Source organism: Oryza glaberrima, chromosome 2, assembly GCF_000147395.1.
Source record: "Oryza glaberrima chromosome 2, OglaRS2, whole genome shotgun sequence".
Classification (NCBI taxonomy): domain Eukaryota; kingdom Viridiplantae; phylum Streptophyta; class Magnoliopsida; order Poales; family Poaceae; genus Oryza; species Oryza glaberrima.
The window spans coordinates 32,079,403-32,148,021 of NC_068327.1; the positions used below are offsets into that span (position 1 = coordinate 32,079,403).

At 43.0% G+C, this 68,619-nt stretch overlaps 11 protein-coding genes across 12 annotated transcripts in view; 4 read left to right on the forward strand and 7 right to left on the reverse strand.

Moving 5' to 3' along the window:
* Positions 1–474: 474 nt before the first annotated feature.
* LOC127763891 (uncharacterized) lies at positions 475–4,285 on the forward strand. Its single transcript, XM_052288693.1, has 5 exons — positions 475–831; positions 904–2,650; positions 2,756–2,914; positions 3,281–3,538; positions 3,658–4,285. Exons 2-5 carry the CDS (start codon positions 2,590–2,592, stop codon positions 4,134–4,136), a joined length of 957 nt encoding a protein of 318 aa, XP_052144653.1. The 5' UTR covers positions 475–831; positions 904–2,589; the 3' UTR covers positions 4,137–4,285.
* Positions 4,286–13,444: 9,159 nt separating this feature from the next.
* On the reverse strand, positions 13,445–15,358 carry LOC127764134 (uncharacterized). The gene has a single exon (XM_052288963.1). The coding sequence runs from the start codon at positions 15,002–15,004 to the stop codon at positions 13,763–13,765; it is 1,242 nt and encodes a 413-aa protein (XP_052144923.1). The 5' UTR covers positions 15,005–15,358; the 3' UTR covers positions 13,445–13,762.
* A 1,197-nt stretch (positions 15,359–16,555) lies between these two features.
* Positions 16,556–20,243, reverse strand: LOC127764014 (26S proteasome regulatory subunit 7A). The gene is made up of 10 exons (XM_052288819.1): positions 20,028–20,243; positions 19,595–19,676; positions 19,026–19,117; positions 18,791–18,868; positions 18,637–18,698; positions 17,917–18,061; positions 17,574–17,792; positions 17,284–17,465; positions 16,997–17,172; positions 16,556–16,872 (listed from the first exon to the last, which is right to left on the reverse strand). Exons 1-10 carry the CDS (start codon positions 20,112–20,114, stop codon positions 16,715–16,717), a joined length of 1,281 nt encoding a protein of 426 aa, XP_052144779.1. The 5' UTR covers positions 20,115–20,243; the 3' UTR covers positions 16,556–16,714.
* Positions 20,244–20,654: 411 nt separating this feature from the next.
* Positions 20,655–23,514, reverse strand: LOC127761836 (uncharacterized). The gene is made up of 3 exons (XM_052286168.1): positions 21,311–23,514; positions 21,017–21,143; positions 20,655–20,899 (listed from the first exon to the last, which is right to left on the reverse strand). Exon 1 carries the CDS (start codon positions 23,459–23,461, stop codon positions 22,985–22,987), a length of 477 nt encoding a protein of 158 aa, XP_052142128.1. The 5' UTR covers positions 23,462–23,514; the 3' UTR covers positions 20,655–20,899; positions 21,017–21,143; positions 21,311–22,984.
* A 2,139-nt stretch (positions 23,515–25,653) lies between these two features.
* On the reverse strand, positions 25,654–26,974 carry LOC127764421 (beta-1,3-galactosyltransferase pvg3-like). Its single transcript, XM_052289303.1, has one exon. The coding sequence runs from the start codon at positions 26,972–26,974 to the stop codon at positions 25,790–25,792; it is 1,185 nt and encodes a 394-aa protein (XP_052145263.1). The 3' UTR covers positions 25,654–25,789.
* A 4,567-nt stretch (positions 26,975–31,541) lies between these two features.
* LOC127764503 (uncharacterized) lies at positions 31,542–32,515 on the reverse strand. The gene has a single exon (XM_052289386.1). The coding sequence runs from the start codon at positions 32,479–32,481 to the stop codon at positions 31,555–31,557; it is 927 nt and encodes a 308-aa protein (XP_052145346.1). The 5' UTR covers positions 32,482–32,515; the 3' UTR covers positions 31,542–31,554.
* A 3,337-nt stretch (positions 32,516–35,852) lies between these two features.
* Positions 35,853–36,898, reverse strand: LOC127764440 (uncharacterized). The gene has a single exon (XM_052289322.1). It carries the CDS (start codon positions 36,896–36,898, stop codon positions 35,972–35,974), a length of 927 nt encoding a protein of 308 aa, XP_052145282.1. The 3' UTR covers positions 35,853–35,971.
* A 6,794-nt stretch (positions 36,899–43,692) lies between these two features.
* LOC127764348 (uncharacterized) lies at positions 43,693–44,891 on the reverse strand. Its single transcript, XM_052289218.1, has one exon. It carries the CDS (start codon positions 44,857–44,859, stop codon positions 43,924–43,926), a length of 936 nt encoding a protein of 311 aa, XP_052145178.1. The 5' UTR covers positions 44,860–44,891; the 3' UTR covers positions 43,693–43,923.
* A 4,247-nt stretch (positions 44,892–49,138) lies between these two features.
* LOC127764637 (60S ribosomal protein L35a-1) lies at positions 49,139–51,169 on the forward strand. The gene is made up of 4 exons (XM_052289541.1): positions 49,139–49,299; positions 49,398–49,626; positions 49,712–49,755; positions 50,909–51,169. The coding sequence occupies exons 1-3, from the start codon at positions 49,232–49,234 to the stop codon at positions 49,751–49,753; spliced, it is 339 nt and encodes a 112-aa protein (XP_052145501.1). The 5' UTR covers positions 49,139–49,231; the 3' UTR covers positions 49,754–49,755; positions 50,909–51,169.
* A 512-nt stretch (positions 51,170–51,681) lies between these two features.
* On the forward strand, positions 51,682–61,452 carry LOC127764609 (anaphase-promoting complex subunit 4). 2 transcript variants are annotated; one of them, XM_052289507.1, is made up of 20 exons: positions 51,682–51,859; positions 54,057–54,168; positions 54,376–54,467; positions 54,915–54,998; positions 55,242–55,481; positions 56,127–56,207; positions 56,281–56,420; positions 56,769–56,929; positions 57,007–57,107; positions 57,203–57,277; positions 57,524–57,703; positions 58,228–58,310; positions 58,406–58,495; positions 59,025–59,129; positions 59,327–59,465; positions 59,768–59,974; positions 60,063–60,212; positions 60,493–60,577; positions 60,678–60,825; positions 60,953–61,452. In XM_052289507.1, exons 1-19 carry the CDS (start codon positions 51,770–51,772, stop codon positions 60,782–60,784), a joined length of 2,322 nt encoding a protein of 773 aa, XP_052145467.1. In that variant the 5' UTR covers positions 51,682–51,769; the 3' UTR covers positions 60,785–60,825; positions 60,953–61,452. The 2 variants fall into 2 exon arrangements, with proteins under 2 accessions (XP_052145467.1, XP_052145468.1); XM_052289508.1 differs by having other exon boundaries at positions 59,771–59,974.
* A 748-nt stretch (positions 61,453–62,200) lies between these two features.
* The window catches only part of LOC127762762 (uncharacterized), an 8,706-nt gene continuing 2,287 nt past the window's right edge, over positions 62,201–68,619 (forward strand). Inside the window, exons 1-18 of the mRNA XM_052287242.1 lie at positions 62,201–62,580; positions 62,668–62,816; positions 62,914–62,995; positions 63,122–63,537; positions 63,924–64,353; positions 64,456–64,679; positions 64,974–65,169; positions 65,250–65,389; positions 65,468–65,642; positions 65,768–65,821; positions 66,019–66,195; positions 67,148–67,260; positions 67,399–67,581; positions 67,884–67,941; positions 68,109–68,168; positions 68,267–68,308; positions 68,390–68,520; positions 68,599–68,619. The exon at positions 68,599–68,619 is cut by the window's right edge and continues 115 nt beyond it. Coding sequence (XP_052143202.1) covers positions 62,335–62,580; positions 62,668–62,816; positions 62,914–62,995; positions 63,122–63,537; positions 63,924–64,353; positions 64,456–64,679; positions 64,974–65,169; positions 65,250–65,389; positions 65,468–65,642; positions 65,768–65,821; positions 66,019–66,195; positions 67,148–67,260; positions 67,399–67,581; positions 67,884–67,941; positions 68,109–68,168; positions 68,267–68,308; positions 68,390–68,520; positions 68,599–68,619 — 2,897 coding nt within the window. The 5' untranslated portion in view covers positions 62,201–62,334. The remainder of the gene's footprint in view (positions 62,581–62,667; positions 62,817–62,913; positions 62,996–63,121; positions 63,538–63,923; positions 64,354–64,455; positions 64,680–64,973; positions 65,170–65,249; positions 65,390–65,467; positions 65,643–65,767; positions 65,822–66,018; positions 66,196–67,147; positions 67,261–67,398; positions 67,582–67,883; positions 67,942–68,108; positions 68,169–68,266; positions 68,309–68,389; positions 68,521–68,598) is intronic.

Here is a 68,619-nt window from a genome sequence, read left to right on the forward strand (position 1 = left end):
ATTACTAGTGGTTTTATTTAAATTGGATCATTTCTTTATACATGAAATTCAAGATTTGTAGGGTGTATTCTAAAAAGCCACAATATACGCCTGGATCCGCTGTAGCCTGTAGTACGATGGCAACTTAAACAGTCACAACATGTCTGTTTGATATGATTTTAAGTAACAGGATCATCTGAAACATTTTTGGCTAAAAAAGTTACTGTGATTTTACCTAGACAAGCTACTACTGTAGCGGAAGATCTGAACGCTTGATGTAAAAATAGGGCCGAGTTTAGTTTTAAACTTTTTCTTTAAACTTTCAACTTTTCCATCACATCAAAAATTTCATACACACATAAAGTTCTAACTTTTTATCACATCGTTTCAATTTTAATCAAACTTCCAATTTTAACGTGAACCAGAACCAAATAAATGTCCTATTCTTAACTGCAGCACATCTCAATCCGTCCGGACCCATCCATTCCCCGTCCCGTTGCCTGCCGCGCAGCGAGAGCCATCCCGTCCTCGTCGGCGCCGCTCCCCTCCCCTCCCACCGTCTCTCCTCGCACGTCCCCCTTCCCTCCCGATCGCACCATCTCTCCACCCTCCCCCGCTCCCGTAGTCCCGTAGCTCTCTTCCACGGCCCCCTCCCGACCGTGCCATCTCCCCTAGGTGGCGCTGTTGGTCGCGGTTCTTGAGAGTTGAGACGCACGCGAGCTGTTCGACGTTCTGCCCAGATGGACGGGAACCGTAAGCGCAAGACCGTTGACAGCGACTCGCATGGTCCTCCTGTCAAGAAGGCCTCGACGGGCACGCCCGGTGACTCCTCCTTTTCCCAGTTCGGCGGAGGTGAGTGCCCAAGAACATCCGTTGATGACTTCTCGTTGGGTGTTGGTGATTCGACTTTTTCTTGGATTTCAGTTGCCGATGGACGGAGCGTCACCTGGACAGCACCGAGCACGACCGCTGTGCCGATGGAGTCTATAGGAAGGATGGATCGTTCGGCCACCCCCAGTCGCCTAGACGGCAACCGCTCCGCAGGCGCGTCCGGGCCCAACAAAGGAAAATCCAGCGCGCCTTGTTCTTTCTTCCAAGATCGAGTGCACCCCTGTTCTTTCTTTCTTCTTCGTACTCCTGTGAAGCAGCTTTTGTTCTGAGTGTCCTACTCGCCATTTACTTGTCCCGGTTGCATATGTTACAATTCAAAAGGCTATATTATCTATGTGAAAATGGTTTGATTTTGTTCCTAGCAATGTTGTATTCAAATTGTCATGCAAAACATTTATTACTAGTTTGTAGTACTACTATTTGTGAGACTGCCCCCTCTGAATGCTGAGAGTGGATTAAAGTGGACTTTTTCCTCAATTTCTATGCTCTCCAGTTTATAAAGAATGCCTGAGGTTGCAGCTAATTACCTCAGGCATCTCTATTGTTGTTACTTTATATTTGGTTCATTAGCACAGTGATACAAGTTGAACCTTGGATGAATTTTCATATTTGCTAACTGTGTTTTTCATTTCCCATCTTAACTTGACAAGTTATCCGTGACACACACTTTGCTGCATCTTTGGCTTCCACTTAAAATGGCATTTAGTGTATTCTTGTTGTTTGTGCCCTTTTATATGTCCTCAATGGATGTAACTACCTATCTACATTTCTACTATTTTCCTTCAAAAATATTTTTGCTATTAATATTGTTGCTCTAGAAGGTTTTGTTTGTGAATTGCTCCTGATTAGCATGCATTGTCAGTAAGACTAATTGTGCTGTATTTGTTGTGGGATTCTAAAACATTCTATATCTGTTTAATCTGCTTTTGATAACATCGGCCTAGCAAATACACTATGCATTTTCTATTTTATTTTGATTAATGAATTAATTTGTATCCTGCTTTAGTCACGCCTCATATGGACAGCATGATAGCTGAAAGCCACAACTTTAGAAATCTGCTTGACTTTTGCCTTGTTTGCTTGAACATGATCATGAGCAGTCTCTCAAGTAACACTCACTCTTGATAATAGAAGCAGATGCCTACTTAACAATTTAGAAGGCCCTTTTATTTTTGTATTTGTGAGACTATGCCCCCTCTGTATACTGCATTTGTTGGTAAATACTGTGTAATTTGTTGCGTCCGTGTGCAGTGGCGGAGCCAAGGCCCAGCTACCACGGGCAATGGCCCAGGCTCTGCCTGGCACATGCAGCTGTGCATCCATAGATTAACACTTAATTAGCTTGCTAATTACATTGCTTAGTTCACTGCTAGGCCGTATGAAGCAACTCCACATCAGCACATATGCTTAACACAAACTTATAAAGCAAATGCTCATGTTAAAATGATCTATGAATTATATAGACTTGTATATTCTTGGTTTGTTTGTTAGGTTTGCCCGAGCTCTTAAAATTTTTTGAATCTGCCACTGCCATGTGGATATTTACGTTTCTGATTACCTAGGTATCTTGTTCTGTCTGTTCTGATGTATTTTGTATATCTTCTACATTACACCTAGTGGCTTTGTCAGCAATCAGCATAATTGATAGTCCCATTTTTCTGTGTATATAATCGACTAACTTCAGTAATCCTTCTGTTTCTCACTATCACTTAAGAACCAATGCCCCTGCTGGGAAACAGCAAGCGCTCTGTGGGCGCATCCAGGCCCCTGCGCATCCAAGGTGAGTACCTAATTGAGCGCGCCTCTTGCCCTCTTCTTTTTTCCAAGATTGAACTCCCCTCTTCGTGCCATTGTGAAGTTGTTCTTCTTGGTTCTGGTTGGTTAGCGGAGAGCAGCAGTGAGGAAGGCCGCGTCGGGCTGGGGACACCTGCACCATCACAACATCCGTTGCCTGGTGGCGCACTCACCCGTCGTGTGGATACCTCCAATCTCCAGGAACCACTGCCCACCGCTGTGTCTAAGCTACCTTCTCAGGACAAAAATGGTGAGTGTTCTACTCGCCATTTGCCTGACCTTGGTGCATCTGTTACAATTCAGAAGGTCCTTTTATTTTTGTGAAAATGATTTGATTTTGCAGTTAGCAATGTTGTATTCAAAGTGCCATGCAAACTTGTTGCTAGTAGTTTGTATTTGTGAGACTACGCCCCCTCCGTATGTTTCATATGTTGGTAAATACTGTTTAATTTGTGGTGTCTGTGTGACTATTTACGTTTCTGGTTACCTAGGGCTTTTGCTACATTGAATTGATCAATGCTCATCACTGTCACTTGAGAACAGATGGCCCAACTAGTTAGATTATAAATTATTTTCACTCAGTTCATTCTTACCTGAAATTAACATTTTGCTGCAGCTTCTGTTATTGTGATAGTTCCCGGATGGTCTTCTGATGATAATAACTTCTCGGAGGCAGTGAAGAAACTGTTGTTTGGCCGAATAGGGGCAGACCACTCAGTTGATCAAAAGGTGCCACCGCCAGCAGTGAGAACAGTGATTGTACATATCTTTGGTAGATATGGACCATATCTAGCTCGTCATATGGAGGGATTGGCTGCGCAAGCCCATCTTAGGTGTCAAGAAATGACATTTGAACCAAATATGTGCCACAGAGGTAACTGCCCGTAACGGAACTCTGTGAAAAGACTCTTTATTATAAAATTGAAGGCTAATACTGTCGCTACTGGTCTTTCTCATTTATTTTCTTTTGGTTCAAAATGTTTTTTTTTTCAGGTATAATCAAGGAGAGAGTGGATGAACTCTTGGAGCCAGCGAGGCCTTCCTCTCCGAAGTGCTGTTCTTGCGATCGGCCTGCTGACTGGATAACATCATGCTGCTCGTTGATGCTATGCTCGTATTGCATGCCGGACAAGTTTCATCAGAAGCACAAGCGAGGACATAGCCGGGAACTCTGCCGCGCGCAAGGTGCCATTGGCCTGCTCAATCCCCGGAGTCCGTTGGAGGAGGAAACGAGGTACCTGATGAAAAATGACATGCTCTGCAAGCGAGAAATTATTCTACAGGTTGAGGACGAGGAGAGCGGGAGAACACGGGAGTGCGACATTTTCGTGCTCAGAAGCATGTTACCTCTGGCTGACCTGTGGAACAGGAAGCGCTTAAACAGGCTATTCACGTGTGGCTATCACATGAGGTGGAATGGGGTGCTCGACGAGCTCTTCAGAACGGAGAACAAGCTATCTTTCATGAAGTAGCGAGTAGTAATAGAGGCTTACGTTTGTTCTGTATGCGATTACTAGAACCGTTGTTCAGTAACTCAGATCTGTTTTCTGGTACCCTGCCTTTTGGATTGCTCTTCTTTTATTGTCTATGCGATGTTATTCAGCTTGCGAATCTTGTTGAGACATGTAACCGTTGCTTACCATTGCTCATGTTTTCTGGTAGCTGAGCCTTTTGGATTTTAAGGTCCGGAAGTTTGTCTTACTTTGATCGTATCGTTTATGTACAAAGTTTCTCATATAAAAAACCATATATCCAAGTTTTCAAACTCTAACTTCGACACCAAACACTATCAAACCGGACGAAATTAAAATTTGAGAGAAGCATCAAAGTTCCACAACAAAAAATATATGCATGCCATGCATATATTTTTTTCCCTTCTTATTACTACACTATTGCGTTTGTTACAATTAAATCTTCATAAAAAAAATCTTACATGATTATATTACGATAAAAAATATTTATGTTTGTAAATTACTTTTAATATATACGTAAGTTACTTTTATCATATATATAAATTACTTTTAGATTTGACTAAATTACTTCTTATACTTTCATAATGCTCTAAGTTGATTATTTTTATTATTGCTTTTAGTCAATTTTATAATTTATGGACTTTAAATTTAATTTTTAGATAGACCATATTTTTTTTCCCTACAACGAATTTACTTCTAATGTTGTAACAACTTACTTCCATCTTATGCTAAGTTACTTTTATGGTTTATGTAAATTACTTTTACACCTTATTAAACTAGTTAATTTGCCCCTACTAACACTAATGTGTCATAATCTTTTCTGATGAATTACATGCTAGCAAAAATAATTTACCTGTTATCCATCCAATTGAGCTTTAATTCGATCTATGTCGCATAATAAGGCAAAGTACAATAATTATATTGCCTAAAAATATTAATTCAAGATTGTCAATAATCTAATCACTTCAATACCAATATATGAGACAATATGCATCTACACAAAAAAGGTGAGGATAAATAAAATATTCCAAGCAATTCCACCGCTTCTCAATCATGGTACCGATAATACACAGTATTAACACATATTGATATAGTATCATGTAACTGGCAAAATCTAAATAACTAACACACTGACACCACTACAGTACAATGAACACATTGAGTTATGGAAACAACAGTCATCACTTCTTCTTTTTTTCCATATCTCTCATTCAGTCAACCATGATCCCTTTTAATTTGTAGATCTTTATAGACTTCTATTTTGTTATCCTCTCCTAGAGTAAGATGTGTGCATCCTTACAAGATCAGTAAAGATCAGTGCTCTCAGGGTAATTTGCTTTCGTAAGACGCAATTTATCTACACACTCTTAGAGTGATTGTCAAAATAAAACACTTTAGTAAAAAACAATTAGTTCTGTAAAGAAAAATAATTGCCTAGTGCCGTTCAATGAAAAGTCACTCTACTGCTGTTTTCCGTTAAAAAAAATTAGTACCAATTCTAAATCTAATGAGTACTTAAAAAAATTTTAGGTACCACGGTAGAAGATCGGTTCTGCTCATGGCCTGCTGCCTGCGAAATGTAAGGTCTTCCTTTTGTGGCTCACGGCGCAGGCGCTGTACGTTGTTGGATCGCAGATGTCCTGGTCAGCGAGTGTAGAGATTATGGGTACCCCATACCCACACGGCATGGCTATCCGACTAGTCATAGGGGATAGCTTATATCTATGGAATATGTAACCGATCATGACTTGGGTATTACGTTTCCTTTTATATTATGGAGCGGCCTAAAGTCCTGATTTGATAATATTGCAAAATAGATTTAGGAAACCGATACCGTATTGGTTAAGGTTTCTATCTTGTAATCCTGCCCCCCATCCTATATAAGGTGGGCAGGAGGCCCTCTAGGAGGCATGACACAAACTGATCGTCAGATCAATATACACCCGACGGATTCAAATCCCCAAACAGGAGTAGGGTATTACCTCTCATCGAGAGGGCCTGAACCTGTCTAAATCCTTTGTCTCCGCATCCATCCACTTTCAGCTCTCGTGCGCTACCCCCTTTTCATATTGCTGAAAATTTGTTTCGACAGTTGACGCGCCAGGTAGGGGTTGCGTCGAGTTACCTGTCGACAAGTGCGATGGAATCAACTTCATGAGTCACCGGCTTCATCTTCGCTTCGGGAGTTTTTTCGCCGACCACTTCAACATGCTCCTGCTCTTCGACTCGGATCCAATCTAGCCGGGAAGATCAGTCTCGACATGTTCGATGGATTCAATTTCCACCGCCGTCAATACCTCCATGGAAGACCTCAGTTCAAGATCAAATACCATATACACATGCCCTGCTGCCGTCGGAATCCGATCATTGCCAGGACGAGTCCCACGCCAATTATCCGTTCGGCCTGATTTCAACTCAGCTGCGATTAGCCAGACGCAGAACGACGGAAGGCAGTCATCTATCCAATCGGAATAGTAATCGTGTGCGATTTCGCCATGTATACAATATACATGCATGTAGCGGAGTCCACTGACAACAGATTGATCTGGAATCATAATTAGCAGACTTTGCAGCACGTGTCTCCAATTACTGAAGCACCAGCATATATACTATCGTTATTCCCAGGCAGATTTGTTTGTTTTGGGAGCTTGGACTTTGCCGCCATGCATAGGCAACGTTGTCTAATATGGAGTAATTAAGATTCATGCAACTACTACTTGATTTAATCACCGGATGGCGTCGATCAATCCACCTCTGTCCGAGCTGTACACGAGTGCCTGATCTAAATGCACAGAGACACGTCGCCAGGAGGACGAGTCGGCAGAGTCAAACCAACGAGCTAGGCAGACGTCGCATGCTACCACATGGATAGACCGGCGGGAGTGCGAAGCTGTTTCTCTGTTCCCTGACCTCATCGTTGCCGGCTTGCCTCCGCCATCATCACCACCGGCCTGCCTCCGTCGCCGTCGACCGGTGTCCTCGCCTATACGGTTGGTTGGTCACACCACCGTTCATGGGCGTCCACGTCTTCACCGACCGGCCGCCTCGTCCGCTGCCGACTGGTGTTTCCGCCTGCACGGCTGGCCTATTATGCCGCTGTTGTTGGGCGTCTACGTCTTCACCGACCGGCCGCCTCGTCCGCCGCCGACCGGTGTTTCCGCTTGCACGGCTGGCCTATTATGCCGCCGCTATTGGGCGTCTACGACTTCACCGCCGGCCTGCCTCTGCCGCCACTGACTGGTGTTTTCGCCTATACGGTTGGCGGACTCCGCCGCCGTTAATGGGCTTCATCATCTACACCACTGGCTTGGTTCCACTGGCGCCGACTGGTGTTTTTGTCACCATTGATGGACTGCTTCATTCCCACATCGGCTACTTTTGCTGTCACCGAGGGAATACGATAAAACTAAGTCATCATTTATTTTATTCTTTATATGATATTTTGCCTTTTCCTTTGCCTCACTACATCAACTGGTTCGCCGTTGACTAGTGAGTCGGGGGCTACAGATGTTATATCATATTTTTTAAACAATTTTCATAATATTTATCTTGATTGCTTGCGACATATTCTGAGTACAAAAGTGCCTATCGAGTTATGGAGTTCCATCTTCCTATGCTTTCCGTTTGGTTTGCCAATGGATAGTTGCCTTTGGGCCGATTCCTAGCACCCGGGGGCTTGTTGGATGGACCGAATAACGCAAGGTGCTAAGTATTATTCGGAATAAATCAAAAGCATAGAGATAAGATAATTTATTTTCTGCTCTTAATAATTGCAAAAGTACCCAAGTAGTAAACTCCGACCCGTGAAACTTTGTTCCATTAATGACGAACTCATGTCACTCATATGCATGTTTGGGAAGTGCTTAGGCTGACTCCCGGTGCTTGGTGGCTATGACTAGTCGGGCAGAGTGTTTAAACGTAATGAGTCATCTGCTCGGGGAAATCAAAATTGACAAGAGAAGAAATACATATTTATAAATATTTTAAAATACTTGAATTTTTCTCGAGTATTATATTTATATCAGATGCTACTCATCCTATATGTTTGTTCTGCAGGATCCAGATCCAGATATGCATAAAAGGGATTCATGGCTATAAGCTTATCTCTTACGCTCTAGGAATGGATCAGTCAGAACATCACCATCGGCTTGCTGTCATCGCCGCCGACTGGTGTCATCGCCTATACGGTTGGGTGGTCACACCGTTTTTGTTGGGCATCTACACCTTCACCAACCGGCCGCCTTGTCCACCTCCGACTGGTGTTCTCGCTTATAAGGTCAGGTGGTCACACCGCCGTTGTTGGGCATCTACGTCTTCACCGACCGGCTTACCTTCGCCGCCGCCAACTGGTGTCTCCGCTTGCACGGCTGACCTACTATGCCGCTGTTATTGGGCGTCTACACCTTCACCAACCGGCCGCCTTGTCCGCCGCCGACTGGTGTCTCCGCTGCACAACTGGCCTATTATGCCGCCGTTGTTGGACGTCTACATCTTCACCGACCGGCCGCTTCGTATGACGCCAATTGGCGCTATCGTCTTCACGGCTGGCCACGTCACCGCCATCGCTAATAGGCGTCATCATCTTCAACACAAGCTGTCTACATCTGCTGCCGACTGGTTTCTTCACTTCCATGGCTGCATGATTTTGCTAGTGTTGATTGGCCTTATCGTCTTCACCGTCGATCATCTCGTCTGCAACTGACTAGTGCACTCGCCTCTATGTCTGGTTTATACCGCTACCACTATTGATGGACGTCATCATCTTCCGTCGCCGACTTGTTAAGTCGCCGCCGACTGATGTTTTTATCTTCACAACTACGCGTCTTCGCTACCGGTTTGCTTCCGTTGCCGCCGACTCGTGTTCACTTCATCACGGCTATGCAACTTTGTTACCATGGTGGAGCTACTTCATCTTCATTGTCTTCGGCACCGATTTCTACTCGGACATCTTTAACATGTATCTTCACTCAAGTGATGGCCACTCGACGACAAGCTACAGTTCTCGACTCTATGTTCAGTTGTTTCCCAACTAACCAAAGAGTCGGGAGCTACACAAATACAAGACTCTCAAAATTCGACAAGCTGAAGCAATCAATTAATCAGCCAACGAGTCAATTCCAGGAGTCATTATCTTCGTCTTTGCTTTAGAGCAGAGTTATCAACCAATCAGCTCAGTTTCGACGAGTTGGACAACATCATCTACTTTCCTCCAAGTGAAGCATCTGCAACAGCTATAACACCAATTTGATGGATTATTGTCACTGACATCATCACCAGCACCTCTGCTTCATCGGCCCTGACATCAACTCTGTTGCTAATGGATGACTATGTCTTCGCCGACTTATTATTTCACTTTCACGGTTGCTATCGACTGGATCACCGACATCGTTATCTTCATCAACATCCTGTCAAGCCTCTTCAACATAGCCCACTCTACTGCTATTGATGGGCAATTTCGTCATTATATTTGATCATCTATGATTGCTGCTTATCATCATTACTGTCGGTTGCGTTTGTCGTCGCCGACTATTTTCTTCATCTTCATGATTGGTGGATTTCGTCATCGCCTTTGATGCGTGTCTACATCTTCACCGTTGGCTTGCTTTCGTCACCACCGACTGGTATCCTCGCCTTCATGGATGGCTTATTATGTCACCACTAATGGGCATCTTCATCTTCTTCACCAGCTGCCTTGTCTGTCACCGACTGATTATTTCACTGCCATGGCTACACAACTTTATCGCTGGGTGCCTTCATCTTCATTGCTGGCTGACCTGACTGCTGCCGACTGGTTTCTTTGCCTTCACGGTTGTGCAACTTCATCACTTTTGATTGGTATCACTATCTTCACTATCACCAATATTTTTTGCCACCTCTGGTGAGCAATATTCTCTCTATATTGGTCGTCTTGTCTCTATGCCAACTGCGTCAGCTACCATCAATGGACAATTGTAACTACGATAGAAGGACAAGCTATATGCTCAGGGGCTTACTAGCTCAAACACAAGTATCATACCTTCAATTTGGACTTGTTTCGGATACATTCAACATGGATTTATAGTCATGAGTTTATTTTCTATGCTCAAAGACTGGACCAATTACTATTCCCCGTAAGGACTATCAACTGAATACTTGCGCCAGTCGGGATTTAATTATTATATCTATTTTGGAGTATCCCATAAGGGATAATCACTCAGATCAGAAGCTATTCATATGAGCTACACTTGGTCTACATTACCTAGAAGACTTATTACTTGGGAGCATGTTACATGCGTCATCCTTTAAAGGGTGTCGAAGGCATATTTTTTGGCCTAGGCCTAATATGTCTGCAGCCTATATTTTGAGGTGTGGCCTGTCACGTTCTTTTAGGGACTTAGGCACTTTTTTCTTAGGCCAAAGTGCGCGTGATCTAGTGCCCAATACCTTAAAGTCCTTTTATACCGCAGTTACTCAACTTTTTAGGAGTTGGTACAATGCATCTTAAAAGGTGTCAAACAGTAAAACTTTATATAGCTGCCCCGCTGACTTTTTTATATAGTCATGGCGCTGTTTGGGTTTATCAAGCAATTGATTGGATACAACATAATTGCTTTTTGCCACGTAAGTGTGCATTTTTATTGACCAATATTATGGCTTAGGCTGATTATATATTTTGGTCATTTTCCAGACGATTGATAAATCCTTATGAGTTTATTTACTCGGATTTTATACCACATATGCCATATATTTCCAGGTGTGGTGAAACCATGTGTCTTTTAGGGACTCAAGCACATCTGTTAAAGCAGTGTGCGCATGGTGTATGCCCAATACTTTGAAAATTTATTTATTCACAACATACAAGCTTCTTTATAGCTGTTTTGCTATGTGTATTCAATGATGTAGTCAGCTTTAGGTTGCACGCATCATATTTTACAAAGCAGTCGGTATATCACTCGGATCATGTTATTCAAGGATTCACACCGCATATGCTATATATTAATATTAAGTCACTTGGTTGACTACAATTATCAAAACCACTCAGTTGGTGCCTCTATTAGGTACATCTATTCGATGCACCTGACTTTATTTTTCAGCCCTCCACAGTCTTCATATTTGGTAAAAGTACTCGGGGGATCATGGCAAAGATGATTGAAGCACTCGGTTTTGGAGTAATCTAGTTCGAGAGAAGATTATCTTTCCGACTGTGAAGGTCTCATGGGAGATTATGGGTACCCCATACCCACACGGCATGGCTATCCGACTAGTCATAGGGGATAGCTTATATCTATGGAATATGTAACCGATCATGACTTGGGTATTACGTTTCCTTTTATATTATGGAGCGGCCTAAAGTCCTGATTTGATAATATTGCAAAATAGATTTAGGAAACCGATACCGTATTGGTTAAGATTTCTATCTTGTAATCCTGCCCCCCATCCTATATAAGGTGGGCAGGAGGCCCTCTAGGGGGCATGACACAACCTGATCGTCAGATCAATATACACCCGACGGATTCAAATCCCCAAACAGGAGTAGGGTATTACCTCTCATCGAGAGGGCCTGAACCTGTCTAAATCCTTTGTCTCCGCATCCATCCACTTTCAGGTCTCGTGCGCTACCCCCTTTTCATATTGCCGAAAATTTGTTTCGACAGCGAGGAATCTAAGTCATCAACTGCCTTACCTCCTGTCCTTTCTATGCGCAAGAATTGGAGACGGTAAACCATATCCTCGGTAAGTTTGGTTTCAATTGCTGTTCATGGCGGGGAGGATGGAAATTGCACCCCAACCATGGCTGCTTGATCCAAGATGGTGGGCTTAATTGAGGATGCGGTTGACGAAACGTCATCGTACGTCGGAATCTCGACTCGCAGATCTTGCGTTTCTTCGACTATGTCTTCTGTTTCCTCCGTCATCATCCTCATCCGATTGGAAGGGCGCCAGTGGTTGCTCGATAGTGTGGTTCATTTGGGGGAGTAGTAGCTTTCGGCTGTTGTTTTTGCATTCATTTGGGGGAGTAGTAGCTTTTTAACTAGGATTTGTAATCTCTTCCTTTCGACTTACTCCCTTTGTCATAAAAAAAAATTAAATTCTAAATATGAATCTAGACATCCCTAGGATTTGAGTTTTTTTCACAGAGAGAGTAGCCAGTAATTCCTAGTTCATTTTTCTTCTATCCTGTTCACCCTGGTTGCGATGGCTGCCCGGATGTCATGTCGTGTAAAACTTTCATTTGCTCCTTGTAATATGATGTGTAATTTTTTTTGTGTAATTTTTTGTGTTTTGTGCATTGTGGAAAAACTTAATCCATCAATGACCGCCATGCAACTCCGAGCAAGCTAAGAATGTCATGATTGGAGGGAGAATGGATTCTAGTTCCTTGAGAGGATGTTCGAACCCACAACCAGGCGGATGGAGGGGATAACTATTCTTAGTTACAGCAGAGGAAAAAAACCTTGTGTAGAATTTTTCTCTTAAATTCAATGCAAATGACTTTCAAAAATCTAGAAAAAACGGGAATTGTTTTGATCCCTCACTGAGACATTCCCTTGTTTGTTTAAAAATCAATCAAAATAGTTAGAACTCGGCCTTAGTCACCGACATGCAACTATCCTTTTGCAGTTGATTTCTCTACATACACACAGAGAGGGGAATTCATTCCGCGGTGCGGAGCTCAAGGTCAAGTCGCGAAGACCGTTCAAGTAGCTGAACTAGTAAGAGCAAGTTCTATTGTAGAATTTTATGGTGCAAGGCCAAGTTATAGATGTGTGATAAAAAAAATAGTACTCACTCTTTTTCATATTATAAGTTGTGTTTGATATTTTTTCCCTAGTCAAACATTTTTAGGTTTGACTAAATTTATAAAAATATATATTAATATTTTTAACACAAAACAAACATATTATCAAAATATATTTAATGTTAGATTTAATGAAACTAATTTGATATTTTAAATGTTGCTAAATTTTTCTATAAACTTGGTCAAACTTAACAAAATTTTATTAAAAAAAGTCAAACGACTTATAGTATAAAACGGAGGGATTAGAATTTTAATACTTGTATAGATCGAATTTGAGTTTACATAAGTGTTATATATTGATCTATTGTGATGAATTCTTTCAAAAACATTTTAAGTGACATGAAAAAATGAGGGCCGTCCCATAAGGGATGATTATTAGATTTCCCTAATCCAGGGGACAATCAGCAACCTGATTATACTGGCGAGAGCAAGGTGAAACAAAACAACACATCCCAGACACTCTCCTATCCAATCAGCAGAGTTCAAGTGTTCAACTCACTAACCAAAACAAAGTGTCAGGGTACTCCACAATCCTCACCACCATTATTATTGATGCTATGGCAACAGAACAGAAACAACCTTCAGATGAAAAGATGATAACCAGCAGCCTGCCGACTCATGCAGACGAGTTCACACCCTGAATTCGCTGGAATCAATTATCTCAGGAACGCAGTCAAGTCAACAAAAAATCAGCGTGATTTTTGCAAGGAAGCATGAAAATCGTTTAACTCAGGAACGCAGTCATGCCAACAAAAAATCAATCATCTCAGGAACGCAGTCAAGTCAACAAAAAATCAATGATCGATGCAAGAAAGCATGAAAATCGTTTACCCGCACAATTGTAGTATCACGGGAGTAACCAAGTCGGAGAGGAGTGGGCAGACGATGCGCGCTGCTCCGAGAAACAGCGATGAACGTGCCCGTCGCACCACCTCCCGTTGTCGCTGCAGGGATAACGGCGATGTCCCTCATCGCGGAAGGGCATGCCCTCATCGGCGTAAACGTAGTCATCCAGGAAGTAGACACCCTCCTTGAGTCCCAGCCCAAGCTCAGGATAGGCAGATGATTCATACGATCTGGAGCAGCCACGCCCGACGAAGAATAGACGCCCATCCAGCGACTCCAGTTCGGTCCAGGTGTCCTCAATTTTCTCCACGCCGGTGTGGTCCTGGACCATCTCCTGAACCATCTCGAACACCTTGAATAGGCTTGTGGGAGAACGTGGCCGAGCTGCAAATCTCACAATCATCAGAAGCTTGGCCCGGGACTCCACGAGATAGCGCGCATGGACATGTTCGCGCAAGCGCTCCCGGTGCCGGATGCGCTGAACAGACTCTGTAGTGCCTTGGAGGCCACCATCTGCGTAGAACATGGGGATACAGGTGACGAGGAATCCCCTCGTCGTCACGAACCGGAAGGCGCCATCCTGATAGATGACATCCTGTATCTCATCTCTGAGTCTGACTGTTGAGTCGGGCGCCATTGTTCCTTCGACGGCAACACGATCTCCCATACGCCAGAAGGCGAGACGGCACGAGCCGGCGATGAGATCCCAGCGCATGACGATGCCCGCGCCAATGCAGCTCGTGCCGCCTGGGGAAGAGGAGAGTGCTGCTGCCAGTATAACCATGTTCTGTGCGCGCTGGTAGTCGTCCTCGTCCTGATACGAGCGGAGCAGGTCGGGGAAAGGAATCAAGCTGCTCTTGGAATCCTCGCGTGACCGGAGGTTGATCATGGCGTGAAGTCGATTGTGCTCGAAGGCGACGAACAGCCACCCTCCCTCATGCGAGCCGAAGCAGCGCGCCCCGTGCGCGGGGCTGAGGCGGTGGTGAAGACTGCAGCGGTCGATCCCGCAGTAGAAGCAGTAGACGTGGATGAAATCATCGCCGGCGGATGGGAGGAGTAACCAAGGGAGAGGGCGCGGCGGCGAGGGAGGCGGCGTGGGCTCGGCGAGTGCGCCGCGCCATGTCCTGCAGACGTCGGCCGCAGCATCGCGGTCCGCGACACATCGCAAATGGCGGAAGATCTCCCGCAGCAAATCAGCCGGCAAATCCGCCATAGTAGGCGCAGGCGAGGGCTCCATCTCCATGGGAGCCGGGAGGGGTAGGGGTGGAGGAGAGGGTTTGGAGGATTCGGCGGTTGGTGGATGGAAGGGAAGGGAAGGGAAGGGGAGGGGAGCTGTGGCCAAGCGACGCTGTACTAGTAGGAGTACTTATGTTCGTTGCCCCTGCCTGGCGTTCTTCTGCTTCTAGAAGCAAAGTGAGGCTGGGCCTGGGCCTGGGCCTGGAAGGGCAGAGGCGTTCTTCTGCTTTTAGAAAGCAAAACTGCTATTCGGCGACCAGTCGCGCGCGCCTCTCTCCGCGCGACTGGACACGTGTCGCATGCGGAGAGGAGCGCCGGACAGCGCGCCGCGCGGGAGGAGCTCCGTGTTTTCCATTTTTTTTTCTTTTCGGTTTCTCTTTTTTTTCTGTTTTTCTTTCGTATTTTTTCGGTTTCGTTTTTCTTTTTTTCTTTCCGTATTTTTTTCATTTTTAATACGTATGTATGCAAACTTTATATACGTAAAAATATAAACTTTGTATACGCATATATAAAGTTTGTATACACGTATGCAAACTTTGTATACGCGTATATAAGGGTTGTATATGTGTATGCAAACTTTGTATACGTGTACTTTTGGGGGTTTTTATATGTACGTATATAATTTTGTATACATGTATACAAAGTTTATATACACATATATAAAGTTTGTGTACATATGTTTTTTTAGGTTTTTATACATATGTATACAAATTTTGTATACACGTATATAAAATTTGTATGCATATATATAAAGTTTATATACACGTTTTTTTAGGTTTTTTAATGTATATATATATTTTTTATAGTAGTAGTACTAATAGTAGTAATAATAGTAGACTAGTAGGAGTAATATATTAAATAGTAGTAGTAAAAGGTACTAGCCTCAGTCGCGCGTGGCCCCAGGCGCGCGATTAGTCGTGCATTAGGCGCCCCCTTTAGAAAGGGGATAGTAGTATCTATAGATTTGTCCTGCTAAAAGCAGAGCACAGATTTTTTTTAAAAAAAATATTATTTGTGTACGACATTTTCGGAAATAATGCTCCGAATCATGGTATTACACTACGAGCCCTATTCTAAAATATAAGTATTTTTAAGATGGTCACATATATTAAAAAGTAGATAGAGATAATTTGAGAAATGTTATAATTGGTTGAGATGAAAAGGTAGGTAAAAAAAAAGGAAAAATGGTTGAGAGGAGATAGGTAGAGAAATAGTTTTATTTTAAAATAAGATGTATTAGAAATAACTAAATTCTGAAACTCAGCATTTGGTTCCCAACATTTGGTACCGAACTCAGCCTAAGCACTGAATCAGCTCCAGTAAAAAAGAAAAGCGAGGAACAAAATGGGCTTTCCTGCTCTCAAGAAACAATTTCTAGTGAGTCCAAGCATATTGTAAGTCATGCAGGATTCGCTAGGACTAGGATGCATGCATATGCTACTCCATCAATCGGAACCAGGCAAGGGTGTTCGTGGAGTCACCTTCAATTCTTCATCTCCACCGTTCCACCCGACCACAACCGTCGTGGAAATCTTTGCACATTGTTGTCGTTGACACATTAACCGTCAAAAGGAACCCTACTTATAAAATTTAATAGAACTTGTACAAGATGACATGGTCGCCACAAAGATGCACAATTCCGAGAAGAAACAACAACAATCTTTGCAGACAGCCAGAGACAATCTCATGGGCCATAGTAAATGGGAGCAACAACGGTTTAGTTATACACCATGTATTTTGGAGTCGCGCTGAACTTCTGATACCCTTTGATGACCTTGTTTACAGCATCAAGGAAGTCCTTCTCAGTCACTGTTTTCCGTCGGGCGCGAATCGCATACATGCCAGCTTCTGTGCAGACACTCCTTATATCAGCTCCTGTAACAGCAAACAGGAGTTTGTGAGAACAAAGCTTAGCATTATCCGCTTTTGAGGTGGAGACTATAACAAACAAATCTAGAAGAAACCACCCAGAACGAAGTTTCAAAGTTCTTCCAGTTACCAGTTGAGTTGGGGCAGAGGCGAGCCAGCAGCTCGAAACGGATATCGCGCTCACAGTTCATGGTGCGTGTATGTATCTTGAATATTTGGGTACGGCCCTCCAGGTCAGGTAAGCCAAATTCTACCTTCCTGTCCAAACGACCAGGACGTAGAAGTGCAGGATCTAAGGTATCAGGCCTGACAAAACAAGAAAATGTGGTCAGCTTCTCAGCTCTACTCATGTGGCGATAGTCCTGAACACATGCAGATGTTTAAAGATAAATAGCTACACAGTATGATATGCAATACCTGTTTGTGGCCATCAGAACCTTGATGTTTCCCCTCGCATCAAACCCATCGAGTTGGTTCACAATTTCCAACATGGTACGCTGAACCTCATTATCACCCCCAACCCCATCATCGAAGCGAGCACCTCCAATAGCATCAACCTCATCAAAGAAGACAATGCATGCTTTCTTCGAGCGGGCCATCTAAACCAAGTGAACATTTTTTTTTTCAGAAACATGCTTGTCAAACAGAAGCACTTTAAGTGCAGAAAATTGATAAGTTCTTGTGAGTTTTCACAATGTTGCACATACCTGAAATAATTCCCGGACCATCCGTGCCCCTTCACCAACATATTTTTGAACTAACTCACTGCCAATTACACGGATAAAACAAGCATCTGTACGATTGGCCACTGCTCTAGCAAGAAGTGTTTTGCCAGTTCCAGGAGGGCCATAGCAAAGGACCCCCTTTGGAGGATCAATACCAAGCTTGACAAACTTCTCTGGGTGAAGCATGGGAAGCTCAACAACCTATGAACAAACAATAATTAGCAAACAGTAAATAGCAAAATAAGTCCAAAACTAACTAGCCTGATGCACAAGGATGAGCAAGTTTGCACGACAAGGGATATGAACTGAAAAAAGATTAGTATACCTCCCGCATTTTTTCAATCTGTTCCTTGCAACCACCCACATCATTATATGTCACATCAGGTTTTTCCTCAACTGTCATCATGGTAACACTTGGGTCAATTTTGGGTGGCAAAGGAATTTGAATCTGGTACTTGTTCCGATCAACACTGCATTAAACGTGAGATGAATTTATACAGTGAGTACAGTGGTTCAACAGACCTAGAACAATGACATACAAACTATATATGATATAGAAGGCATATGACTTGTCCAGAAAAAAGCATGCATGCATCAGATGCTTTTTTCTTCTTAGCTTAATCAGCTTTGCTATCTCTAAAGCTTACATGTTACAGTTCATCTTCTGTCGCAGGAATGGACAAATGGTGCTACTAGTACTATTGGTAAACGCAAAGGAACAGAAAATTAGTGAAGTATATCTACCAAACTTTGTATATGTTATACCCTGGATTCAAATAAGCAATATTCTCTTCTATGTCAAACATGTAAGGTTTGTTGAACTATAATCTACTCTTGTTTCCATGACACCATATATGCTGTCAATGAATTAACACCATTGCATTGAGGAAGTGTGCATACTATTGGGTTAATATATTAGAGCTTGTTTTGGTCTAACGCAAAAATGCATCAAAAAAAGGTGGAAACAGCAGATCGAATTGCATGAGATAGAATTCAGGGAGAATAGTATGATACATCAAAGACCAAAAAAACAGCAGTGACCTACCCCACTCTCATCCCTTCCTCAATGTCAGTTGGAGAAACTTTATCCCCTAGGCCAACCACAAACTGAATGATACAAAATACAGAATGAGAAAGGGATCAACACATTTTTTTCATGAAAGATATTGTTTCAATAAAATTGGATAAGCATGGAATACCTTTGCAATTTGTTTTACATTAATCACATATTTAGCATCATCAGTATTAGGACTTATAATCTTGGTACACCTAGCCACCTTCAAAAGGAGGAAAATATCTTGTCAGTAAAATCACAGAAGACATAAAACTAAAGCAGGAAATCTAAGTCCTTAGGCATCATGCATGAAGTATGCTAGGCACAAAACTATTAAAACAAGGAAGAAGGTAGGCGGGGAAATAGGTTAAGCGATATACTTGCAGCGGTTGCTCTTCTTGCATCATTTGCTTATCCGATACTAGATCCCATTGGCTGGGTGGTGCCAGCCCAGTGTCAGACTCCTTAATCCCTGGGATTTAATGAAAGAGTATATCAGTCAGATAGACCAATTAACATGTGCTAAACTCCTAGCATCTAAACAAGCTGACAAACTGAAAAATGATGTGAAAGGTAAGAGGGTGTTTGAACATGAGACAAGGTTGCTATACAGTGCACATTACGACGTCAAATTTCTAGTACAAGAACAAATTTGGAGGTATATCGCACATTATATAAGCCCACATAGAGCACCAGAATTGTACTCTTGTCATCAATGAACAAAGAGTGATCAATATGATATAAAACATTCCTACAGTGGGGAATGGCCAAACCCACTAAACAATCAAAATGTGCTATAGCAAATAGGAAAGCATCAGTGTGTTCGATAAAATTTATCTCACTATGCTATCACATGAAAGTACACAGCTGAACTAAAATAAAATTACTTAGCAAATTGAGCTACATCTCCAGTTCCAACCAAGAATTAGACGAAAAATTCTTAACTCACCACAAAGGTCATTGATCTTCTTAGCCATTTCTTTTATTTCTTTCTCCACCTTCTTAATGCTTGTGGAGTATGGCCCAAGCCCCTGCGCAACAACAACCAGACAGCCAGAATCAGCAAACTTCATTAATAGAAACCACGCAGCACCAAACAAAGTATTAATCCTCTCCACTAAAACCCAGCTTTTCACGGCGAAGAAGAAGAAGAAAACGAGAGAAACAAACATTTCGCCTTCCGCGAGAAACCCAAACCATCCGCTGAACAACATCAGCCTCAACCGCCGACAAAAGAGGCACACACACAAATCGAAACCCTAGAACTACCCCCAACCACAAGCTAACCCCAGCCCGAGGCCCGAGCCCACCATGGGACCAGATCACCAGAAAGCACCCCTAGATGGGAAGAGATCAGGGAGATCTAGCGGGGGGACACTCACGTAGGTCTTGAGGAGAGCGATGTCGTCCTCGTCGAGCGGGCGGGGGTTCTTCTCGTTCATGATGTCGTCCTCCGGCTCCGGCGCCATGGCTCCCCGCCGCTTCCGCCGCTGCTGCCGCTGCGCGTCTTCTCCGGCGGCGGCGAGAGGCACTTCAGGTGGAGTCGTGGAGAGAAGGTGGGGGTGCGAATGCGAGAGAAGAGAGAAGCTCGCGTGGATGCGGGGAGTTTATTTTCTCCTCCTTTTTTTTCTTTTTATTTGGCCTTTTTTTTCTTTCCTCCTCCGCAAGGATCCCTCTCCGCCGCCCGATGCTGATCGGACGGTGTAAATCTTTCTGGGCCTGTCTAGAGTTGGTCTGTGTCCTTGGCTCGTTGCGGCAATGGGCTTTTTTTTTCGTCTTGGAGGGCTGAGCTTAGGATTTATTTAGTTTGGTTTTCGTGTTCGATTCCGAAACGAACTGATCAAAGCTTAGGTCTTCTTTGGAACCAAGTCGGAATTTGAATTAAACATGTGGAAATACAGTAAAATTCGTGCGTTTTCGAAAAGGCCTCTGCATGATTTCGGGGAATACTGCTACTGGGTACTCCTGGGAGGAGAATAGAACTTAGGAAAAGAATAGTGTACGTAAACATGATATTGCACAAAAGCTCCCAGGTTTCAAATTCTTCAAATTTGATACAATCCAGACAATGAAAGCAACAAGGATTCCAGGACAAGACGATTATGGGATCAAACTAAGCTAATCTTTTCATTGCATTATAGTGTCAGACAGCTACAAAGAGAAGCAATCTTCGACTCTTCGTCAGGTTATTGTCCGGACCATCTGACTGGAGCCGGTGCACTGACGAAATGGACCTGCAAGTTCTGGGCATGCCCTGAAAAGAAAATGGCAGGTGTTGCTCAACATGAACAGACCACGATAACTATACAGCAGTGGACATAAGGAAGTGAGGAACCTTGTATGAGGATAATGCTGAACATGATTTGCTTACATGGGAACCATAATCAGGTTGCCGCACCACAGCATCGGAGAAGAAGGCAAACGCCAAACATCGGAGAAGAATTAGCCATGCCGTTTCCGCGAGATGAGTCAACTGATAAATGGAGTACTGAATCTGACTGTAACAGAAGAATTTTCAATGTCAGTTCACTCAAACAATTCAATACACTCAAAAATCACAATTACTCCTGGGTGTTTTTATTCTTCAGGTTGTGTATTGAGTTACTGATTGCAAATACGGAGTAACATCCAGTATCGAATTTGGATTGAAAAGAGTGAACTTTACCTAGTATTGATGAATTCAGACTGCAACATTCGAGTGAACAGCACGAGCATCCCTACAGACCACCATCTCTTCAAAGCCTTTCTGTAGTTTTGCAGTTTTTCTCTGCTCCAGGCATTCTGCATAGGCTTGATATGCATTTCCATGGTCATGTGGTCTCCCTCAGCCTCTCAAAAATCTTCCTAACTGCCTCTGCTTAAACAGAAAATATGGTAAGAAAGACAATCAAGAAATTAACCTGCAACTATTATAAAATATAATTTCCACATACATAATGCAAGATATCCAAAATTCTCAGGGAAAATTTTCAGTACTTTTAAACTTTTTAACATCAAGAAAACAAGACTATTATCTAAAAATCTAGAAAACAAGACTGGTTCCATTGCATCATAGTGACCACAACCAACATTTCTTCCAAACACATGAGCTCATTGGACATTATTAATGCCTTGGAAGTACATTGGATTGTATCAAGCCCATCTAACGCCCAACTGGACGTAATGTTCAATGATAACCATCCTGCAGTAGATTTGACATTAATTTACAGTCTTGAGGCAAAAACTCAAAACCCGAACTCTAGGGTGAATTGCCATTCGAATATCAGTACTGCAACAGAAAAATCCAGACATTTTTTAGATAATGGGCAGCGCCCGGCCTCTGCATCATAAGATGAATGCACATGGCCAATGAAAAATCCAGACATAAGCTTTCAGTGATGAAGTTTGGTACTTCAGAGTTTTCTACCGTATGTAAAATTTTAATAGGGATGGAGTATTTAAAATTTTAATAGGGTAACTCTAAGTAACAGATGTAACTGGAAAGAAAATGATGAATGGCAAATTTAGAGCACTATAAATGGCATGTAAATAAGACTAAAGTAACTTACCTCACCTTGCAGGTTTGAGATGGTGCTGGCTTAAAAGAGATTTGCTTCTATGATGGAAAATAAGAATAGATAAATGTACCCAATTGTTTACATACACACAAAGATGCCACCAACAATTCAATCGACTCGACTGATGATTGCACCCCACTTGAATCAAGGGTGTGACAAAACAAAAGCCCACAGGTACAAAATGTGAAATTGTGCTAGCAGATAATAGTTTTTCAAGCCTGTAGGAGTACTTTGGTGAGGTACTTCATTTGTTGAAACAAGTTAGCTTATACAGAAAAAACAAGTTCAGCGTAAAATGATTTGTTATACACCAGCATTAACTACTGCCACGGAAATGAATCTACTTATCAGCTATAGGCAGCAGGTATTGGAGTGCAGCCTTCCTTTTACAACATTTTGTTCTGTAGATTCACAATTTGATACCAGCATCTGAAGCAACAAGGAAATAATAATACTTGAACAAATTAAAATATATCATCAGCATCATTTCGGTGTATTTTTCAGATGCTCATTTTTCAGCCTTTCAGCAATCCTAAAGAATGTCTAAATGTACATAATAGAACGTTCTGAAAGTAAGGCGGCACAAGCACAAGCACAAGCAGTGTCAAACATGCATAATTGTGTTGCAAGGACAAAATCGATTAACTGAAATACAATACAGTAAATTACTCAACATGAAAGCGAAGAAGATAAATCCCTAGGCGCCACCAACACACTACACTAGCAAGCTTGGTACTAATCCCCAATCCCCTCCAATCATGGATGGATTAACGCGATTAGATTCAGTTGTCATCCCCATAGGCGAGGAATCGGTAGCGCTCCTCGTAAGGCCCGTCGAAGTACAGGTCGGCCTCGAACCACTTGGGGTACCGGACGAGGTCGCCGGCGACGAAGTGCATGTACTCCTCGCCGGTGGTGGCCTCGGCCGGGAGCACGCGGACCTCGCCGGAGACGATGTAGACGAGCTGGTCCACGTGCCAGTCCCAGGGCATCCGGCACCGCCCGCCCGTCCGCCACGTGGACCACGTCTCCATCGCCCGCAGCGCCTCCGCCCGCTCCCGCGCCGCCGCGCCGCGCTCCACCCGCACCTTGTATACCTCCTCCAGCGGCCGCCGACCCACCACCGACACGTGCCCGGCTGCTGCCGCTGCCGCTGCGGCGCCTCGTGCTAGCCGTCGAGGAGGCGCGCCGCATGGCCGGCTCGCCGTGGGGAGGAGGAGGTGGTGGCATCCGGCCGTGGCTGCGGTGGCAGGACTCATTTTTTGCCTTGAGCCTTTCTCTGATCTCCGGTGATGGTACTCTGGCTGTGCGCCCAGCTTCCAGCCTGCCCTCTTATCCAGTTAACCAACGGACAAATAAATGAAAATTAACAATTCTTTTTACAATTTTCCCACGGCCGTGTAAATCAAATTTAGTCTTTTTTTAAAAAAAAGTAGACTTGTTTGTATAAAGGCACTATTCCCTCCAGTCAAAACTTATATTTGCCATTTTACCATCTTATACGATTTTGGAAAAAAAATGTGATGGTTTTATGAGACCATGAAAGTATTTATAAGATATATAAATCTATATATATCATTGCGTGTCCTTTTTAGCTGCTCCCTCCATTTGAGGTTATAAGATGTTAAAGTCAAACTGCTTTAAGTTTGACTAAATTTATAAACAAATATAGTAATATTTACATTATCAAATTAGTTTTATTGAATTAATAATTAAATATATTTTAATAATAAATTTATCTTGGTCGAAAATATTACTATTTTTTTCTATAAACTTGGTTAAACTTGAAACAGTTTGACTTTAACCAAAGTTAAAACATTTTATAACCTGAAAGATGGAGTAAGTATTTTGAAAGATAGTCACGAGTTTAAAAAAATATTAACTCAATGTTGTGCAAACACATTACTATTGTAACTTTTGGATATGACATTTGACTACTCGTTTTATTAAAAAATATTATATATTAGAAAAATTAAATAATGCTTGCATAGTATCTGTTTTAATGGAACAAATGATCTCATGTTTAAAAACCAATCTATTATTATATTATTAAAGGAATAGAAAAATGAGCCTCCACGTTCGCTCTCATGGCCTAGAAATTCTCACATTAATCTGACAAAAAGAAAAGGCAGAGTCCATATAGAAATACAATTTACAAATAGCTGAAATTCGGAATTAAAAAATAAGGAATATTAGAAGAGAAGACTAGAGTCCATATAGAAATACAATTAAGAAACTACTGCAATTCGGAATTAAAAATAAGGAAAATTAGAAGTAGAGTATAGAGTTCATATAGAAATACAATTAGGAAATAACTAAAATTCGGAATTAAAAATAAGGAATATTAGAAGTAGAGTATAAAGTCCATATAGAAATATAATTAGGAAAAAATAGAAATTTGGAATTAAAAATAAGGAATATTAGAAGTAGAGTATAGAGTCCATATAGAAATACAATTAAGGAAAAAAATAGAAATTCAGAATTAAAAAATAAGGAATATTAGAAGTAGAGTATAGAGTTCATATAGGAATTTAAAACTAACTAAAATTTGGAATAAACATAATAAAATTTAAAACTAACTAAAATTTGAAATAAAAATAATAAAATTTAAAGTAGAGTTTAGAGTCCGTATAAAAATACAATTTAAAAATAACTAAAATTGAAAATTAAGAAAAACATGGGAAGAAGAGTTTAAAGTCAATATAGGAATACAATTTAGAAGTAAATGAAATTCAAAATTAAAAATTAAAGAATATTGAAAGATGAGTTTAGAGTCCACATAGAAACACAATTAGAAATAATAAAAATTCAGAAATAAAAATAAATAATATTGAAAGAAGAGCTTAGAGGATATATAGAAATACAATTTACAGAAAATTCGGAATTAAAAAAAGAAATATTAAAAGACGAGTCTAGAGTCCATATAGGAATATATATAATTTACAAATAACTAAAATTTGATATTAAAAATAATTAATAACTAACATGTATATAAAATACAATATGAATATTACACATTAGTAGTTTTGTAAAGTTATTGCAAAATTTAAAATTGTGTTGTCATTTTAATATATTTGAATAATATAATGAGAAAACATGTATGCTATTATATGAAAAAAAATATATAATGATACTAGCCGCGCAATCTGCGCGGGCCACCATGCTAGTTGCCTCGTATATTTAGAAACATTTAAAACAGAGTTTGTTACTATACTAATTTTCAACCTTATCAAAATTTGACAACGTGGCAATCCAAACATATCTAAATGTCCTTCCGTACCAACATCAGATGATCACAAAACAATTTGGTAAGACATATCAAACCAAAACTGTCCCAGCAACATTATCATGGCTACTCAACTTCATGATTTGCATACTCTACAATTTCCTTTTGAGTTATCATCTGTGTATTTGAATCAAGTGTTCATTACAAACTGATGGGGATTAAAGGAGGAAAAAGGAAAATAATTTCTGCAAAATGTCGAATAATACCCAAAAAAATATATATAGTAGAAACCATTTCATTCCCCAAAATTAACCAACAATGTATAACGCATGTCCAATTCCAATCGATGGATCCTCTGTTTCTAGTTTATCTTGTAGAACTTTGAGGGCTCGAGGCCCTTGGTGAAGTTGAAGTACTTGAGCGTCTCGGCCCAGCGCGGGTTGTCCTTGAGGCGGTGGACGGCGATGGTGTCCGGGATAAACTCGTGCGAGCATTTGTCCACCGGCGCCGGCAGCGGGTAGTCGTACATGGCCGGCTTGGCGTTGAACCTGTTCTTCCCTCTCCCCCCGAGCCGCAGCCACTGCCCCGTCATCCTGTCCTCCGGCCCCACGGTGCGGTTGCGCGGCACGTCGGAGGTCGCCACCCACTCGACGACGTCCCACGACAGCGCGTACGCCATGCCGGACATGTACTCCCTGAACGGGTCCATGCTGCCGCACGGGATGGTGGCGCCGTAGTACGCGTCCTCCCGCGGCATCGCGCCCAGGGAGGCCAGCAGCCGCGGCAGCCGGAGGAAGATGTCGTCGTCGGCCTTCATCACGTAGTCGTAGGGGTCGTCGGCGTACAGCCGCGCCGCCGCGGAGAAGAAGGCGTACGTCTTGCCGCCGTTGAGGTTCTCCTCGCACTCGTCGAGGACGATGATGTCGCCGTGGCGGAGGATCTCGAGCGGGACGAGGACGCGCTGGTCGTCCTTGTAGAGGCGGCAGAAGACGAAGCGGACGTCGACGTGCGCGGTCAGGTCGCCGGCGGCGAGCTGGAGGCCGTACACCATGCGAAGGAGGTGCCGGCGCTCGTAGTTGTCGGCGCGGGTGAGCACGCCGATGAGGAGGCGGAAGTCGGGCTTCCGCGACGCCGGTGGCTCCCCGGCGAGGCGGCGCGGCGCCGCCGTGTACGCCCCCGCCGCCGTCGTCGGCCCGCACGAGCTCATCATGAGCGCCTGCAGCTCGAACTCCTTGGGGTAGACGAAGAGGTAGATGAACCCGAGGAGCAGCAGCGGCAGCAGCACCAGCGCCTTGCTTGACACCGACAGCTTGGGGAAGCCATGCTTAGAGCTCTTCGCCGGCGGCATGGCAGGCAAGAGCTCGAGCTCGACACAGTCGTCGTCGTCTTCGTCGTCGCTGCTGCTGCGATTCAAGAAGCTCTCCTTGTGATCCAGAGATTGCTGTGAATTGAATTGTAAATGCGTGCAATTGGGTGGCGCGAGTGATATGATGCTAAGGCGGAGGCGGATCGCCGGTGCTTTGGCCGGTTTGAGATGGAGCTCCATGTGCGTGACGGGGGAGCTTGGTTTGTACGGCAATGGCGCCCTTTGCGTAAATCTTGGGGACACGAGAGGCGTACGTGGGACTGCGTGGCATGCGAGGTAGTCAACGCCTACAGATTACAGTACAACGAACGCGTCGGATTGCATGGATTCACGCTGCGGCGGATGAATAAAAATATAGCCCCTTGATATCTACATGTAACAAAAAAGATTTAGCTACGGAGGCTCCTATAGTACTTGTTCCAGTGGTGGGGGTTCGAGACCCCACCGCCCCTATGCTGGATTCGTCCTTGGATTTACGCAGTTGGCGTTTCACAGGATCACACAGCTTATTAACTCATCAGGAGGGATTAATTTGGAGATGCACTTGATAGAGTAGTGGAAAGTGGTGTGAGGTTCAATCCTCAAGTATCGTTTTCAATCCCTAATATACTCATATATTTTTTGTTGAAAAATGTTTGGAGGTACCGTATAGGCTAATTAACTGATCAGGTGTGTGTTTTTGGATTTCAATTTTGAGATTTGGGAATTCAGTAAACCGTGAGCGATGGCATTTTACAGGGTTAATTATTTGTTGCTCGTTTACCTATGATCCACATTGGCATATCACTATATCGGTACTTTTTTTTTTTCAATTTTTTGCTTCTTTAATTTGCTTGCGGCATATGCAGGAGTTAGATGGCTGTATATATGAGTCAAGATTCAAAGTCCAAACTGATACTTTGACAACTCAATGGCGCCTTGCGTGACAAAGAGACCACTGCCGCGATACTCAGGGCATCTTGAACCTGAACAAGCTTAATCAGTGCCTTTGCTAAATCTTGACGGCAGCTAGCATAGCACAACATGATTGCATTTGTAATCAATTTTGTATAATGCACATGCCGCACATAGATTTACACGAACGCAACGTCAACCAGGCTAGAGAAGATTTGGTATAATAGTTAGTAGTAATTTCGATTGCTTGAATGAAATAAAGCACCCAGGAGGCCAGGAGCGAACTACAGTATATATCTATCAGTTTGCACCTACTTGCTCAGACTGCTCCGTCCCTCTGCATCTTTCAGGTGCGTCGTGCGTGCGTGCGTCTCGCCGGCTCGCCGCTGTCCATGTGTTCCCCGTGCAGTTGAGCGCGATGACGATGTCGCCGTCGACGCCGTGGGCGATGTTCTCGAGCACCGCCGGTGCCGCGTCCTCCTCCGATCCTCCACTGGGTGAGGTTGCACACGGGGAAGATGACGGTGCAAGCAGCCAAGCAGGCACCGACGAGAGTACAAGTCGGCTCAGGTGAGCACGCCGAGCAGCAGCGAACAGAAGTGATGGTTTGTTGCCTTGTTGCCGTCGGCAGGCCACCAACGCTGGGCGGCGGGATTTTTCACGACGGGGAGGAAGAAATCAATGTGGGATGAGAAGACAGCGAAATGGACCATGGCCCATGGGCCGGGAAAGGGAGCACTTGAGAGAGAGGCCAGAGGGCCATGGCATCAAACCCTCATTTCAATCGGTTAATATGTACGGGTCTGTTTGGCACAACTCCAGTTTCAGAAGAAATGGAGTTTGAGCTTAGCCAAATAGTTTCAGCTCTATCTAAAATAGGAGTGAAGCTAGGTGGAGCATTCTCACAGAATGAACTAGAGAGGTGGAGCTGGGTTTAGACTGCTCCACAACTACACTCTAGACCCAACTCAATTTAGGAGTTGGAGCTCTACTAAACAGATCCTAGTCCCTCCGTCGTATATTGATGTAACATCGTAGTACGACGAATTTGTATGTGTTCATGTTCAGATTCGTAGTATTAGAATATGTCACATCGATGTACGAGGTTGGTTTATTTTATAATGGAGGGAGTATGCCTCAATACTATTTTTGTGGATTCTTTCCGGTTGGATTTCGTGTTGAAACTAGATCTCATACAAGACTCGGGTCTTGCTGCTCTCTCCTTATTAATTGTACTATCATCTTACCTTTTATCCTACATGACCTGCTATAGTGTGATAGACTCTAGCAAAGGTGAAGCACTAAAAATGACCTTAGAGAAAGACTAATAATACAATTAGCTGCTTACTGTATAGAATTTTTTTTACGAAGAAGAGCAAAGATATATTACTCAACCAACAGAGTCCTTACAGAGAATGTGAGATATTTGGCTACAAGAATCAGAGAGATGATCAACACGAGCTTTACTAACATATGGCTGGCTTGATTCTGGGATCTCTGTATCTTCTTCATAGTTACTCCCCTCTCATCATGCAACAAACAGATCTTTATAGTCTACCTCTCAGCCAACTCATATAAGTGGTTAGCTTTGAACTATAAATATATAGTCCACCTGTCTCTCTCACATATTTTCTTGGTTCCTGTACGTAAGCCGGCTATAAGCTTACACCCGCTTCTCCTCTCTCTTCTCTCCTCTCTCATCCACCTCAGTATTTAGCATTCTTACAACATCCTATTATACTTGATCTTATTAGGTTGTGGGATGATTTGAAGATAAAGAGAAGAAGAGCACCGTTTAGATCGGTGGTGGAGAAACAAGATGACCAGATCGGTGGTAATGGCAATTCAGTCCTGTTTTGGGAGGATAATTGGGGAGGAAGGACCAGATCGCAGCAGTATCCTAGACTGTTCTCTTTTGCGAAGAATAAACTTGATTCAGTTGCTTCCTACTTCTCTAGAGACCTGCATGACAACTTTCACCTTACTCTCTCAGTTCAGGCTTTCCAGGAATATGAGGTTTTTGAGCAGGAACTATCTGCCATTCACCTTTCGATAAACCATGATGTATGGATTTTATGTTTGGGGAACGGCACAATATACTTCCAGCAGGTTCTACAAATTGCTTTTCTGGAGCATCTCCCCCCAGCAACTTTACCTTTAATTTGGAAAAGCAAAGTTATGATGAAAATCAAGGTGTTTGGTTGGTTATTTCTGATGGACAGAGTAAATACAATAGATCTTTTGGATAGAAAACACTGCAAGCCTCCCAATGCTTCCATCATTTGTCAATCTTTTCAGAGCAATCAAAGAGAGACTATGGAACATATGTTCTTCTCTTGTCAATTTAGTGCGGGTTGCTGGAGTTCTATTGGTTTCCATTGGAACTTTAATCTCAGTTTTCATGATATGATTCTTCACCAGAGAGCAAATTTTGGGACTCTGTGTTTCATGGAAATCTTCCTCTTAGCGGCTTGGAATATTTGGAAACACAAGAATAATCTGGTCTTCAATTCTATCATGCCCTCGACCTTAAGCTGGAAATCTGCTCTTAAAGATGACCTAAGTCTACATTTACTTAGACTTAGAGATGACCAAACTCTTTTTATTCAGTCATGGATGTCTCCCTTGTAATTTCTTTGTAATTTAGTCCTTTTGTACTCTCAACTCTTTCATAATATATACCGTAGGGGCTTCCCCTACTGTTAAAGTTTCAAAAAAAAAAAAAAACAAGATGACCGTTTAGTCCTAAGAATAGAAGTATGATTGCTAGTCTACTTAATTTAAACATAACAAAGCAGATGTTATACACCTTAAAGATTAAGAGCAATGTATATTGCTAAATCAGCCCTTTTATTGCTTAAAGACAGGGTCTAAAAAAATGGTTCCATAATGCGTAGACTTTATAATGAGACACGTGACATATGAGTGGCCTGAATCAGGAGAAAGAGAATCCCCTAATATTTTTTTATTACTTATGACATGTTCATATGCATAAGGGTATCTGGACTACTATATATATGAACTACTCTTACATAGGTAAAGCAGATCATAAATAATTATATAGATCATTTTTTTCATACATTATGGTTGCCCTAAACAATGCAAAATAAAATGGTTCTGCCAAATCGGATAACTATTCTTTTGGTGATAGGAGACGTACCCGTCAATAACGAGACGTCCGTGGTGACTTCGTCAATATTAAGATATATGTCGGTATAGTTTTTCGGAGATACTCATAGAGATACGATGTACATATGTGTGTTCATAGGATTGAGTGTGCACGTGTTGTGAGCATTGCGTTGCGTTTGTACAAATGTTTATAAAAAAATATAGGAAAGGGTCTTTATATTTTAATTGACTCTCTTTCCAATATCTATGTCTTGATGACAATAAGATCCTGATAAGGATCTGTTGAACAGAAACTAAGCTTGACTCGATGTCTACCACGCGCAGACTTAGCCTTAAACAACTTTTAACATAAAGTGGTAGCCATGTATCAAATCAAATCACGCCATTTGTGTGGCAAAACTACCTATATAGCAACCAACTGTTCTTTTTAATCATTGAGTAAATTAATTTACTAGTAGTAGACATCTAAACACTTTGTCATATTAGCCTCCTAAACTGGAACTAAAATAGCAATCCTGATAGGATACTAGGATCACATTCATTAGTCATTGTGTCTTCAATTCTACTAGCGCATATATGCAGGTAATTTGTTGATTATGTATTTATGTATGCAAGTTTTAAATTTGAACACTTTATAACTTACTGTGCATTTAAGAGAGGATATGCACATACCGAAGAAGAAACTGCCAACAGCTAATACTGACAAATAATCCGATCCCTTTTTTTCCCCTTAATTTTCACAGGTCTACATGGTACAGCTTGGAAGGCTTAAGCCCCTGTGTGGCGTTGAAGAATTTGAGCGTGCGCGCCCACTTGAGGCGGTCCTTGAGCTTGTGCACGACGACGGTGTCCGCCACGAGCGCGTGGCGGAAGCAGTTCACCCCCTCCCGCATCCCGCCGTCGAGGTAGTCGTACATCCGCGTCTCCTCGCCGTACCTGTTCCTCCCCTTGCCGCCGCGGCGCAGCCACCGGCCGAACACCTCGTCCTCGGGCCCCTTCACGTCGCCCCGCAGCGCCTCCGTCGCCGCCACCCACGCCGCCACGTCCCACGACACGATGTACCCCATGCCCGACATGAACTGCGACCTCGGGTCGGCGTGGCACGGCGCCGGGAACCCGTGGTACAGGTCGCGCCGCGGCTTGTCGCGGAGCGTGTCGGCGAGCGACGCCAGGCGGTAGTACGAGTCGTCGTCGATCTTGCCGACGTAGTCGTACGGCGCGTCGGCGAACAGCGCCGGGAGGGACGAGAAGTAGGAGTGCGTCTTGCCGTCGTCCATGTTCTCCGTGCAGTTGAGCACCACGACGTCGCCGTGGGCGATGATCTCGAGCGACACCAGCACGGCGTCCTCCTCCCTGGCGAGGCTGCACACGAAGAACCGGACGTCGACGACGGCGCGCGCGGGCGCCGGCTGGAGCGCGTACGCCAGGCGGAGCAGCGCGCGCCGCTCGTACATCTCGGCCCGGGTGACCACGCCGAGGAGCACGCGCAGATCCACCGCCGGCCCCGTCGCGTTCGCCGGCGTCGCCGCCACGCTGTTGCTGCACCTGGCGGCGAGAGATGGCAGGATACTGAAGTCGCCGGGGAAGAAGAGGGAGTAGACGAACGCGAGGAGCAAGAACGGGAGGAGGAACAAGGAGAAAGAAAGCCTCTTCATGGCCATCATATTATCAAGCCAATTACCCGAATCAGGGGAGAAGAACGGCTAATTAGCTGGTGAGATGCTTAGCTAGGCTCATGGCTGAACGGTGTAGAGTGTAAATGTAAAACTGCCTTAAGTAGGCAGTGTTTGAAGGCTGCTTCATGGTTGACAGGCATGATTCCTTGGAAGAATGTTATTTATTGCTGCTGCCAATTAAATATAATTATTTATTAATTTCTAAAGATAAAGCCCAACAAGATTATCTCTAAGATATACTGTATTTTTATAAAGGACAATTGCAAATTTACCACTATTTTGAATCGTTATTGCAAGTCTGCTACTAGAAAATTGCAAAAATGCCAATAGAATTATCGTTTGAGTGGCATCTTTATAAAATTTAAAAAAAATAGTGACAAATTTGTAAATGCTCCTTTTTATAATCCCTCTCTTTCGACATACTTATCGCTAGACATTATTTATACTTCAACTATGATTACTCGTCTTTGAAAAAATTACATATTAATGGATTATACCCGACTATAATATTTGATAACGTAGGATACGATTGACATCAAGTTATACACAATGATTTTTATATAGTTTTAATCCCAAATGTGAGTAATAACTATGCCACTTAATGGAAGAGGCTGAGGCCACGAGGCCAGAGGTCATCGACACGAGCAGCCATCGGCCCGGACGATAGGCTCTTCTTGTATTTTTCTTTTCAAAACATTGTATTATGCTTTATCTTGTTGCACCTTTTTGTATTTGAGTGTTTCACCCTCTTTTAATCAAATGCTGTACTTGCACATACTCTCTTCATCTATTTTTGATAATGATATTTTATCTTGGTATACCTAACGAGGATAAGGATAATTAATTCTACTTATAATCCATTTAAACATGCTATTAGTTATTTCTCGTAAATAAGCGATTCATTAATATTTACATTTCTCGATGCTCATGTAGCCAATCATGTGTGAATGAATAGAGAGTCACACATTAAATCCGAGAAAGTCATTAAAAGGATAGGTTGTTGGATTGAAATATGCCTATCAAAAATAAATTTTTTATATTTGGAAATATGCCAATCAAAAGTAGATGGAGGGAGTAATATGTAATGCCTCCTTGAAGGTATGTGCACGGTGTCTTCCACAGTCTTGAAGGCGATTGGCAATATTGCTTTTAATATTATAATTGGTACTTCTTAAATGTCACATCTAGTTGAGAAAATTTTTAAAAACATCAAAAATAATTTTTTGACGAGTAATAAAGCACTACTACTCCGTAAAAAAAAAGAGACAAACCCTAACTACGAACATGAGTACACATATGTCCAGGTTCGTAACTCGGATTAGAATTTTTTTTTGACGGGGTACCCGGCATTTAACATTTTGGCTAGGATAAGACGTATAACCGCTAGTCGCGTCCAAACAAAATGCAGAAAAATATACTACGTTCAATGTACTGTATAGAGAGAATTATAAGAATTCTCTTGTCTGAGAAAGGCCAACCAATATAGTTAAAAATTTTAGAGGAATGGGATTAGTGAGCTCACACTTTCAGCTTTCAGCTTTCAGCAACATGAGTAGATGATTACTCCCTCCATAAAAGAAGTGTTGTTTTTGAAAGTTAAAGCAGATCGAGCAATCGGCACTAACATGCCCTTCATTAATACAAAGAGAAAACGGGAAGAATAATGAAGTACTAATGGTTGGATATCTTAAAGTACTATTTATAAATCTAACAGTGCTCTCTCTGTGATTATATTTTTCCATTTAATGAAAATTGCACTACAAGACAAAAGTCCTGGCAGTAATTAAAATAAAAAAAAGGATAAAAGTACTCTTTATAAAACGGAGAGAGTATATCTGAGCAAAAAATGTGCTTTCATTGGCATTTAATGAACTCACACCTCCATCGTGCCTCTGGTTAGGTCCTAATCCCAATCCATCCACGTATATAGGTTGGGATTATGTTTTAGTTTTTCTAGTTTATCTATCTATACATATGCTGAATTCGAGATAAATCCGAACAAATATACTCGCCATGGTGATTAAAATGGTTGACGTCATCAAATTAAAATGCACCTTCACTTCATCGATCAAGCGCATCGGCGCCCGTGCATCCTCCTCTCAGCAGTTGATGACTCCGGCTCTCCACGCTAAACTGATCGACGTGTTTCCAAGACCATGGCGACCACTCGGACTCTCCGATATCATCCTCGCTACTAGAAAAAAAAATATTTTTGCAGTCGTGGGGTATTTTTTTCACAGACGGATATGATCATTGGAGCCAAATGGCCACCTACAAACCCGGTTGAAACTTGTTGTGACCGCTTAAGCGGCATGCCTAAAAAATACCCTTCTTTATTTTTGCAGGCGGACTACTTAAGTGGTCCACCTGCAAAAATTGACATGGATATAAATAGACACCACAACACATCGATTTTTTCTAAGTATCACAGCTCTCCTCTCCCTCACCTCTCCTGTTCTCCTATCCCTCAGATCCCTCAACGACAGACGACGGGGGCGGCGGAAACCGGCGACGGCGAGGCGCGGGGTCAGCGGCGGCGAGGTGCGAGGTCGGTGGCGGCAACGGCGAGGCGGCGGGGTTGACGGCGGCAACAGCGAGGCGGCGGGGTCGGCGGCGGAGGTGGGTAGGGGCGTGGGTGGGGTGGCGGTGGTTTTTTTTTTCGTCGAGATGATTTTAACAAGCGGGTGACTGGGCCGCCTGCGAAAATCATCATTGGCATGCAGGCGGATCGTTCCTCCACCTGAAAAGTTTATTTTTGGCCGCCTGAAAAAACCATTTTTATAGTAGTGCCTCCGCGTCACTGATCTGACTGCCAATTATTCAGGCTTGATTGATTCAGCTCAGATTTTGTATGTTTCTTTGAGTCGACCACACATTTGTGCCTTTTTTTGAAAGATTTTAACAAATATAACTTCAGAACAAAACACTAAAGAAAGGTTAGAATAAGTAATAAGATAATATAACACATGCTATAAACTTGTTATATTTAATTCATGCTGACTTGGAGGAGAGAAAAGGAAAGTGAGTTGTATATCTTGTAGCAACTGCATATAGGCTATGACAAACTTTATGAGAGAAAGATATGAGCCATAGAGTCATTAATGGTCTAATATATGAGAAATTTTACGGTACTTAAAAATATCTTGAGGTAACTAAATTTTACATTAAAAAAATTGGTACCTTGAGACACTTCAGTACCTGAAGGTATCAAATTTTATATTAGAAAATGTGATATCTTCCGATATTTTATCAAGACTAATAAAACTACCCTAAATATGTATACGAGACTTTCTTCATCTCTATGTATATACAGCAAATTATTGTATTAGGCTAATAATTTAGCTGTAAATGATGTGGCAATAGTTATAGGCAGTTGCTACCATTGAACTTGCTCTTGGAGAGCTGAACAAGTTAGTAATTAAATCTGTGAAAATTCGTTGCCTAACAAAAAGAAATGAATTTGAAAGAATCACAAGTCTTAGTGGTCCACATGGAACAGCGGGGAAGCCTTGTGACCCTCGGTGGCGTTGAAGAAGTTGAGCGTTCGCGCCCATTTCAGGTTGTCCTTGAGCTTGTGGACGGCGACCGTGTCCGCCTGGAGCAGGTGGCGGAAGCACGTCGGCCCGTGCCGCATCCCGCCGTCGAGGTAGTCGTACATCCGCGGCTCCGCGCCGAACACGTTCCTCCCCCTGCCACCCCACCGCAGCCACCGGCCGAACAGCTTGTCCTCCGGCCCCTTCAGGTCGTTCTGGAGCTCCGGCGTCGCCGCCACCCACGCCGCCACGTCCCACGACACGACGTACCCCATGCCGGACATGTACTGCGTCCTCGGGTCGGCGTGGCACGGCGTCAGGAACCCGTAGTACGCGTCGCGCCGCGGCTTGTCCCGGAGCGCGTCGGCGAGCGCGCCCAGGCGGTAGTAGGTGTCGTCGTCCGTCTTGCCGACGTAGTCGTAGGGCTCGCCGGCGAACAGCCGCGGGACGGCCGAGAAGTAGGTGTACGTCTTGCCGTTGTCCATGTTCTCCGTGCAGTCGAGCACGATGATGTCGCCGTACGCGGCGATCTCCAGCCCCACCAGCGCCGCGTCCTCCTCGGCGGTGAGGTTGCACACGACGAACCGGACGTGGACCACGGCGCGGGCGGGCGCCGGCTGGAGCGCGTAGGCGAGGCGGACCAGCGCGCGCCGCTCGTACTTGTCGGCGCGGGTGAGCACGCCGAGGAGCACGCGGATGTCCGGGGCCGCCTTCGCCACCGCGTCGGCCGCCGTCGCCGGCGCGCTGTCGCCGCACGCCGCGAGCGAGGATTGGAGCCTGAATTCGTTGGGGAAGATAACGAAGTAGATGATGGCGAGGAGAAGGAAAGGTAGGAAAAACAGTAGAGAAAACGACTTCTTCATGGCCATCATAATCGCCCAATCAATCCTGCAAATTACGGCTAATTACCTTGCGATGCTAAGCTCTTCACTGCACTTAAAATGGCTTAATATAAGAAGGCAGTGTTCGAAGGTCTAGTTCAAGGTCAGCCATGCCCTGCGAACATGCACCAATAGATGCCAAGCAATCGAGTCCATTTTCTTATATCCAAGAGGGTACCAAAGTTGTAGACATACCTTGATGTACACACAAATGTGAGAAAAAGAGGCATTACAAATTTCCATGGGCAGTATGATTTTTCTGTTTTTAGCAAGGAAATTATAGAAATGCATGCATATCGAGATTAACAATGACCAACATGCATATGCAGGTAGGCTGTATCCTCTGACTCCTCCGAAGGAAATGTCTCGTTGGTCAACTGTTTTGATCGTACGCATACTTTCTGGGGGAGCTTTAGGGAAGTCCATGCAAAACATTGCGTAGATCGGAAGAGACGAGGAACTGAGGACGGACAAGCCCGCTGATTTTTCTGAATGTAGCTTCAGTTTTTAACCTTTTATTTACTTTTGGGCAACTGGTTGAATTAGATTCTACTAGATGCTATTGAATTGTGTTGCTCTCTTGCTGTTAAGTTACGGAGCAAGCTAGCTAATCCTTCAATTGTTTTGGAGGGCTTTTGGTTATACATATCGACTTTCTACAATGCCAGAATTATGCCTTTTATCTATTATCAAGGAAAGTTCCTATGGATGACCTGGAGTGTTTTACTCCCTGTCAACCAAAAAAAAATCTCGGCGGTTTGGGAAATTTTTTTTTTTTTGGACGGAAGATATTGTTGCACTCTACGGTATCGATCATGGCCTTGTCTGAAATAAACCTTTTTTCTTATAGACTATGATCATGTCGATAGTTTTTAGCTTGTCACATTGTGGTTCGTTGTACGATTGATTAGCTTCTTCCATGAGAAAAAAAAGGAATGAGGATATGGGAGAACTTTGTAGCTTAAGGTCCTTGATACGTGCGGCACATTTCTGAAATTTGCAGTGATTTCTCCACTGATCAATATCACCGGCCTAGGACAAAATTTGGTGGGCCAATAATTAGTCCGTTCTAAACTAAGTACAAGTTTGAAATTGGAGTTCATGTAAACATAAAGTAGACTGATTGTACAAGCAATCTGCAATGATGCACTCAAAGTCACAAGTCCCATCTTCTCGTAGAATTTTGTGGCCCATGTAGTGCTAAGTTTGAAGGAAATCCTAACCCGTGTTAGTCATCTAAAGGGCCCATAAGGCCATGCTACCAACTGCCCAAATTCGGACCATGAAGGCTTACCAAGTTCAGTACACGTGAGGCGAGCATTTTTTGACGGCGATACGGCGTTGACATTGACAATCCTCCGTCTTTCTTGATCCAAGACACGGATCGGACTATCATCGGATGGAGTGAGCTGAGGGACCATGTCAAATACTTTTCGTAAGGGCAAAGGCAATAATAGAGTAAACATCTCACTATTAGTATCCTCCACATCATTTATAGATGGTTTAACATACGATATTTACAATAAGATAGTACATGCTGTCTCTAAGCCGTCTCTAGCAAAGCAAGCTGCATTTAATTCTCTAATTGTATCTTTCAAGTTATGTAGGATCAATTGTAAACATCACTTGAGTAGCCACTTATATGTCAACCATAGACGGAAGACTATGTTCAATCAATAAAAAAATAATTCATATGATTTATCACAAAACAGACGGATTTATCAACAACAATGGTGTGATATTCCTAATTCATTCGAACTAAACAGTAAAATAGTGATTCAGATTGTTACTTGATCGAAAGAATGTTCACAGATTGACAAATAACTAATTAATAGACCGACAAAATAACTTAGTCTGTTGCAATGATCCATACTGCCAATAGATGGTAACAACACAAGTGTTCTTACATGACACTAGCGAATTACTAAAAAATACTTTATAACTAGATTATCTTTCTCAAGCAGAACCAAAACAAGCTGCCAGTCTGCCAAATTGAGCATCTTCCCTACCTATCATTAAAGCAACATTATTTCCATGGAAAATAGAAGGCTGATGATTATAGAACAATTGTAGCATATAATCCGGATAGCAAAACAACTGGAAGGAAGTAGTACTACTATTTTAAGTATAAACAAAATGACTATTAAAGGACTTATTTGATTATGTTGTTCTTTGGACTGTACAGTGCAAGTAGACATGTACATACCTCCCAAAACCATAGCAGAAAGCACCAAAAAGCTAGCACCAAAGTTTTCCATTGTCCCTGAAATAAATAAATAAAATGATAAGTGAATTAAGATGCTTGCAATTGTAATTGAAAATGTGAAAACAAGATGCTTAATGTCCTACCACAACTAAGTACGACGGGTATTGCTAAACTTTTGCCAAATATGTTCAACCAGATCTTTTTTTTAGTTGGGAATGTGGTGCACGAGCACGTATTGCAGCTTTCCTACGCAGCACCTGATCAAAGCATGGATTGTGCCCAGTAGTTACTTCAGGAGGAAGAGCAACCGATGCTCTAGGGTCCACATTCGGATCAATAGGAATTTTAACCCCCCCTCTCATTTTCAACTATCATATTATGGAGAATAATACAAGCTTTGATAATTCTCCCAACACTCTTCCGTTTCCACGACCGTGCTGGGCGGCGCACAATATTGAATCGGGACTGCAGGACCCCAAATGCACACTCCACGTCTTTCCTTGCCCCTTCTTGATACTGTGCATATAGCTTGTGATTCTCTGTTTGTGGAGCAGCTATTGACTTCACAAAGGTAGCCCATTCTGGATATATTCCATCAGCAAGGTAGTATCCTGTGTTATACTCATTACCATTGACAGAAAACTTTACTCTAGGAGCTTCCCCTTTCAGCACATCATGAAATAGTGGGGATTGGTTCAGCACATTGATGTCATTATTTGACCCCGCGACACCGAAGAAAGCATGCCATATGCGGAGGTCACGAGTAGCAACCGCTTCGAGGATAATTGTTGGCACTCCATAGTCACCGCGGGTAAACTGCCCTCTCCATGCTGTTGGGCATTTTTCCCACCTCCAATGCATGCAATCAATACTGCCTAGCATCCCAGGGAAGCCCCTAGACTCATTAACTTGAAGCATACGCTCCACATCCTCATATGTGGGACGTCGCAAATACTCTGAACCAAATACCTCAATCACCCCTCGTGCGAACATATCCAAGCACTGCAAGGACGTGCTCTTGCCAATCTTAAGGTACTCATCTAGGCTATCAGCAGGGCTGCCATACGCTAGCATGCACATTGCAGCTGTGCACTTCTGTAAAGGTGAGAGCCCTTGGCGACCACTGCAATCTATCTTTAGTGTAAAGTAAGGAGACCACCTTCCAAGGGCACTCACTATGCGAAGAAAAATGGGTCTTCCCATACGAAATCTTGTACGGAACATGCTCTCAGGGTAAAGAGGCTCTTCACTGAAGTAGTCAGCTATGAGACGATGATGTGCTGCTGTGTGATCCCTCTTGATTGTCTTCCTTGTCACACTCTTCCTTCTGATTTTTCCAATTCTAAGCTTGGTCTTGATCTTTTCCATGACCCTTCTTGCAAAAGAATCTATGAGGTTCTGCTCAATAATGTATTGGTCTATAATTTTGGAAGGATCTAATTCACCAGAATCATCTGGAGACATGGTGGAGACAAGGGGTGCAAGGAATGGGAAAGAAGTGTTGAAAGGAATGGCAGAGGGATGGATAGTTAGCACCATTAGACCAATATATATATATATATATATATATATATATATATATATATATATATATATATATATATATATATATATATATATATGGGCCAATAGTACACTGTTGGGAATGCATACTAGCTAGTAGCATGTTTATTTGAATTACCCTTAATTAGATTATTGGGAATGCATACACAGAGCATGTTTATTTGGATTACTATTAATTAGACTATTGGGAATGCATACACAGAGCATGTTTATTTGGATTACTATTAACTAGACTATTGGGAATTCAAGACTGCATGTTTATCTGCACATTGTTGACTTGACTGCATGTTAATTTTGCAACTGCTGACTTGACTACATGTTTTTCTGGAAATAATAGCTACATGCTGACTATATTACAAGTTAGATTACATCAATATTTGCAACTCTTTGAATTGTGCAAGAAGCATATATATGTTTGCAGGAAGTTCAATTGCAGCAAGTAAAAAAAAAATACACAAGCTTTAATTAGAGACTGGAAAGTGAAGATACCTTAGTATTACGGAAACAACTTCTCCCTCATACACTTCAATGCCATCAAATGCTCGGATCTAACATCATCAGGCATATCTTTTGTATCTTGTAACATGAGAGACCGATATGTTTCCAACATAACAGCCTCCTTGTGCTCCATGGCTGCAAGGTGCGCTAACTTTTTTGATTCAAGGTTATCACTAGCAACACGCCTCTAAGTCTCTAGTAGTTCATCACGACCTTTATTTGCCATCTCCTGAACTTCTTTAAGCTTGTCAATTTCATCATCAGTATCTGATAGATAAACCTTTGCCTTCCTTTTGCGTTTGCCTTTACCATTACGTTGCGCCTTAGCAGTTTTTGTTCCTATTGGACGTTTAATATCTTCAGGACTGTTAGGAGTGGACATTTGCTCCATCACTTCCACTTCATCATCCATCTTTGGTTTGTTTGGCTTTTCAAGTTCCTCCAAGTAAGCATGCCACTTTGGTTGGTCATGAAGAATGTTCCAACAATGCAGAAATGAAAATGGGCCTTCCTTGTAATCTGCTTGATATGTTGCTTCAGCCTTTTCCTTGAGTTGCATATCATTTTGTCCACTAACATATATGGATTTAACCTCTTTATAAACACAACAGAAACGGCCAACATTTTTCTTAATTTTATGAAAACAGTCTTTGATTTGTTTTTCTTGCCTTGTCCTGTTTTTGGGAGTGGTGCTATTATACTCAGCAGTAACATCTCCCCAATAACGATCATTTTTCTTAAAATTACCACTGATCGAATCATTCGAGTTGTTTAGCCAAGCACTCACCTATAATCAAAACAAAACAGGATTAGTCCTATACTAGAAATAAAGTAACAGTCAATGAGAAAACACAATTCATTGCCTACATCCTTATTTACTTACTAGTCTTATGTCCTCCTCTATTGACCATGTCAACCGCTTCTCAGTCCTAACAGTGGGGGCTTCTTCATCACCACTATCAATGTTGACAGGTTGTTGTGCTCCTGGACGTAATTTTGAACATGGTGCTACTTGTTCAGCAGGATAATAATTTGGAGGCACAAAAGGTCGATGATTCTGTAAAATTGATGGATCCTAAAAGTAACTTAAGAAACCACCAGGCGGATGAAAGTCCATACCACTGCAAGAAAAAGACAGAGATCCAAAATTATTGCCATATAACATCCTTAGCACTTTTTTTCTCTTCATCTGTAAATGAGTACATTAAAATTTGACAAAGCACAGCCTATGATACTAATAATTCTCATGCCATATAAAGTTACTATTTTTGTGTTTGTAGATAAGTTGATTTGTCTGTTCACTACCTCTGTAGTAAGAGTTCTTGATTATTCAAAGTGTATGTGTAGATTAGTACAAAAAATTTGGCCATGCACTGACCTATGTACCCTAGTTTTTGCTATAAAATAAATCTATATGTATCTGTAGCCCTTGCTTACTATCAAGTTATTCTCTTGCCACAAATTTTTTTTCCCTTTCTGAATATAGCAAGACTTAACTTTAGTATGAGAAACAGATGTACACGTTGATTCTTTTGACATATTAGCTGGGGATATGCTAATCTGCTAGCAGCAGATCAGATCGTAAGGGGAAAACTAGAATACGGCAAGAATCAAACTTAGCTAGTCAACACCATTAATTTTCTAATCAACATGGAGGTACACGGAACTTCCGGAGCAAATCAATCCAAAACCATTCAATATCAAAAGTACATACCGTTCTTGCAGATCTGACAAATCAATGGCACTATGATCCAATCCTTGCTTCATTTGGGCCATGGGAAAAGCAAAAGCAGCAGCGCCGTACGCGTAGAGCAAAGGGTGCGGCGGCTACGGTGGCGCCGGACCTTGCCAGGCACCACTGCCTAAGGATCCCGGCAACATCATGCCAGATGCGAAGGATCCCAGCGAGGCTTGCGACGGAGATGGCGGCGGCGGTGGCGCAACCTCCCGTTTCGAGCGACCCATTGTTTCAGCAGATTGAGTTGAGGGATTACTAACTGGATGGGGTATTTCAGTAGGAATTTGACGCTTCGACTAACTAATTTGGCGCGTGAAGTGCGATTTTTTTTCCCGCGGATGGGGATTTACCGCCAATTTGGCGCGTGAAGTGCGATTTTTTTTCCTGCGGATGGGGATTTACCGCCAAATATACAGAGAAGGGATGAGCCATGGAGCATGGGATGCAAAAGGCCAAGAAAGCGCCTTATTTGTCGACGGCATCGGCTCCTGCATCGTCTCCACGCCTACTCCATCCATCTTGTTGCTCGTGCCGAGCTGTCCATTAAACAAGCGCCCGCTTTCTTCTCTCTTTTTCTTTCTCTGTCCTCCAGCTCATATTGTGATGACATGGACGGGCTAATAGTAGGTTGATTAGTCCTTACTGTACTTGCCCTAACACTTAATCGAATCGGCTATACTGTTACTCAAGATTTCGCGCGCCCCTATAAAAAAGTCGATATAAAAGAGAAAAAAAACTTGCGAAAGTTTACTAGCAATTTCAAAGAAGGGGTGCTAGATGAATCTCTCTTCCATTTGCATGACCATTCTCTACATTTTTCATGCAAGAAGTGCAAGCATGTATGCAGCCATGCTTGCAAAAACTAAACTATAAAAAACTAGCTAATTACGCTTTTAAGCGATTTGGTGTAATAATTGATTGTAGCTTGTTGAATAAAGTCTGGAAATATATTTCATTATCTAAAAAAACTAGCTAATTAAATTAATCACCGTGAAAAAGCAGCTAAAGATCTTAGATCCTAGGTGTGAGATCTACATGGTACATCTTGGAAGGCTTGAGCCCATCGGTGGCGTTGAAGAAGCGGAGCGTGCGCGCCCACTTGAGGCGGTCCTTGAGCTTGTGCACGGCCACCGTGTCGGCGATGAGCTCGTGGCGGAAGCAGTTGACGTCGGCGCCGTACATCTCCCTGTCCAGGTAGTCGTACATCCGCGGCTCCTCGCCGAACCTGTTCTTCCCCTTGCCTGCCCCGCGCAACCACCGGCCGAACACGTCGTCCTCGTACCCGATCTCCCGGCCCCGCAGCTCCGGCGACGCCGCGATCCACTCCGCCACGTCCCACGACACGATGTACCCCATCCCGGACATGTACTGCCACGCCGGGTCGATGTGGCACGGGTTCAGGAACCCGTGGTACATGTCGCGGCGCGGCTTGCGGCGCAGCGTGTCGGCGAGCGCGCCCAGGCGGTAGTACGTGTCGTCGTCGATCTTGCCGGCGAAGTCGTAGTAGCCGGCGGGGAACAGGCGCGGGAGGGCCGAGAAGTAGTCGTACGTCTTGCCGTCGTTCATGTTCTCGGTGCAGTTGAGCACGAGGATGTCGCCGTGGGTGATGATCTCCAGCGCCACCAGCACGGCGTCCTCCTCCTTGTCCAGGCTGCACATCACGAAGCGGACGTCGATGGCGGCGCGCCGCGGCGGCGGCTGGAGCGCGTACGCCATGCGGAGCAGCGCGCGCCGCTCGTAGAAGTCGGGGCGGGTGAGGATGCCGAAGAACATGCGGAAGTCGACGTCGTCGTCCGCCGCCGCCGCCGCCGCCGCGACGCTCTTGCTGGCGGCGTCGCATGGGGCAAGCGCCGACTTGAGCTGGCTCAAGTCGTTGGGGAAGATGACCAGGTAGAAGAGCGCGAGGACGGCGACGGGGACGAGGCAGGCAGAGAAGTTCGCCGCCATTGTTGCTAGCTTAATTAGTGAGGTGCACTTTGCGCTAGCTTAACGCTAAGTACGTTGCTTCGTGCTTTTGTCAGTCCTTAAGTAGACTGCCGATGCTCCCACACTCGATCTGGCATCTGGCTGATTTAATTTGTCGCTAGTGCATCGTTAACTTGCCAAGTTGTTGCCAAAATTTAGATGAACAACTGCCACTTGTTTAATTATGTGAGTAAACTAATTAATCGAACGTTTACTTTAGAACTGTTATTATATATATGCTCGATCAGTCGATCGATCCCGGTGAAGACACTTGTAACTTTTGCTACGATTTTAAAACTTCTTGGTCCGGAAAGCTCCAAGGCCGCGTGCACTCATATATGGAAGTGATCTTGCTTAATTTTACATTCACAATTCGAGTCTACGTACTGATGATCTACGGGTCGTTAACCACTTTTAATTGCCAGCATTAACTCCCCTGCCTCGAAGATAGCGTAGATCGGAAATGATTTAGATCTAAGCTCTGTAAAATATACTGCGATCAATCAATAATTGACCAGAATCGGCCGACCTATTGGGCAATCCTGGTCTTGATTTGGTATTTTATATACTAAACTCTTAAGACTGTTAGTCTTTTATAGATGGCACTGGCAAAGTGGATGAACGTGCAGAAACATGAAGTGAAGGAACAGGGCCGGTCCTGAGTTTTCAGGCACCGGTGCAAAACTAAATGTAGAGGCCCTACTACTACAAAATAATAATCAACTAGATGTGAAGTTATCGATGACATGGCTTGATAATTAAAAGAATTAACACTATTATGATAGTTTAATTCATATAAGTTACACTACAAAATTACAAATATAAATTTAAAATTTTACCAATTAGTTGATCGCAAGCGTCTAAATGCGATGCTTAGGGCATGAGGACGATTCGATCGAGTGAACAGAAACAAACAATTAAGCGCTAATGCCCGTGACGCCGTGCGTCGGGATGGCCTATATATGTTTATGTTTTGATATCGAGAGATTGGGCAGCAGTAATTAAATTAATAGTTGGGCTACGGAGATGGTGTATTGGTGTGCTGATTGCTAACCTTGCCGAGGGGAAGGCAGGTGATGGAGGCTAGGAGATGCCGAGGAGCAGCGACGCAGTAGATTGCGTCGTCGCTGAGCAGCTGGCAGCAGCAACCAGGGAGATTGCGTCAGTGCCGAGCAGCTGGTGATTGCCATGGAGTGAATTACGTTGGCGCCGGCCGCCGCCGACACGCGATGCAGTTTCGATTTTTGGCTTTTCGCCAAATCGCTATCGCCCGGTCACCGATCGCTGAGCGCGTGCGCGTGAAGAGGACAAGAGGGGATGTGGGCGGCGGCAATCACGCGTGTTTCTGTTTTCTTTTTGCCACGGGGCGCTTCGCTTTCCGGCTTCCGCGCATGCATGCGCTCGATCTGCGGGCCAGGGACGCGGGAGGGAGGTGGGTGGGGGCCCCTGCGATCTAGGGGCCCAGATTGGTGGCAGTGTCACCGCTCCCCCCCTCTGCACAAGGGCCGGCCCTGTGAAGGAAGCCCAGGTTTTGCGTGTTGCCACTTGGGGTCTTTTTGGCGAGTTTTTGTTAGATGCACCTTTTTTTTTCTACTAGAAGCTTTTCAAACAATCTAGATTTTTTACCTAGATTTTTAGAATATGTAGTTATAGAATATAGAAAACAGGTTAGAAGCCAAAAGCAGGTTTTCACAGCTTCTGTATATTATTATCAGTTAGCTTCTCACTAGCTGCTTATTAAAATCTTAAGCTCTCCAAACATGCCATTGATTTGTTTGAAAACCTCTACGTAATTAAGAGCATAATTGAACTTATACACGATATATAACTGTATGTTATAATTCTCTTAGGCTAGTCACTTCTTTCATGTGCTATAGCTGATTATAAATCTACGACTAATTACACTCTCTTCCTTTCTCACACTCTCTGTGTGGGAACTGTGCTGACATGGATCCTCTATAGCTATCAAGCTATCCTTATCGTACAGAGGATAATCCGGCAAGTTCGACAAGAGTTAAAAGAACGAAGACAAGACTATTATTGAAAATTTATGTACACTTTTTTTTTCAGAATTTTTGGTGATATTTGTTAGTTATCGTGTATGATATGTGCAGTGCATACATTCCCCTCGGGCCACTCTCGGCCCAAAAGAACAATTCAATTTGGAATAAGTCCATTTTGCCTTCCTCATCTCTTGCGCTTGCGTGAATAACATCCCTCAACCGGAAAACCGGGTATAACGCCTCTTTCTTCTCTGAAAACCAGAGCAAATCACCTCCTTCGGCGGTTTCGGAGGCGGTTTTGTCCTACGTGGCACTTACGTGGCGGGTTGACTTCCACAAGGCATCGACGTGGCGCTTATGTGGCACTAAAATAAAAATAAATGTAAATGGGACCCACATGTTAGTGAGTAAAACAATAAAAATAAAATATTGGGCCCACGCGTCAGTTACCTTTCCCCTTCCTCTTTATCCTCACGGCAAGCGAGATGGAGAGAGCTAGCTCGGCGGGTGCTTGGTGGAGCGGTGGAGTGGCGGGGCAGCGGGAGCTCGGCGGGTGCTTGGTGGAGCGGCGGGGCAGCGGGAGCTCGACGGGTGCTTGGTGGAGCGGTGGAGCGGCGGGGCAGCGGGAGCTCGGCGGGGGCGGCAGGAGCGACGGGGCGGCGAGACTGCGGGGGCGGCGAGAGCTCGGCGGAGTGGCGGGGCGGCATGAGCTCGGTGGGAGCGACGGGGCGGCGGAAGGTCGGCGGAATAGCGGGGCGGCGGGAGCGGCAGGAGTGACGGGGCAGCGAGACCGCGGGGGCGGCGGGAGCTCGCTGCCTCCCCTCCCACACCCCTCCTCCGCCACCTCATCCCTATCCTCGCCTCCTCGGCCTCGCCGCCACCTCTTCTTCTCCCTCCCCAGCATTCTGGCGAAGATGGACGCCGACAGACATGCAAAGTTGGCATGGGAGGATGCAGCACAGGGGTTGTCGACCACGCGTCACTGGTTTGACGCGGACGGAGCTAGAACGCCGCCACCACGACCTTCCCGCGCTCCGACGTCCTCCATCCAACATTCAGCGCTCTTCTCGCTGCGCCGGCAGCAACCGGTAGTGTCGCCGTCCAATCTTGCATTGGGCAGCAGGCAACAATTGGCCGATGACGTGCGATCATCGCAGGCACGTCCTCTTCGTGTCACGGCGATCCTCGCCGCTGTAGTAACCGTAAGCAGCACCACCGCAGCCGTAAGGCGCGCCGCCGTAGTACATGTAAGGATCGGCTCCGAATGGCACGCCGACACCGAAGAAGGGGTCGACGTAGCCTGGCGCCGGGCCGAACGAGAAGCCGTAGCTGCCGTGGTGATCGCCGTCGACGGCGAGGGCTCCATATTCTGCGGAGTGGTCGCCCGCCACTGTCTCCCGCGCCTTTCTTGGTCCGAGGACACCTGATGAGATTGTGGCGCTCTTCTTGGAAGACACGTTGCTGTGGCTCGCCTGCGAAGCGGCCGGGCTCTGCGGCGCCACCTCTGCCGCGTTGCTACCGATGGAGCTCCTCGGCTTCTCAGTTCCACTTGAAGCGCTCGCTGCGCCGCCGGTGATGGCGAGAACGTTGGCGATGGTGGTGTGGAGCGTCGGGTTGGGGATCAGGTCGTTGGTGCGCGCCTGGGCCCCGCACGCGCACTTGGACTTGGCGGCGATGTGGTCCTAGATGCACCTGTCGCAGAAGCTGTTGAAGCAGCACTTGCTCGCCAGCACCGCGTCGGCCATCACGTTCCTGCAAATCTTGCAGTAGAGTTCCGACGGGATGACGTTGCTAGATCCCCCGGGCGGCGTCCTCCATTCGGTGCTCGTCTCGTAGCTGCCACGGGGAATGGAAAAGATAACAGAGGAAGAGGAGAGTCGCTGACAAGTGAGACCCACAAGCTGATTCAGCTGCCACGTAGGATAAAACCGCCTCCGAAACCGCCGAGGGAGATGATTTGCTCTGGTTTTCAGAGAAGAAGGAGGCGTTATACCCGGTTTTCCGGTTGAGGGATGTTATTCACACAAGCGCAAGAGATAAGGGAGGTAAAATGGACTTATTCCATTCAATTTCAGGTTATTTGGATGCGCTTTCCAACAAATTGGCCCACTATGAAACGGGAATGAGGCCTACGACGCACCAAAACACACGATCCTCTCGGATAAATCACAGCCGTAGAAAAATCTGCACCGGAAGATCGCCGCCGTTCATTTCTGCTACTGACGGGTACATAAGAGCTACCAGCGCCGCTGGCTAGGGTTTCTTCTTCCCCTCGTGGCCGCGCCTCCGAAACCCCCACCTCCGCGAGCTCCCAGTCTCTCTCCGGCGGCAGAAGCGGCGGCGACGACGAGATGGTGAAGGGACGCACCGGGCAGCGCGTGCGGCTCTACGTCCGCGGCACCATCCTCGGATACAAGAGGTGAGGGGCGAGCTCGCCGTCTCCGGCAACCGAGGGTTGTGTGCGTGTGTATGTGTTCCATTCTGTCGCCGCGATTTTGATTGGTGGAATTTGGGCAGGTCGAAGTCGAACCAGTACGAGAACACGTCGCTGGTGCAGATCGAGGGGGTGAACACCAAGGAGGAGGTGGCGTGGTACTGCGGGAAGAGGATGGCGTACGTGTACAAGGCCAAGACCAAGAGTGGCGGCACGAACTACCGCTGCATCTGGGGCAAGGTCACCCGCCCCCATGGCAACTCCGGCGTCGTCCGCGCCAAGTTCAAGTCCAACCTGCCCCCCGCTTCCATGGTGCGTTGCTCCCATTCTATGCGATTCTTGTTGTTCTTGTTTATGAGCTTGTGCTGATTTTTCTGCTATGTTTGCATCGTTGCAGGGGCGCAAGGTCAGAGTCTTCATGTACCCGAGCAGCATCTAAAGGTTAGTGCGGATTGTATCCTGTTCAGTTAGCTGTTTGCGGGTTATAGATTAGACTTGTTTCTCCAAGCATCAGTTGAAGAATGACCATTAAACAGTCGCTCCATTTGTGCAATTAGCCATGATTGATGAACGACTCTGCTGTTATGATGATCTGTCAATTCTTTATCGAACATATCATGTATGGATTGTTATTATATCTTGAGTTGCTTGTTAAGACCATGGTAGGATGCTTAGTGAGTGTTACTTTGCATGCTTGAACATGTTATCGCACGGGCGATGGAGAAATGCAGTAGATTTTTCCATCAAGCCTTCTGTGCTAGGGTGATAATGTAATACTATTACAATTGAACATTGTACGCACGAAATTCTGTTTTCGCAGCATGTCAAATGTGGTTGTACGCCTGATCCCTGAGTCCCTGACTGAGGAATAGCCATTTTGTTTTTGGACATCCTTTAAAACTTCTTGTATTTGGCAATTGTGTGTGAAGAATAACTGGGCTTGTGAATTGACATTTGCAATCAAACCTGCTCAATTCACTTCATTATTTTCATATTGTCATAAACCATGCTTCCACTACTTTTGAGGGTTCAGAGGGGCATGTAAATGGTCTGTGCCATGATGCTTTCCTGGTTTCTTTGAAATCCATTCCAATATGAATAGCTTGAAAGCTGAATATTTTGATCTAACAGTAAGTCCATAACATAGGAGTTACCTGGAAGAGGCTTTATTATGTCAGTGGAACTTGTTATGGCTATTGAACTGCAGATACTAAATTGGCATTATATTGGGTCCTTGTAGTGTAATCGTTATGTACACAAATGATTGACATCTGAGGAATTTTTATCACATTTACTTACAATGTAAAAAAGTTTCCCAGCCATGTTTGTCACAAGGTTGCATGCTAAATTTATCTTAATGCAATCGCGTCTTCATATCCTATTTAGTATAAAGAACCAAGTATTTGATTTACCAACAGAGTGTCTTTTTGTTAAACTATCAGTTTGGCATCCTACTGAAACATTCTAGTACTGTTTGTTGTTTCTCTAATTGTAATTTTTGTGCATATATTGTGAAGCATAAATGGCTGTGCAATTTCCAAATTGCTGCTGTCTTTTGTTTGATAAATTAATAACAGTTTCTCATCCAATGCAGACTCTTGAAGTGTGGAGGATGTTGCTTATCTCTCTTAGATTTTACTTCTGGCTGAAAATGTCTTGAAAGGAGCCGTATTCATGTTGAGTTTGCAAGTTGAACTGCTGTTCCCTGAGAACCCCTGGAAGTTCTCCGTAGTTTTGATGTCGAATGTATGCACCACTTCTATTATATTATGTCATATGGACTTATGATGGAGTCAGGGTTGGAACTTGTAAGCTTGATTTGTCATGTTTCACAGCATCTATCTTCTTCGTATCATTTGCTCGCATTTCTGAGTCACAACCACTGTTATTCCCTCAGTTTTCTTAGTTGCAGTTTGCTTTCTTCGAAGTGGAAAGCTGAATCAGATTTGACAAGCTAGAACGCTCACGTACTCCCGCAAAATATAGCAATCTCTGCGATTCAAATTTGCCCTAAGTATAGCTACCTATAGGATTGTAAAAGGTGATTTTTGCACCTACATTTCCCATCTTATTTCCAGTAATCTATATCACGCGAACTATTAAGCCCTATTAACCCTACTATAATAGAGGTTATTTTGTATAGGAGGTCCTTCAGACGTGCTATGGACTGTCGTCAGTGAGCCGTTCAGACAATCAGTGCAACGCTTCCCTTTCGTTGCAAAGCTCTCAAATGGGCCTTGCACTTCTCGCCGTTTGGTGGTGAGGCCCATAGAGTGGCCCAATCCAGCGAGATGGGCCTTTTTGAGCGATGGGCCACGTGTACCGGGGCCTAAATTGGGAAGCTCTTCTTCCCTATGCGTCACACGCCGCCGCTGCCGCCGTCTGCTCCTCATTCCCGCCTGCCCGCTCAAAAAACTTCTCCCCCAAATCCCGACCTCCCTGATTGACACCGAGCATGGCGGAGGAGCAGATGGAGGAGGCGTCGACGGCGGGGGCGGCGGCCACGCCGTTCCAGCTCCAGTTCGACAAGCCCATCCCCTTCCAGGTCTCGTCTCTGGTTCCTCCTCTGAATCGCTCGTCGTCTGACCTGCCAAATACCGAGTTCGTTTTGTTGCTTGTCCAATCGAGCCGATCTGTCTCGAGAAGCTACTGATTAATGCGCTTACGAGTTGATCCTAGCAGAGCATGCTTGCTTGCTTACTTCGTGGTAGAGCACGGGTGGGCGGGGCGGGTCCAGGGGTTGCAGCCCCCTTTACCTGCGTGCCAACCGTTTGTTGAAATTCCTAGCAGGGTTAGATCGGTTCATAGTACCATCAGTGCGTGTGATTGAGAGCGTTATAACTGGTTTTGGGTGGGCAATATGTTCAGCTAATCTCTCACATTGTTTTTTTGAGAGAAACCGAGAGATTTATATTACCAAACCAGCTGAATCGCTGGATACCAGCCGTTCCAGACCAGGCGGGCAGCCTGCCCAGGAAGACACGGTCTGGAGATTACAACCATACGTGGCTAGCTCATGCGCTACCTTATTACAACTCCTGGGCGAGTAGCTAACAGAGAAGGAATGAAAACAGCTCAAAATTACATGTTTAATCTCAAGAATCACTCCACCTAGAGATGATAGGTTAAAGGAATTATCCTGGATCGCATTCCGAAGCATCATTGAGTCTGTTTCTAGCTCAATTCTGGACATACCCTTTTCGCTTGCAGCCTTGATTGCAGCAGCACAGGCGATAACTTCAGCATGGAAGGCGTCTTGTAGATGAGCTGCCGGACCAGCTCCTGCCTGAAGGATTGAGCCAGCCCGATCCCTAATCACAAAGCCCCATCCTCCCTGCTTCGTGTTACCTCTGTACGTTCCGTCAGTATTGATTTTCACAAAGTTCAGAGGTGGCCATCTCCAAACTGCACACTCTCCTGTTCTGGGATTTTTGTCCTTTGCGTTCATCCTGACGAATTCTCCAGCTCGTGACATGATCGGGTGTGAGAGCTTAGCTGGGCTTCTTGGTGTTCCTCCTTCTCTTACTTCATTCCTCTCTTTCCACCACTGCCAAAGGCAAACTATGGCACTTGTTCGTTCATTTTCCGGGCGGCAGCAAATTGATTGTAACACATTCTTTCCTGAGGTTTGCTACTCTAGCCTGGTTCTCAACTCTTCTAGATTTAAAGCTTGCCATACCTTCTTCACTGGCTTGCACTTGAACAAAAGATGTCCCGCATCTTCATTATACTGGCCACACATCACACATCTGGTATCGACATCCATCCCTCGGTGATGCAGGTTGGCTCGCAACGCCAACGTGTTGTGGCACATTCTCCACAAGAAGTGTTTGATCTTTCCCGGAACACCCAGTTTCCAAAGCTTCTTCCAAAAATCATCATCCCCACTCTCCCCATTTGAGACCCCAGGGCATCCGTTTCTGCTAGCTCTTCTCTCCATCTCCCTTTGCACCTTGTAAGCTGATTTGACCGAGAAACATCCTCTCGCATCAAAGTGCCACGCCAAAACATCCTCCATTTCAACATGCACAGGAATGGATTTGATAGCTGCGACATCCTCTTCCCAGAAAGTTTGTGACAGCATATTATCATCCCAAGTTCCAGTATAAGGGTCAATCAGTTCCTCCACTTTTGTCACGAGATTAGCGCCTCTGGGTGTTATAGGTTTCCTTGACCAGCCCCTCGGTATCCAAGGATCCGCCCAGATGTTAATCTTCGATCCATTTCCCACCCTCCATATCATCCCATTTTTTTGCAAAACTGTGAGACCCTTTTGTATGCTTCTCCAAGTATAGGATACATTTGACATCTGCTTTGAACGGAAACAGTCCATTTTATGTTTTCTGTACTGATAGGGAGCTATAAACAGTTAAACACCAGCTTGTCGATTAGCTCTTGTTGATGAGTTTGGTTTCAGGTTTTGCATTTCGCACCTCTGTCGTCATACTTGATCGGTTGATCTGGCAATTTCTATTTTTATCTTATCAATGCATGGCTTTGTTAACATAACACCAGCTTTGCTGTCTCGGTTTCAAAAAAAGAGTAGTGACACACAAGAAATGGTGATTAGTGAATTCAAAATTAACCTGTCATATTTCATATTCCTGCTGAATTTCATTTTCCATTTATTCCATGTGTATTTCTGTTTTCAGATTTAGTGTAAGTGGAATCTGTATTCCCTTTGATATTTTGTTGTCATTTCTTAATTCATGCTGTCATAATCCGTTAGTCACTATTTGCAGATAAAAATGGCAGAGTGGAATCCAGAGAAGGATCTACTTGCTATGGTTACTGATGACTCTAAGGTTGTCCTTCATCGATTCAATTGGCAAAGGCTATGGACTATCTCCCCAGGTAGCCACTTGCTATTGCCCCACCCTTGCAGCTACTTTTGTTTGTTACATTTTTTTTTGGCTGACAGCATTTTCTGGACATATTGCTTCTGACGAAACAGAACTAGATATAAGCACATATTTTATGAACTATCTAACTGCACCCATCATGCTTATATTTTCAATACAATCATGTTGGCGCTATACTAAAATCTTGCTTATTTTTCAGGGAAGTGCATCACATCTATTTGTTGGAGCCCCGATGGTAAAATAGTAGCACTTGGTACCGAAGATGGTTTGGTTCTTTTGCATGATGTTGAGGTGTGTATATTAATGAAATGGATGTTCAAATCTTGTTGATCCCTTTTTGTTTTGTGTTGAATTTGGACATTTACTCATATATCATACAAACCTGATCCCCTGCTTATTTTCTCTTGATCTTGATCTTCACCCTCACCAGCTTTTATGAGCAGATTGGTTGAACTGTGTAGGGAACATTGTGAGAAATAGTTGCAAGGAGCTATTGGTACTTTGGTAGAGATTTATAAATGACACTCGAACTAGACACAAAGAACATTTCCAATTACTTCCTTTCCTGTTGAGCACCATTTTTTAATACATTCAACCTATAGCAATTCCTTTGTAATTGAATGGTCATTATCAAATGTTTTGTTTGTAGAACCAATTTTATGTTGTGATTCTGTCCACTTGTTACTTTTATTTTACTTTACCTCATTGTGCATGTTTAAGTGAAGGTGCTGATTGCAGAATGGGAAAATGCTAAGAAGAATAAAATCCCATGATGTTGCCATTGTATGTTTGAACTGGGCAGAAGATGAGCTTCTATCAAGGGTATACCATTGCCTTTTCCATCTTTTGGAAACACCAACTATTTCTCTATATATAATGTAATGATGTATAAATAAAAATGTGTCTCATCATACTATTATAGTTATAGAGTACATCATTCAATTTAAAGCATTATTCAGCAATACATAAAGCGACAAATGATGAATTCATTCACTTTTACAATACTCTTAGTCTAGGGTTTCACTGTAAAAGTTCACTATCACAATTCTTTGCTAATGACCGCAGACCGACAAGGATGGCCTGTTATCCTATGAAGACCGCACTGCACGCTTCTTTCCTCCCGCTCCTGTGATTCCTAGGATCGGTGGACTGAGTTCTGGAGACACTGGTCTTGCAGATGAGAATGAAGAATCCATTCAGGAATTTTCAAGCGCTTCCTGCCAGCGTTTTAATATTCTGTGCAGTGGTGATAAAGGTGGTTGCATTTGCTTCAGTATCTTTGGAATATTCCCAGTTGGAAAGATAGTAAGTAGATACAACACCTGAGTGCTCCTCTAATTTGAATTCAATAGAATGTTAACAGGTACTCTTCATTTTGATTCTGAAGGCTATCGCTTAGTTAGTGTCATAGTGAAAATTTCCAACCCTAACTGCAAACGTGATATTATGGAACAGTTCATTTTTATAAAAGGATTTGCTTAGCTGCAGAGTTCTTAGAAATATATCGTTTTGGAAGAATGACTAAAAGATACTGTGGCAACATTATTTTTGATATTGTTGGAAAATTGCATCATGCTGTTTTCTCGAACAGGGAGGCCAACTTCCCTGGATACCGGCAATTTTTCATAATTGAAGTATAGACGTGTTTTCAAACTTAAACTCACTGGGCAAAAGTGCTGGGAGTGTTCTATTTTTTTTTCCTACTGGGATTATGATAAAGCATGCTTGTTTTTATTTTTCTTTTTTTAATGCGCACACAAGCAGGTGGAGTGTGTTTCAACTTTTCTTTCATTTCTCTTTGTTCCATGTAGTTTTAAGGATCGAGTCTGTGGACATTGATCAACTGATGCCTATTACCTAATTCTTTTTGTTTGTAAGCCATGACGCCTTAGTTCATTTATCTAGTTCAGTGTCTCATGGATAACTAATTTTATGTCTATGGCATTTCAGAACATTAATGAGGTTCCTATCCATTTCCAATCCTCTGGAAACAAAACTAGTTACTGGCTTCAGGATGCTTCCATAAGCAAGGTAATGAATTTTTTGTTTCATAAATCATAAGCACATATTAAGTATGAAATTCTGACAATGGCGTTCACATCAGGTCTGTTTATCAGGAAACCTCCATCAGTTAGTTCTCCTGTGCCCTGGAAAGCTGATTGATATTGACAACCTTTCTCATAGTAATCACATTTCTACTGGGTTACATTGTCTGCATTTGGACACTTCTATCTTTTTCAACAGGTAATGTCATGATAGTTTGATTGCCTGTGACTACTTCCTGTTGTTGTTAAGAAACCATTATCTTGTTGCATGGTGTTTTATCGTAACTTCAAAACATGATGGAGATTTCCACATGAAGTGCTAGAGCAACATACTCATTGACACCTGAAATGACTAATTTTGATAAGCTCACCTAGTCATAGAACCATCATTCTGTTTTATAGCTAGGTGCAAACATCTTTCTTGTTTGATTCCTCAAAAACATAGCACCTGTGTTTATTTACTAGGTTTGCAAGGATATTAATATCACTTTAGTGCTTTACCTACTAAATTTTTTTAATCTGTTTGTGTATCATCAATGCTGTGAAGGAAAAATGAGCTACATCAGATCTCCCAACAAGCGTCAAGTATTCAAGATCTGGTTGAAGTTGTCCGTTCTTCCCTATCCATGATGGCCAAACAATGGTCAAGTGCCATGAACTTATTTAATGAAAAATTCAGCGCCTTGCCTTCTCTGATAGCTGCCCATGGTATGATCGATTTTCAAGTCATAACCATCACCTCAAGAAGTCTGCCCCCTTTATTCTGTCTCTGTTGGTGAATACAGGGATGGAATCTAGCTCTGAGGATGAGTTTATGAGCCTTTTGTTTGGTACACGTACAAGTCCAGCACTTCACCAATTTTTAGTCAGCTCACTTGGTGAAGCGGTATTTCTCGCTTCCATAAAAACTTCTTCCCTATCCTCTTCTCTTTTTTTTTTTTGAGAGAACCTGTCTAAACTTGTCGTTTCCTATGTGGATAGGCTCTCAAGAGGATAGCTAAGGCTGTTGATAGTGCTGGACGAGAACTTCGTGTTGTTGTCAGTGAGCATCTTCAGGTTAGCCACTACCAGCTGATGTCACAGTCTCTACCTTTTTTTTTTTTGTGTTGCTTTGGGTAATGGGTATTCTAGAGTTTGTACTTTGTAAACTAGGCAATTTCATATTTTTCTTTTTCTGCTACACATGGTACTATCATATTTTGAGTAGTTTTATTTCTACAATTTATGGTATCATTTATTTGAGATCCAAGCAAGGAATATCAGCTAGTCTGTTATGAACGCTGAATGACTTGCTTATTACAGCCTGCAGTTGAAATTATTTCATTCAGACTTGCGGAACTAAGAGGCCTTGCAAGATGGCGCTCACGATTTCAGAACGTTGGGTTAGATGAAAAGCTTATTTATGGTGTGACTGAGAAGATAGGAATGCTAGTTGTTCAAGTTGAGCGTTTTTCAAGGGTTGCGGCTACTGTTCTTTATCTGGTACCATCCTTCTCTGCTTGTTTTCTTGCCATGTTCTCAATTCTCAACCTCTGTTTTAACTTAGGTCTTCTGCCCGAGATTCCCCTCCCTGGTCAAGTGCACAGAACCTTTTGTGTGCTCGAAGTATTAGTAGACAATATAGACTGGACACACATTTGTCTGCTAATTTGGCACTGATTGTTAAAACAACCAATTACATTTTCTGAATTCAATGTTATTATCTGTACTCTAGACTCTAGATTCTGTTGGTTTGATGTAGTATCAGAATATGACATCTTGGTGCATGTAGTATCTGCTGAGGTAAGATGTCATATTCTGAAACTACATGCACAACATCATTAGACTGAAGATTAAGTTCAAGCAAACCAAGGTAATCCATGTTGAGCATGTTTACTAGGGGGATAATTGTTTGATATATTTGCTTCCATGCTCTATTCTTTCCTACATGATGTTATGATTATAGATTGTGCTATGACTTTAAGGGTTATTCTGTAGTAACTTCCATTTATGGATATACTTTTCAGTTCCAAAATTTCTTCAGTTGGGTTTTAAAGTGTGTTAAGATTTTATTAAGTGAACCAACCGATCAAGTTCCAGCTGCGAACAGGTTTTGTCTTTTCCCCTTCTATTATTCCCTTCATGCTCAAGTTGTGAGTCAAACACTTTGTCATTAATCACCTGGGTGTCACTTTTTTTTTGTAGTGAACTCGTGGTGCTTTTTCTGAAGTTCCTTCTTGATAAGGATCCAATCAAACAGTTACTTGATGCAAATCAAAGATTTGAGTGTGATTTGTAAGTAACAATGAAACATGCCGATTGTTGGTTATTGTTTCCTATGTACAATTTGGTATTGTGTTCTGCACATATCTATGTTACCTGTTTGCAAGCTAGTAATTCACCAATCCTTGTTGACAAGTTACCTTGCAATGTGCATAATATGTCAAAACTTGTTTGGTATATTTAAACGTTACACAAGTGCATGGTTGTGTGAGAGTACCTCCGAACACGAACATAACTTTCAAATGTATAATTTTTAGTCTTTTTTGTGTATATATACTTTATCTCTTGGTGTTGGGTACTGTATTGCTTTCAAAAAGAAAACAATACTATTGCTTCACATGAAATCCAGTCGTTGAATATCTTGATGTGTACACTCTTCTTGTGCCCTGAATCCAAAGCAGTGAAAATAGTCAAAAGCTATTAAATTACAAAGGGCTGTTGCCTGTTCTTATGTTGTGTTTTTTCATCACTATTTTAGTTTCTCTCTTTGTGTTATTGTGTTTTTCTGCATTTCTTAATCGTGTTAAACCTGCCTTTTCAGGGACACTGTAAGACATCTTGAGCAGCTAGTAGTTTTGGGGGGATTTACAGATACCCATTTTTTGGAAAAGACTTTAATGAAGCAATTTAATGAGCTGGATGAAAGGTTCCAGTTTACTACTTTATTTTTTGATTATCTTAGAGTTATTTTTTACTCCTTCTACATAATTTGTTATCTGGAAACAGTTGAATCAGAGTTTTGACAGTCAAATCCTTGTGTTCTCTGTTTATTTAGACATAGCCATTTTAAATCCATTGCTCATTGCTTAAATGTAATCAATTTTTGTCTATCATATGTTTCAGCCTGGAGGAGGCTTTCTCGATGCCATTCACCACTATTTCTTCACAAATACATTGCCAAGAATTGCTTCCTCTTTATCCTATCACGTCATCGGTTGACTTGTCATCAACCTGTATTCTGACATCAGTGTCATTCTATAAGGTTCATGTTTTTTTGGTGACTTCTGCTTATTCCACTACAGCATCATTATAAAATGAACATATGAGAACACTTCAATAGGCAATAGGCTGGCTCGGGGAAGGATGTTTAATCTCTCCACCCATGGTTCTAGGAGTGGTTCGGGTGCCCATCTCATCTTTAGCAAATGACATAGCTCTTAGTTGACTTCAAATATAATGTAATAAAAAAGTGATATTTATTTTTCTGTTTTGTACTTGTCTTCACCTTATCTATATTGTTTGTGTTAAATTCTTATCATAATATTAAATGATTATTCAAAATAGCAGGATGAAGATTCTCAGAATAGTGGGTCTTCATATAGCTTGACTGACTATATATGCTTCAAGATACCCGATGGATCCTTGAACTTGAAGAATTGCATTGGTGTGATAAAGGACTTCTCTAACTCTTCTGCCAGCGGACCATCTTCTTCAGGATTTCTATTGCATATACCTGATGAATATGAGTGCGTTGATGTATCTCTTTACAAGGTAGTACTCCCTGCTGCATCTTGGCGATAATTCACCTTTTATACATTATTTCTCATAGCTCACAAAAGAAATGGTTATATTAAAACAGGACAGCCAGATTGTTGTACTACTCAGTGAAAGGTCATATTCTGATGGTCCTGGAAGTTCTTATATTGTAATGTTGCAGATGGAGAACTTCTCTTTTGTGCCTCTCTCAAGGATGTTCCCTTCAAATATTTACAGTGTACAAGAGCTGTCGGTAAGATCTTTGCAAATGTTCCTCTTTTATTCTTTTGGCATCCACTTTATTTCATAGCATTCTTACACTAATAATTAAACGGTAACCTGGTATTGGCAATAACCTACTGCATGTCTCCTATTCATCATTGTGTTATCACAAACACAACTTATTACTACGTGACCAAGGCCATATATTATCTCATCAATTGTAGTGATTAAATGACACATAATTGTTGAAATCGACCTTACTTTTACTGTCAGAAAGTAATATCTTCATTTCCGTAACGCAATGAATGTAGGCACTGGAGCTCCAGTTGGACACCGACTATGGGAAAAAAGTTCGTAGCATACCTCACGCCGTGTCCACTCCACTGGCAGTCAGTGGTGAGTTTGAGTGTTTACTTCCATACAAGAGTTTTAAGTTGCTACTCACTTAACATGATACGTGATGCCAGAGTTCACCTTTCCTGGATGTTGTTTTCAGCCTCAAGAGGAGTGGCTTGTGTCTTTTCATCTCGGCGGCATGCTTTGGTTTATATCCTTGATGAAGATGAGGATGAGGATGAGGATGAATCTTCTGATATGGAATGATCATTTTTATCTGATTCACAACAGCTTGCAGCTCATGCGCAGTAAGTGCCATCTCTTTTGCTGAAAAAGGACGGAAGCATGTCATCTTGTGCCGTGCCGTAAAAAAAAAAAGAAAGCTGAAATCCTTACCGTACCATACAGTATGAGTAACGCCGTTACATTTGGCAGGAGTCAAGGCAATTATGTTGGCAGCCTGAAACTAAGCCATGTCCCGTTTTGACGACCTGTGCAAATGCAATTCTTTGGTCTAGTTCTGAAGTTGTCGCGGGTCGTCGTCAATCCGCTGAAGTTGTGGTGAAACTGTGACCAGCATGCCAGGCTCTAAAACTGGCCAGGATTCAGGTAAATGGAAATAAGGCAGCTTTGAACGAGAAGTAGCTTGAAGACGCCTTAAAATTTCGTGATTTACCTTGGCCTGATCGTGTTGCCTGTTACTCTGTTAGAATGCACGGTGTTGCACTGCTCATCGTGCGAAGACGTGTTGGTAACCTCTAAAAGGCACTAGGCCAGGTTGTCATGTAACAGTACACCAGGAGACTCTATCATGTGGGTCAATGAGTTCGAGTTCCTCTCTGGCTTTATTCTGTTCTGTACTACTCAGATGGGGTTAAAAAGAAACTTGCGAGGTGAGCTAATTTAACTGGGGAGTACTTAGTTGTGGGGTTTAATTGTTTTCTGGGAGTAATACTACGTCACATTTATGCCCGTTGTCCTTTCATACGAGCGGTGTCATTTCTTCATACTCCAGAAGTCCAGATCATATAGTCATCCCAGAAAAAAACAATTGCTGTACAAGTCGCTGCAAGCATCACTAGTGGGCCTCACCATGGCACTATATATTTTTTTGAGATCTTTTTTTATAGAACTCCATGGCACTAGATCCAATACAGAATATACTAGCACTATGTAAAGCCCTAACGTTGTGTGGTTTATGCATCGTGATTACTGTCATTACAGCTTGGTATAGAAGATTGGTGTAATCTTACGTCAATTTATCATCCATCTTTCTGCCAAAAGTACCAAATCGCCTATGCTAAATTGCTAATACCCGCAAATGCTGCCAGCTGAAAGGCAGCACCAAACTCTTCGAAAATGTGGCACTGAAAATTGATAGAGCTATCGTACTCCAGTCATTATACATTTATTATTATTACACTGTACCAATACGGCAATACGTGACGTTCACTGAAAGATCAAGCAGCTTAGTTCCGGTTGGAAAAAGAAAAAAAGGAAAAAAAAACTCTTAACTGGATCGTTTCATCAGTTGGGACGCTAAACTTGTTCATTTCACTCGGCGACGGGAAGCAATCTGACGGCAATACGTGACGCTCTGATCTGATCAGTTTTTTTTTTTTTAAAAAAGAAAAGCGAAAAAGAAAAGAAAAGGAAAAAGTAAAAAAGAAAAACTGCTGCATCTCCCGCATCGCGCACCCACCTGCTCGTTCCCAGATCTCTTCCCCCCTCGCGCATCTCGCCCAACAACCTCACCGGCGAGGCGCGCGCCCGGCGACGAGGACCCCGCCGCCGCCGCCGCCGCCGCCGCCGCCGAGATGTACATGGCGTATGGCTGGCCGCAGTCGATCCCGCTCGACCCGGGGGACTCCGACCGCGTGGTCCTCCTCCGCGTCCTCGGCCGCTACCTCCTCGCCGTCTGCCCGGCCTCCCTCCACCTCTGGTCCGCCGCCCACCACAAGGTCTGCCTCGCCCGCCTCGACCGCTCCCCGGAATCCCTCGCCGCCCACGGCGACAACGCCCACTCCGTCTGGAGCCCCGACGCCAAGACCGTCGCCGTCCTGGTCAGCCACCCCCACACTGCTCTCCCCCCGCTTTGCTCCTGCTCGCTCTCTACGCGCAGAGACTCATCGAGTGGTTTGTACGTGCAGACCTCGTCCTTCTACCTGTACATATACAAGCTGCAGTTCTCGGGGAAGCCGCTGATCATCGGAGGCAAGCCACAACCGGGGCTCTGCCTCGCCTCCATATCGCAAATAATCGTCGAGAAGGTTCCTCTCGCCAATGACGCTTTCATAACGTATGGTATTCGCTTCGCTTCTTTATTATCCGAAAAACGAGATACCGAATTCATGCGGGGGAGCTAACTTTTGCAAGTGTGATATCATATGCTGCAGGAGCAATTTCGTGTGCGACAGCAAGAGTATGCTGCTTGGACTGTCCAATGGGCACTTGCAGGTCATCTCCTGGAATGCTGAGGTACATGGAAATGTATTCTGCTACTGTTTCTCTATGTTATTGTTTGATGAGATGGGGAAATAGTTATCTCCTTGCTTGATCTGTGCTTGCTATGCTTAGTATGTTCCATGTATTGTTTGTTTGCAGTTCTCGGACAGCTTCAAGCTTGGCTGCTCCGCATGTTCATCCAACAGAACTCCCACTGTCGGAGATGCTTTGGTGTTTGACCCGCCTAGTTTGCGAGAAAATTCTGATGCAAGTCCTGCACCCTGCTGCACAGGGAATTCCGCCATTATTCATGTTGAGTTGTCAGTGAAGCTAAGATTGCTAGTTGCTTTGTACTCGGGCTGTCAGATTGGACTTTGTGCAGTTGGTAAGAAGGGATTAAAGCAAACCAGCAGCATCAGAGTAGAGAGATGGTTGAACACTGATGACGCGATGTGCACTTCTGTGGCTTCTGATCAGCAGATTCTTGCTGTTGGGTGCAGTAGAGGTGTTGTTGATTTATATGACCTAGCTGAAAATGCAAGGCATATCCGCACAATTTCTTTGTATGATTGGGGGTAAGTCTCACACAACTATTTGTTAGTTCTGTGGATAGCTGTTACTGCCTAATTTTCTGGTGGATAGTTGCAAATTTGTGCTTGTTTAGAAGGATATCCTGCTTGCACAGTAACAGAACATTAGGTTACTTTCCATTTAATTACATATCTTCAATGCAAATTTGGATTGCCTGGTGGTTTAGATTAAATACTTAATCTGTATATTGCTTTCTCCAGTTATGTACTTAGGTTTGATTGCTCCACTTATGCAGACGTACCAATTAGTTAATATTTGGTCTCTGATTCATTACTATGTGTGATTTTGTGTATTTACTGTGCAATGCATTTCAGTTATTCCGTTAAAGCTGATATATAACTGTCCCTTTTTCTTTTGGGAAAAATTGTAGGTATTCAGTGGAAGATACTGGTCCTGTTACTTGTATATCTTGGACGCCTGACAATTGTGCTTTTGCAGTTGGATGGAAATTTAGGGGACTTACTGTGTGGTCTGTATCTGGATGTCGTTTGATGTGCACAATTCGTCAAACCGGATCAAATTCTGCCTCATCTCCAATGGTTAAACCTAGTGCTTTAAAATTTGAGCCTCTAATGGGAGGGACGTCACACATTCAGTGGGATGATTATGGATATAAACTATTTGCAGTTGAAGAAAACTTGTCAGAAAGGATTCTTGCATTCTCATTTGCCAAATGTTGCCTAAACAGAGGACTTTCGGGCACGACATATACTCGCCAGATTCTTTATGGTGAAGATCGAATCCTATTGGTACAACCGGATGATACTGATGAACTTAAGATGTTGCATCTTAATGTTCCAGTTAAGTGTTTGATTTCATCAAACTTATTTAGGAGGCAAAAATGCCTCAATGCATCTTATTTCAAGACTTGTTATAATATAGTTTTTTTTTTCTGGAAGCAGGCATCCTATATTTCACAGAATTGGCCAGTTCTTCATGTTGTTGCAAGCAATGATGGTATGTACTTGGCAGTTGCAGGCTCTCATGGGCTAGTGCTGTATGATTTGCGCAATAAAAGGTGGCGTGTTTTTGGGGATGTTACTCAAGAGCAAAAGATTCAATGCAAAGGCTTGTTGTGGCTTGGCAAAATAGTTATTGTATGCAACTACATTGAATCATCAAATACGTTAGTCTTGCTTCCTCACTTTCTCTGTTTCTGTCTGTTTATTGTCTTCAGCCTGAGATTTTCTTAACAGACACATGACAATTTTTACTTGTCATTACATTTGAGCTGAGAGTTTCATGCACAAATCTCATGGTGCTTGAACTCACAGAATACTAGCTGAAATGCATAGTGTGCTAATATATCAGAGAGCCATCTTCTGTATCTCCTAGCTTTTTATTCCTATTTAAATACCAATATGCGGGCATGACTTGCTATCTATTTAGTTATATGACATGTTTGTTGCACTTGTCTTAGGTATGAGCTTCTCTTTTTCCCAAGATATCACCTTGATTATAGCTCATTACTTTACCGGAAATCACTTCTTGGTCGACCAATTGTCATGGATGTCTTCCAGGACTACATACTTGTTACCTACAGTCCATTTGATGTGCATATTTTCCATGTGGTGATATCAGGAGAATTGTCACCTGCTAGTAGTCCTGTTTTACAGGTGAAGCAAAATATTTTCAGCCACTGCACCGAATGTGTTGTCCATTTCATTTGACCTTGTTGTTTTCTTTGGGTCAGCAGCTTTCAACAGTCCGAGAACTTTCAATCATGAGTCCAAAGAGTCCACCTGTTTCGATGCGCTTCATTCCTGAACCAACTGATGAAGGAAAGCCGAAACATGATACTAATGGATCTTCTGACTTGTCCCAACAACCTTCAAGGTACTTTTTTCAAATGTTAAAATTGTAAATGATTTCTATTCTCCTTAATTTTTATTTGTTTTGTTATATATATTTCAGATGCCTAATCTTGCGGATGAATGGGGAACTTTCTGTGTTGGACATGGATGATGGACATGAACAATCACTTACTAATTCAGTTGAATTATTTTGGGTCACTTGTTCCCAATACGAAGAGAAGGGTAATCTTATCAAAGAGGTTTCATGGCTTGACTATGGCCATAAGGGGATGCAGGTTAGTTTTATTGTTTTCTTCTTTATTATTTTTAAGGAATTATGCTTGTCTCTCTTAATAGATCGAACATCTTTCCACATCTTGCTATCCTTTTATCCAACTCTTCTCTTTTTTTTTTTTGGCAGGTGTGGTACCCATCCCATGGAGAAAATCCTTTTAAACAAGAAGATTTCTTGCAGGTACAGATTTTGTATCTTGTGATAGTATTGACATCTATTTTGAGTTTTGCGATCCACTCTGTGAATTTATCAATTTTTTTTGGGGAAAAACTTGATCAAAATCATAATAGTTTCATATGTTGTTTTCTTTCTTGCATTGAACTCTTATTGGTGGTAGTATTCAAAGTTAATGGAGAACATGCTATTTGTTTCTGCAGCTGGATCCGGAGCTTGAATTTGACCGTGAGGTGTATCCGCTTGGTCTTCTTCCAAATGTTGGTGTAGTTGTTGGTATTTCTCAGAGAATGTCCTTCTCGACTGCAGAGTTTCCATGCTTTGAACCTTCTCCTCAAGCCCAAACAATATTGCATTGTTTGCTGCGGCATCTCCTTCAGGTAAATCAAAACATAATTCTTTTTATATAAAAATGCTATATATAGGAACTATATGACATTAATGCAAGAAGAGTGGTAAATCATGAAATCTTCGTTTAGTCAAGAAAATTTGACTCCTAGTAATATTACACGTGAAATTGAGTTCTCACTAAGGATTATGTGATGGTGCAAACCAAGCGAAAAACCTGTTTATTGTCATGGTTAAATAGAAAATGACCTGATTTCTTATCAAGACTGATGTGAGCACCCAAAGTGGTCTGCCACCATTTATTGTTATTTGAGCATCTAAACCTTGTTTCAGGCCACTAGTTTTAATTTGTATAAAGGTGTCTCTATTCTGTTGCTCTGCCGGCTGAATGAACCAATTCACTAGGTTGTGCGCATTTGTTCATCATTTTCCTTTGGTTCTTCCACCTTTTCTCTGCACTTTTTAGTATTCCGTAGAACTCATTGCTGAAACAAGAAGAGTATAGGTTTTATGGGTTGTTGGCCATACTTGTTCTTTCCTCTGGTTTAGTCTGTTTATATGAGATCCTTTTTTGTAACAATTTACAAACCACTGCACTGTCATGTAGTTTCTCATATAGTTTCTATATTGTAATATCTTCCTTTGCCGAGTTGTGCTGCAAGACATTTTGTTTGTTGCGAATCTAGCACTTACCTAGCTCTTCTATCAATCACTTCTGTAAAGGGATCGAAATATTATATTCTGAAATTTCTATTAAAAGAAACAGTTTTCACATAGAATAAGCCATATGTATTATGAACCATAGCCTTGGGAAAAAAAACATTTTTTTTCACTTTGAATATCCCCTGTTTACAGGGAGCCTTTACTTGGCTACTTGCATCATTTTATGTATTATGGACCATTAACTATGCGTGGTTTGCCAAACTCATATGGCAATAATCATTTCCCTATGCATCTCTCATTCTGTAAAATTTTTGAAACCAGAGAGACAAACATGAAGAAGCTCTGCGTTTGGCAAACTTGTCTGCAGAGAAACCTCACTTCTCTAGATGTTTGGAATGGCTCCTGTTTACGGTATTTGATGCAGAGATATCAAGGTATATTGGTTCTAACTTGGTAATGGTAGCATTCTTGCATTATTTGTGTACCGAGTTGCTAGATTTCATTCTATTGTGTTATTTGCTGAAATATTATTCTGTATCCTATTTTCTGGTGGCTTTTTTTGCCAATTGCAGCCAAAGTGCTTCAAAAAACCAGCTTTCGCAGAAAAATGAACCTGCAAAGAAGTCTCTTCTAGACAAGACATGTGACCTACTTCGAAACTTTCCAGAATACATGGATGTTGTAGTCAGTGTTGCTAGGAAAACTGATGGTCGGCACTGGGCAGATCTTTTCCATGCAGCTGGACGATCCACAGAGTAAGTGTGCTGCCTTGTTGTTTGAGTGGAGAGGTGGCATTTGATTTATTTTTTTCAGTTATTTTTTAAGATCTGATTCTTCATTCTGTCTATAAACATCTCCAAAGTCCAAAGTACCTCATATATTGTTCTTTTATACCATGGTGCAAACAGTGTTTGTATCATGGAAATGATCAGAATCAAAATGAAATTTAGTGAAAACAAAACTTACCCACCAACAGTGTCTCAATTTGATCAAGATTTGGAATACAATACAATAATTCTGCTAATTCTTTTAGTAAAACTGATCCCTCATGTTCTAGGATGTTTGAGGAATGCTTCCAACGGCGATGGTATAGGACTGCTGCTTGCTACATTCTGGTACGGTAAACTCTTCTAGAGACGTTAAATACTATAAAGTCCAGTATTTATTGCTTGCATGAACAGACAATTTCTTCATCTATTAAGTTTGATAAACCTAGTTATATGCAACAGAGGGTCATCAATACCTGCAAGAACTATTGCTGAAAATGGCTTTGCTATTACAGGTCATTGCGAAGCTGGAAGGCCCTGCTGTCAGTCAGTACTGTGCACTCCGTTTGCTACAAGTGATTCTCTTACCTTCTCACTGTCAGCTGGTTTTGATCTGTACGTTTACTTGTTTCACATTTCCAGTTCTCACTTTTTAGTGCTTGTTACTATCCAGGCTACACTTGATGAATCTCTCTATGAGCTTGCTGGGGAGCTGGTATGATATTCATGCTATATCTTTTTAATTTCCTATAATAAAATGCCACAGATGAGTAAGGGGATACCTTCATGTACCTAGGTTCGCTTCTTGCTAAGATCTGGCAGAGACTTTGAAAATGCCAGTACAGACTCTGAAAAGCTTTCTCCAAGGTTTCTGAGCTACTTTCAATTACGTTCACCATTCAAGAGACAATCTTCTGATTTGAGAAGGTACATTGTGAAGTTAACTTAAAAGGCTATAGAGTTTCTATTAGAAAATATGTCATCTGTAAATCTTTCTTTGTGCAGTAACTCAATGAAAGAGCTCAG

Coding starts and splice junctions, on each gene's coding strand:
- LOC127764440 (XM_052289322.1), bottom strand. CDS start 36,898: ATGATGGCCATGAAGAAGTCGTTTTCTCTACTGTTTTTCCTACCTTTC.
- LOC127763891 (XM_052288693.1), top strand. CDS start 2,590: ATGCCCCTGCTGGGAAACAGCAAGCGCTCTGTGGGCGCATCCAGGCCC. Junction 2,651..2,755: donor CAGGCCCCTGCGCATCCAAG/GTGAGTACCTAA, acceptor CTGGTTGGTTAG/CGGAGAGCAGCAGTGAGGAA. Junction 2,915..3,280: donor ACCTTCTCAGGACAAAAATG/GTGAGTGTTCTA, acceptor ATTTTGCTGCAG/CTTCTGTTATTGTGATAGTT.
- LOC127764609 (XM_052289507.1), top strand. CDS start 51,770: ATGGCGGAGGAGCAGATGGAGGAGGCGTCGACGGCGGGGGCGGCGGCC. Junction 54,999..55,241: donor AAGATGAGCTTCTATCAAGG/GTATACCATTGC, acceptor TAATGACCGCAG/ACCGACAAGGATGGCCTGTT. Junction 60,578..60,677: donor CACTCCACTGGCAGTCAGTG/GTGAGTTTGAGT, acceptor TGTTGTTTTCAG/CCTCAAGAGGAGTGGCTTGT.
- LOC127761836 (XM_052286168.1), bottom strand. CDS start 23,461: ATGAGTCCTGCCACCGCAGCCACGGCCGGATGCCACCACCTCCTCCTC.
- LOC127764421 (XM_052289303.1), bottom strand. CDS start 26,974: ATGGAGCTCCATCTCAAACCGGCCAAAGCACCGGCGATCCGCCTCCGC.
- LOC127764503 (XM_052289386.1), bottom strand. CDS start 32,481: ATGATGGCCATGAAGAGGCTTTCTTTCTCCTTGTTCCTCCTCCCGTTC.
- LOC127764014 (XM_052288819.1), bottom strand. CDS start 20,114: ATGGCGCCGGAGCCGGAGGACGACATCATGAACGAGAAGAACCCCCGC. Junction 18,869..19,025: donor AAGAAGAGCAACCGCTGCAA/GTATATCGCTTA, acceptor CTCCTTTTGAAG/GTGGCTAGGTGTACCAAGAT. Junction 17,173..17,283: donor GTTCTGATGGCCACAAACAG/GTATTGCATATC, acceptor TTGTTTTGTCAG/GCCTGATACCTTAGATCCTG.
- LOC127764134 (XM_052288963.1), bottom strand. CDS start 15,004: ATGGAGATGGAGCCCTCGCCTGCGCCTACTATGGCGGATTTGCCGGCT.
- LOC127764348 (XM_052289218.1), bottom strand. CDS start 44,859: ATGGCGGCGAACTTCTCTGCCTGCCTCGTCCCCGTCGCCGTCCTCGCG.
- LOC127764637 (XM_052289541.1), top strand. CDS start 49,232: ATGGTGAAGGGACGCACCGGGCAGCGCGTGCGGCTCTACGTCCGCGGC. Junction 49,300..49,397: donor ACCATCCTCGGATACAAGAG/GTGAGGGGCGAG, acceptor GAATTTGGGCAG/GTCGAAGTCGAACCAGTACG. Junction 49,627..49,711: donor ACCTGCCCCCCGCTTCCATG/GTGCGTTGCTCC, acceptor GCATCGTTGCAG/GGGCGCAAGGTCAGAGTCTT.